The 72,089-nt window shown below is 36.2% G+C and overlaps 1 protein-coding gene across 1 annotated transcript; it reads left to right on the top strand.

The window, feature by feature from the left end:
* The first annotated feature begins 39,415 nt into the window (after positions 1–39,415).
* LOC117987629 (chaoptin-like) lies at positions 39,416–68,719 on the top strand. The gene is made up of 6 exons (XM_034974658.2): positions 39,416–39,622; positions 62,744–62,914; positions 63,493–63,637; positions 63,718–63,828; positions 63,906–66,898; positions 67,682–68,719. Exons 2-6 carry the CDS (start codon positions 62,746–62,748, stop codon positions 67,966–67,968), a joined length of 3,705 nt encoding a protein of 1,234 aa, XP_034830549.1. The 5' UTR covers positions 39,416–39,622; positions 62,744–62,745; the 3' UTR covers positions 67,969–68,719.
* The last annotated feature ends 3,370 nt before the right edge of the window (positions 68,720–72,089 follow it).

The following is a 72,089-nucleotide window of genomic DNA, read 5'->3' as shown; positions in this document are numbered from 1 at the left end:
GCTGCAAGTCTCCGCAGAGAAGATCTCACGACCTTTTCTGGCTATGACGGCGGACGAGGACGCCGCATAGTCAGGAGAGGCCGTCTTAGATTGTAGGCGGTAGTCGCCTATAAAAGCGAGGTGCGCCCAAGTATGAGGCTCATTTCGCTGCTGATTTTTGTGCTGTAATCAACGTGGTCTGGTTTGAATTATGTTTTTCTTTATTTCCGACTTTTACTTTTTGTGTCTTACGTGTTAAATTTTGTTCCAATCATTAAAAGTTTGATAATTGTAAAAGTATTTGGTTTTGTGTTAATAAATTGTGTTTTTTAATTGAATTTTGCTTCTGTACCTAAATGTATTGTATGTACGAATCGTACTTACTTACCTATAAGCTGTTGCGTTAGCTATAGAGAGATGGGACCAGTAAGGCATGTAAGCAGGTGTTAGGACTTTGCGGATATCCGTGTGGATTGCAACTACAATTATTATGCATTGTAGACTCAACATCGCTAGAGTTTCGGAGTTGGACTGAAATGTATACTTAGTGTATCTTGGAAGATCTACTTAGTGTTTCATGGTGGTAGTGCGTATGGGATTTGTTTGTGAGTTTGCTTTACTTACATGTGTAGTAGTGGATTGTACGATGTACCTAGGTATATGCTATTATATCGGCCTCCAAGGAGGAAAAGTTTATATCGTCATGACCAACTCAGCGCCAGCTCACTACAGAGCATGGGTCTCCTATCAGTATGAGAAAGGTTTGGCCAAAGTGCACCATGCCGGCAAGTGCAAATTAGCAGGCTTCACACACCTTCGAAAACATTATGGAGAACTCTCATGCATACAAGTTCACGATTATTTCCTTCAAGTGAATTAAGTAAAAAGTGAGTGCTATTTCATTGTTTAAAACTCGCATAACTCCGAAAAATTAGAGGTCCCGGAATCGAACCCTCGATCTTCCGACTAAAAGGCGTCTCCGTCGTCCACAAGTAGGTATATCATAATATATAATATAGTGGCTGACTACTTCTTCTAACTGAATCTTTGCAGAAACATTCAGATACTTAAGAAAAGCTCCTACTTACAAGAATGTAGCGTTAAAGAATTTACCGCAATTTATCAAAAACTTGATACACAAATAAACAAAAAGCGTGAGCCGAAAATTCCTAACACGCAAAGCTTTGTGTTCAAAATTTCAACACGAAGGTTCTACTTGAGTTTATAAATTAGTGAGGCCGAAAAGGTCACAGCATCGCACGGAGTTAGTTCAATGTATAATTTTCATATAAACTAAAGCCACAGGTTCTACCCGGAAATGAGTTTCGACGCTGGCTTTTGTCCTTTATGTCCTTGATGCCTGTCGTTTGCCAGTTACTGGCTTTCTTGGATCTATTTTGTAACTGTATATATATCAAGCCTGCAAATATAACTGCACAATACAAAGAGATACAATATTTCCGCTAAATAAATAAAATAAAATTCAATTTGGCTAGAAAAGGCACCTATGACGTTTTCTATTTGACGTTTTTGAACGTTTAAAAACGTCGAATTAAGGTACGCGACAGGTCGAGATGGCAATCGGAGTTTGTGGCCCAACTCACCCGAGCTCGAATGCACCGGGTTAGCGCGGGGGCTGTGCGGGTGCGCGGGGCGTTCATATGAATACATTATTTAATACATATTGCGGTCAGTAAAATAGAAAGAATGGTGGAGCTCTGATTTACGGCAGCATAGTTTCAAAAGGGCTTAGTTTAATACGAATTTATCTTTGCACGTCCCAAGTGACTCGTAAAATGAAACGAGGAGGTTTTAATTATAAACTGAGTAATTGGGTTTTCTCATATTCATGGCAATTTTTTTATGAATAATAAGCTGACCACACATTATGAGACAAGCCGTATTCCGCACACGCATAGAAGACGTCCTTAGAACACGCTGGTTGCATGGATACAGTGGTTGGTATTTTATTCACACAAAATAATTACAATATGGAATTGATTTAATTTATGTGCATTAATTACACGTCAAATGCAAACGAGAGCATTATTAATTAAATAATTCATATCCATATTTTATTGTGTAATAAATTAATCTTTGATAAAAACTCAAACATCGATGTATCATAAGCATCGATGCTGTAATCCTTTACTATATCCACTACAATTTACAAAACAGCTCAATGTTGAACGTATTCTAATTCCTGATCTCTTAGTAATCTTTTCCTAATCTACTAGTCATCTCGGTAGGAATAGCATTCGGAACCAGTGGTAAATTAAATTAGTTGACGATTCAAAAGTAGGTACTTGTAAAAGTTTACTCGAATCAGTAGGTACCCTTATTATAAATGCGAAAGTGTTTGTTTGTTGGTTTGTTGGTTTATTAGTTTGTTGGTTTGTCCTTCAATTGCAACGTTTGCCCTGCAACGGATTGACATGATTTTTTGCATGGGTATAGATAAAGACCTGGAGAGTGACATAGGCTACTTTTTATCCCGGAAAATCAAAGAGTTACCACGGGAATTTTAAAAAACCTAATTTCACGCGGACAAAGTCGCGGGCATCAGCTAGTAAAAATATATTCTATTCTATTCTTTTCTAACCTGGTTCTTTAACTCATTGGTATCCTAAAGGAGTCATATCTAAAAAAAACCGGCCAAGTGCGAGTCAGGCTCGCGCAATGAAGGTTCCGTACTACAGTCGTATTTTTTCGACATTTTGCACGATAATTCAAAAACTATGATGCATAAAAATAAATAAGAATCTGTTTTAGAATGTACAGGTAAAGACCTTTCATATGATACGTCCCACTTGATATAGTCACTCACTTCGAAAGTTGAAAATACTAATTATTAGTTCATGACCACAATTTAATTTTTTTTGTGTGATCTAACCCTAAATTCACGGTTTTCAGATTTTTCCCCAAATGTCAGCTATAAGATCTACCTACCTGCCAAATTTCATGATTCTAGGTCAACGGGAAGTACCCTGTAGGTTTCTTGACAGACAGACGGACAGACAGACAGATAGACAACAAAGTGATCCTATAAGGGTTCCGTTTTTCCTTTTGAGGTACGGAACCCTAAAAAGGTAGTACGTAACTGGTAGCTTAAATAAAAGCAAGTCTGCGACTTTGGCAGTCAACTTGAATACTTAAAGACTGGAGAATAGCATGCCAAAGACCGGGTAAAATGGAGAAAAAAATAGAACTATTTGGCTTGAAAATTAAAAGCATGGTTACCTTGGGATCATTCTATATGATATAAAAATACTATAACATGCTGATAGATTAAAATAAAGAAACATCGATTACGTAATAACTTTGAAGAAGATACAAAAACATGCAACATGTTTTTAAATATTCACGTGAGCCGTGGAGGTGCTTAAATTTTCAAGAGCGAGCGGTTACCTTCGCTGAAATATCACGGGGCCGTAATTCAGTTACTTTTCGAGGGCAGAGCTCTATAGATAAAGCGCTGGGTCTGTGTTTAAGTTGTGTAAATATACATGCTGGACCTAGTCATAACGTAATGCTAAAAGGCCACCTAGTACCTACCTATACATAATATAAAAAGCTCTAAGTACTTTATAGAATATTTTAAGGCTAGAGGATGCCCGCGACTTCATCCGCGTGGATTTAGGTTTCTAAAATCCCGTGGGAACTCTTTGAATTTCCGGGATAAAAAGTAATCTTATGTCCGTCCTCGCGATAAAAGCTAACTCTGTACCAAATTTCATCAAAATCGATTAAGGTTTTTGCCGTGAAAAGCTAGCAGACAGACAGACAGTCACACTTTCCCATTTATAATATTAGTATGGAAGTATGAATGTTTACAAAAGATGTGTACCCAGTTGTGAACGAAGAAGCTAACCTGGCAGGCTTATGGTCTTTTCAAAGATTGGTCCAATACTAATGTCTGAGAAATTTGCATTAAAAAGTAAAAGACATTTTCTTGTTAAATGTACTTATATATTACTTTTAACAAATAATTCTAAAATTGTGAGAAATATTAATTCTCAATACTAACAAAGAGAATAATTTTTACAAATTGTTATCCATACAAAATTTTCAAGACAGCAGCTGGTCTCTATTTGTTACTAGTTTGTTGGAATTCTCAATATTATTATCTCTTAAGGTCAAAGACTTTCTTCGAAGAAACGAAAATAAAATAAAAAAATATTGTTTAACAGGAGCTTAAGAGTCAGGAAAATCCTCTCCCGACTGCACAATTTATTTCTTTACTTATTTGTATACTTTCAAGCATTGCAGCATTCTAAATAGCTGGCAATCAGAGCACAATTGAGTGAGCTTCGCCGTATTTGCAGTGTTTTAGAGCTCAATAAGTCACGAAATCAAGGTGCAATTTGATATCTCTTGACTGTCGATACAATACATTCAAATTTCAAATCTGCATTTACTGAATTGCGTTTTATAAAAGTAAGAAACACTTTCCTAGACATTGCAATTTATGTGACCAATAACCAATTATATAATAATTCAGATCGGATGAGGATCGCTGTAAGGGTTCCTTTTTTCCTTTTGAGGTACGGAACCCTACAAAAATAGTTATCAAGGAACACCGATGGTTCCACATTTTATTAGAATGAAAATATTTCCGTAAAGTAAGAACACAACATCGTATCTGTGCAGTGTATAAATGACGAAGGCGATTGTCACAGCCGTGGTATGATATCGGTGCACGGAAATTGAGAGCGTGCTCGGAAGTGCAGGATTTATGAGTGCCGCGGTAAATGGCCGTGTGTTGAATTTTTATGAAGTAATATTTTACAAACAAGTACAAGTTGGACTGTAAAAGAATAATATACTTAGTATACAAACAGCGTATTGTGCTTGATGGTTCATTTAGGGCCTGTTTTACAACTGCCAGATAAACTTTATGTAACGAATAAATTTGACGTTGTGACGCTGCAAACTGCACGTCGCGCGTGGTTTGGAACGCGCAAGGCGCGCTGGGTTGGGAGGTAAAGTGGCACCAAATTATTATCTCGGTTCACTAACGGTTCCTGCTGGTCTTCACCGCTGGCGCCATCGACATAATTCAGGCATGCAGAACTAATCCTGTCATGTTACAAAGGATGGCATTATTCTAGCGTTGAAAAGCGTTGCGTTTCCATGCTGGGGGACAGGATCCAACCATTGCATTGCCTTGATTGACTACCTAGATTGACTTAACTAGTTTCTTTTTTTATAGACCTTGTATTATACAAAAATAATAATTAACTGTTATTATCGTCAGGGGTCGTTGACTGTAGAAGCAGTAAACACTTAATATATTATTATGCATTTCCCTCAGTTTCTATTCTACTCAGCGTCAACGAGCGAATAAGTCACTCAAAGTTTCAGGCAAACACTATTAACTGTTTAGTAGCGTAAGAAACGACCTTACTTGGACCTTAGCATAAACGAGTTTGCACTTAATCAAAATTCGGGTCTGGCTCAAAATGGATATGGGTAGAATGTAACGGTTTGTTGTACCCATAAATCAGTTGACGCCTTGGGAGTGTTATACGTGGACTGTAACTAAAATTTTATGTGTAGCTTTTAGGTTAGTATATTATGATGATATATTAGAATATTCCAGATGATATACTAGAATACCTTATGCTTTCTTCCTGTTTACGCATCACATAGATGATGGATGGACAACATAGTAGAAACGTGAGACGTGCTGGTGCGGCTGTCCGTCGGATCACTCCAGGCATCCGAATTAACTAGGTTGGCAGGCTGCTTAGATTTCCGAAGGCTTCCGGGATGATTCAGTTTATAATGATGATCGCACATTACATCTGATACTCGCCTTGCAATTATTTCACGCATTCTTTGCGGCACGGGCCGTGCAATTTGCAGACATCGCACCGCAAAAGATCGCAAGAATGAGAAGCACAAATTACTGGGCTATTTTTAGTGACATATTTTTATTTTCACAAATAATGTAAGAAATATTATCGACATTTCAGAAACTTTTTTCTTGTTAAAAAAATGTTTGTAAAAAAATTTTATTCGTCCGATTAACGTTATAATGAAATAATTGACGTAATATTAATAATAATTGGCGTGAAAATTGAATCATTACAAATTTTATGAGACCATTCGCGCAAAATTTTTAATCGTAAATCTTCGAACGTAAGTACAGCATAAATATTTTCATTTGCAAGTACGAAATGATTTACGAACGTTTCGGACCGTCATAAAATACCGGCAACCGATTCCTGATTTTAATTTCTTGGGTAAACTTGCGCAATATTTTTCAGAGAAGGTCGACGTGAAGCGAAATTTGCATATTCAACAGTGAAATTTGCGTCGCAAACAATGCCCTATTACGGAACAATAGAAATGTCTTGACGTTGTTTATAGTGTAAGATACATTCGCAAGATTGTTATAGCTGGTTATCAGTGTAGATACCTATAGTCCGCGACAGGTTGAAATGGCAATCGGGGTATGAAGCAGGACGACGACGACGACGACGACGACGACGACGACGACGACGACGACGACGAAGACGACTTAGACGACGACGACGACGACGACGACGACGACGATGACGACGACGACGATGCCGACGACGACGACGAAGACGACGACAACGACGACGACGAAGACGACGACAACGACGACGACGAAGACGACGACGACGACAACCCACACACCCGCACATTATCCGCACTCGCCCGCACCGGGTTGGCACAAAGGTTGTGCGGGTGTGCGGGGCGTTCCCTTCCCATCATTGCCATTTCAACCTGTTGCGTACTTATACATGCTCAAGCGGCGATAGCGAGGATTAATCCCGTGCACGCACCTCTAACTTTTCAGAGTTATGTGCGTTTTAAGAAATTAAATATCACTTTAACGGTGATGTTAAACATCGTGAGGTTCATTTTATGTTATTTCAGCAACTTTCTAAAAAGTTTCAAATGGTATTGTGAAATGGTGATGATAAAAGAGTTTCCAGCTGAGTTTATTGTGGGCTTCTTTTCAGATCAGGACGCGTTTCGAACCATCGTAGTTTTTAGTTTATGTAATTAATTATCGCCGTCACCCACCATACTTATATTAATGGCTTTGACGTATTTGGCTTTAAAAATTGTACATTGTACACATTGAAAATAATTAAAGGCTTTGATTTGATTTGATTTGATGTATGTAATCGAGGTATATAAAATGTTACAACTGTCTCTGAGACTGCATGTAGAGTGTGGGAAAACAGCGTACACGTCACAACCGAGATTCAGACGTCATTAGAGGATATAAACGACGACGTTATGACACCGTTCCGACGACGACACCAGCCAGCTGCTCACATGCAAAAGATTGCTTGAAAACTTGTTAAGTAAGGGATGATTTATGCCAACACGTGGCAGGCGCGGACGAGAGGACGTTTATGCTTCACCATGCCGTGTCCGTATACGAACGCCACACGGTAAAGCATGAACTGCTTCATATAAAATGTTCGTGACGTTTTGAATCTGTGCCTCGTCCGCGCCTCGTGCGTGGCACGGCTCGTGCCCACCACGTGTTGGCATAAATCATCCCTAATGCCGCAGAGAATACAGATGTTACACACGTGTACACGATACGATTTCGTGTAGAAACCGACAAGTGGAGTCTTAATAAAAACTTCCATACCTACCCCTTCCAAATTAGCCCGCTTCCATCTTAGACTGCATCACCACTTACAAACAGGTAAGGTTGAAGTCATAGGCTAACTTGTAATGCACTTAAAAACTAAAAAATCATACTCTCCTTGGTCGGTCGTAGGCTTAAATGTATGATGTATTTTCTTTCCGGGGGAAAAAGGTGATTTCTTTATAAACTTATCTATCTTGGGTAACATGCATATTTTTCTTATTTCCAAGAGTAGATTTCACAATATCGTCTAATATATGTGTAAAGTGTGGCATACAAACAAACTTTACAAATCGGCGACTTTAAAATGAAACCTTTTCTCTTTTTCTCGCAGGGAAGTCGGAATATTTGAAACCACGCCAGGATATGACTAGTCTAATATACTAGCCTAGTACGTTCAGACCTCGCCGAGTATGAACCTCGAGTTTATAAGACCTCGCTCCAGTGATTTTGCATCGCTATACAGCAAAAATGAACATACTTACTCTTATTTTATTACGCACTCTGTACTTTGACTCAATTTTGATGTTTGCAGCGCACCATCCCTCTTTTATTCTTCATCCGAATTCCATTACATGCTATACCTCATATAGTACCTAGGTATATTATACTTACAGCTACTTCAGTCCTTAATAGACGTGAGGATTGTAAATTTTTTGTGACTAGGTAGAGATCGCATAAGAATTCAGTGAATTTATCTTTTCCCATGGGACTAAGATTTATATTACGGCATCTAATTTTATGTAGTGTAAAGCTACCTTGTTATCAAATTTAAAAAAACTATATGTACAAAGATTGATTATGTACCTAATATTTCTGAGCCTGCCAATAACTCTCTCTCACTCTTGATTTTAAGTTTTACAGTAATATAAAGAGTAACGATTTAAGAAAAATGTGATAGGTATTATAATATTATTATTGCAAATAGGTCCTATATTATTGAACTGGATGACAAGCTCAAACGCATCTTGCAAGAATTCTATTTTCGAGCCATTTGAATGCAGCAGCGACCAACATGCAGGTGACGTTTATTACTTTTTAACGTTCTCGCGGTACATATTTGGACAAACTCAAAATAATATACTTTTGGAACAGATTTGTTATTGTATATTTTCACTTATGTACTAGGAAACTACTATTTCACGATTTATTAACTTATCACTTGCTTATCACGTAGTATCGTCACCTAAAATATCACTTGGCGATATTGTAGTGGTCGTGCGATCCATGATAGATTACCTTTTTCCAGACTTTGTTATTATAACTATATTTTATAGGTCTAAGGCCTACTTGCACAAGGATTAAACAAGCCCCCATTTTACCTCCTTAGGGGTTGAATTTTCAAAAATCTTTTCTCAGCGGATGACTACCTATAATATTATGATAATAGCTATCTGCATGCCAAATTTCAGCCCGATCCGTCCAGTAGTTTGAGCTGTGCGTTGATAGATCAGTCAGGTTTCTTTTAGTATCATCCCAAGAAAATCTCTAGGATCACTTTAATTTTGACATTTGTGGAGAAGCACTTATTATAAAGATGGTACTTACTCTGTACCTACTCCTATTCACATATTAACCACTCTTTAAAATGTACACAGCACATTGCTATGGACCGCGCGATTTTCATCTCGTAAAGTAACCGGAATATGATCCCGTGATATTTCGGCTGCGGTGTCTGCTCTTGAAACTTTAAACACCACCTCAATTTTGCAGTATGGAAATTTTCCTGACACTCGCAAAACAAAATTTAGTACCTACCTACTTTGGTGACGCCACACACTTTACATTTTTTGTTTATGACTTGGTTTATGTGAGAGATATAGATCTGTCTCATTTTAACTCTGTCTTAAGTCTAAGTTAAGTCAAAGTGCGCTCTATAGATCTCAGCCTAAGTCTTGGTATTGCTAAAATTAGGCGGTCTTGGTCTTGGTCTTGCAAAAATGCTAGAACAAGACTAAGACTGCAAGACCAAGACCGATTTTGGACAACACTAAAGTACAGTCATAATTGTATACGTAGAGTTCAGAAAATTAGAACAAACTTTGACATAAAATTTACTGAAATATAGCATTTTGTACCCACTATTATAAAGATTAAAAGCCCACAAAACTAGATTTACCGCAAATATGGAACAAAATTAAGTTCGGATTATGAGAAACCTGATTTACGAACACTCCAATGCGCATGGATTAAATATTTCATGAAAATAACTTAAATGTAGGCACTTATTTACATAGCTTTGAGTTGTAAAATTTTACAGTAGGTATTACTTCAACAGCGGGTAAGCATAATCTACTTATAACAGTAAATGCTTTAAGCTCAAAGCTTAGGATAATATACCTACATGAATAAAATAAGGGCTATAACATACTCACGTGACGCCTGTCGCCTTGAACCAAATCGTAGTAGTAGTAATAGTCATCTACATCAAAACATCATGCAACACTACGAGTGCATAACTTCAAGAAAATAATAAGTACCTACAACATAATATTGTAACCTCCGAATTCTAAGGGCGAGATATTCTATAGAGCGCACTTTGACTTTGCTCAGACACGTCCGAGTAAAAACGAGACAAATTTATGTGAGAGATATACATCTGTCTCGTAGTAACTCTGTCTTAAGTCTAAGCAAAGTCAGAGTGCGCTCTATAGATCTCAGCCTAAGTCTAATGCAACAGAGGTACTTGCCTGCCCAACTAAACTGCTATTATTGTGATTACCAAGTAGGTATAGACTTTGTCATCGAACTCTTTTGCCAACTCCTCAAACCTTACGCTGCAGGTGTATTGCAGTCCTGTTGAGAATGTGCAGCTCCGATTTTCATAATCGGATGAGTTCTTTGACGAGCGGGTTTCCTCGCTCTTAAGCCATTAGACACTTCCATCTTCGAGTTAAAACTCTTGAGAACCCATTTTGACCAGCCGCGGCCGGTGAAAACAAGCCTAGCGGCGGTTACGCACTGATCCGATCCAAGTTCGTGAAAATACGTTCCTTTTTGTTTTGTATGGTAGCTTATGACATATTATGTCGTAGATAATCGCTGGTATTCTCACGGATGACGGATAGAACTCGGATGACGGAAGTGCAGTGCGTAATCGCCGTAAGGCGGCTACCAGGGGCAACCCAGGTACGTTAATAAGATTTTTGGTGATGCTTCTTACCAACAGCTTGACAAAGCTGCCCTGCAATTTTATTATAGGTAACTAGCTGATGCCAGCAACTCCGTCCTCGTGAATTTAGGTTTTTAAAAATCCCGAGGAAACTCTCATTTTCCGGGATAAAAAGTAGCTTATGTCATTTATAGCTCCAGGAATTCAACTATAGGTACTCATGCAAAAAATCGGTCTGTTGCTTCGAAAACAAACACACATTTGCATTATTAATATGGGTAGTTATTTCTCGTTGACCAATGTTAAATACTTCTGTAAAATTGATCCTCATTTGCATGAATTTAACTTTATCTTTGAATTAAATGCGTACCGTTGAACAGCCGTTTAAATAATGAATCCGTTCTCTCTTCATTTGCTTTGTGCTCGCTCCAGTATTTGTTTGAGAGTTTATACAGATGGACTATATTACGGTAATTAGGACACTATTTACGGTAGTTAGAAAACTACTTTATTCTTGTCGATTACAGACAAAATGGATAGGTACGTAAGCACAGGCAAAACTGTTTAAAACGACATCATTTATAATGACACCAGCTTTGGCTTTATCCGCGACAGGTCAATATGGAAATAGGGAAGGGGACGCCCCGCACCCCCGCACAGCCCCCGCGCTTACCCGGTACAGGCGAGCACAGGTGACGTGTGGGTGTGCGAGGCGACCCCCGCCTCATACCCCGATTGCGATCTCGACCTGTCGCGGTTAAAAATAATCTTCAACTTATGTCACTTCTTATTAACAACAATAATATAATGTTTTAAGAGTTTTTGTATAGGTGATATAATCCATTATATTATTTTATTCCTGAGGTTATCTAACCGTTGAAACATCAGCAAAAATATTAGTTACTACAATTTACATTAGGGTCTTGATTCTAGAAGCTTTTCAAATGGGTAGACGAAAAAGATAACTTTTCGTGGATTTCAATCACATCAGTGAAATGCAGCCGTAAATTGGGCAGTTCCACTTGACCGATATTGAGAAATGGCCGCCGCTGCAATATTGATGGCCATCTGGGCCGCCGCTGATCCCCTCATCTCACGGTTGACGCGTTTATATGTCAGATTTAAGCATTTTGCGAGCGACGATCCCTAATGTGATATCGATCAGATTGATTACAAGGAAAGATTGGAAGAAGAAAGTTTCATTTTTAGGGTTCCGTACCTCAAAAGGAAATAAGGAACCCTTATAGGATCACTTCGTTGTCTGTCTGTCGTGATTTCTTGACAGACAAGACAGACAGACGGACAGACAGACAACGAAGAAGAACGAAACCTAAAACCCCTTTTTTCCATTTGAGGTACCATGTATAAGGTATAACACATTTATCTGCTAACTAGCTGATGCCCGCGACTTCGTCCGCGTGGATTTACGTTTTGCACAATCCCGCGGGAACTCTTTGATTTTCCGGGATAAAAAGTAGCCTATGTATTAATCCAGGGTATAATCTATCTTCATTCCAAATTTCAACCAAATCCGTCCAGTAGTTTTTGCATGATTTAGTAACAAACATCCAAACATCCACACTTTCACATTTATAATATTATTATTGTTAACTTTTTTTATATAATCACAAAATCACGGTTGACGCGTTTTTACATCAGATTTAAGTATTTTGCGAGCAAAGATCCGTAATGTGATATCGTCCAGAGTGATCATAAGGTAAGGTTGGAAATTATTTCTTTTGGAATACGTTTGTAATGAATACTAGCGACCACCTGTGCGTTTGCTCCCATGGGAATTTCGAAAAAGCCGGCCTTATTGCTTTCTACATTTTTAAGGGAACCTCTGTGATTAGTTTTCAAGGTTTGGGCTGGGCGTTGCTTGGCGAGTAGCTATTTCATCGCCGTTGGTTATTAATATCCAAATGATAATCAAATTTCGTTTCTATGGAGCGAGCTTCGAATAAACTCCTGAAAGATGGTTCTTTAAGTTTTTTAACAATTTAGAGAGAACATGTTTTATCTCTTGGAGAAGCCTATGTCCAGCTGTGGACGCAAACAGGCTGATGGATTGGATTGGATTGGATGTTTTGGATAAGGTTGAAGAAATATTCGATTGTGAGCGCGGTTAGGGTTTAAAAACCCAAGAATAAGTAGTTGTAACTAAAACTGGAAATACGTAGGTATTTTCATAATAATTTAGATTTCCCTTTTCGTCCCTCCTTCTTCTCAATCGTTCACTCTTGACAGAGTGGTCGTGGCTATGAATTCTTCACTGCTGCTCGTGCGATCTCCCTCCAGCGACTTCTATTGGTGGCATTATGTGCACACACGGAGACAGGTGTGCTTGTTGCAGAGCGGATTAAATCCGTCCACCTAGTTGGGGAACGCCCACGTGGACGTGTGCCCTCCACTCGACCTTGTACCACGAGGTGTTCGATGGTACCACTCTTCCTAGTAATGTGCCCAAAGAACTTGAGGATTCGCACTACTTTGTACTAGTGACGAAAGCCTCTGATTTATTATCAGTCCCTAAAGAATTAAAAATAAGTCTCAATCCAAGTGTGTCTATCTGTGTATCCTCGTATAATTTTTTGAGATCTTTTAAGACCTCACCTATAATTATAACTCTGTAGAAATTCATGCGGGTCAGCTAGTTTTAAAGATCAAATCAAGAAAGCGGGGCAGGATTCGTTCGTAATACCGGCCCGGGTGATTTCATAATCGCGTACAGAAGTAATATAATTTCGGAGCCACACTAATGAACGTACCTACATTTTGTTTTATCCACCGTCGCCGAAACGGAAAACGTGATGTAAAATCAACACTACGTTTTGCCGCGGCCGGCCGCCGCAGGGACTTCGACCTCGCTTCAAATTAGCACCAATTAATGTTTCTTCTTTTTAGTGTTCCGTACCCGAAGGATACCAACGAGACCCTATTACTTAGCCTCTGCTGTACGTCCGTCTATCTGTCTGACAGCGGGCTGTATCTCGTGAACCGTGAACCGATACAGTGTTGAAATTTTCACAGAATGTGTATTTCTATTGATGCTACAACCACAAAATAATAGTAAAAATTTCAAAATGGCTGCTATAAAAATTTAAAGAAAATTAAAAAGTGTTGTGTCTTGTACGATGGTATGGAACCCGTCGTGTGCGAATCCAACTGGCACAGCCTGACCGATTTCTTATGCACCTATATACATTTAGCCACCACAACCACACCTTTAGCTGCTAAATTTAAGCTCCCTTCATTAAAAATTCATTTTCCAACAAATTTTGTTATTCTGTTTATAATAATATTATGGACTAAGTATTTCTTTTTTTTGTACTATTGTAAAAGAATTTAACTAATATATTTTTATTGAATGGTCTATTTTGACAAATAATAATAATTATTGATAGATATCCATAATCCATATCCATATCGACATAGAAAGTAATAATTCTTATTACATCAAGAATTAGTAGGTACCTACTTAAAATTTCTTTGTAGATATCAGATTGATTGGGTATTGAAAGCCGATATAAGAAGATAAGATAAAAATGAGAAAGCCAATTAAAAGAGTAATGTAAATACATACCTAGAGATAAATCTCAACAGGCTGTGTATTATGAAATTGGCTAATATTCTGTACAATTTATCACCGAGACAACGCTAGTAATTAGTCACGTAAGATTTAGCTGTATTTGCTACAAGATAATATATTTGTACTAATAAGTAAAGCCTGCGTGATACGAGTTCTCTGAGAACAAGAACTAAATTAGTAGGGGAAACACCGTATCTATTTATTTTATACTAGCTGATGCCCGCGACTTCGTCCGCGTGGATTTACATTTTTGATTTTCCGGGATACAAAGTAGCCTATGTGTTAATCCAGGGTATAATCTATCTCCATTTCAAATTTCATCCAAATCCGTTCAGCCGTTTTTGCGTGATTGAGTAACAAACATAATACTTCAGTCTAGTGTTGACGTCACTAAAATGGCGACCACGCGCATTAGCAATTTGCGGGACTTATAGAAGAAAACCTGTTACGCAAATGGTTCTAAATAAATTTCAGAAAAAAACGAACTCAACCAAAATCAATCTAAATTCGAAACAAAATAGGAAACCGAACACTTGTTTTTCTTTTTTGTTATATAAAATTTACTTTGAAATTTGTCTTGGTTGAAACAACTTGAAACCTGTTTGTTGGTGTACGGTAGGGGAATTGGAATATTCACACAGTAGATGGAAATTTATTGAGTGCAGGATTTAAAGTTAACTTTTATTGGCAATCACAGGTTTGTGTTGAGTTTTCTTCCACTTGTATATTTCTATTTTATTTCTAGAGAATGTAGTTACTAGTTTTCACAAAAAGGCGTAGTTACATGAAATTAAATTTTAGAGGAGGAGCAAAAGCTGTTGAAACTCTACTGCGATTGATACCGTTTTGATCGAAATCACAAACTTTAGACGTAATTGTAGCATAGCATAGGCGGTTTTGGCTTGAAAATTAGTTCAAGTTTGTATTTAGTAATTGAAATACAAACTAAGAGCTCTGGCATTCTGGCGTAATTGTAGAACGTTTTGTTTGGAAATGAGTTCATATTTGTATTCAATATATAGGCAAAAAATATCCATCATCATCATCATCATCATCAGCCTGTGGACGTCCACTGTTGGACATAGGCCTTCCCTAAAGAGCGCCACCACACCCGGTCCCAGCGTCCGGCTTTTCCGGCTAAAATATCCGGTTTGAAAAAAAAGTATTTTAATAGATTGGATTGGAAAAGGACATTGGATATTACGAAAGTATATTACGCTACGCTATAAAAACTATATTACGCTGTTTTGTTCGCTAGCTCCTCAATTAGCGAGCAAAATAGTGTAATTAGTTTATTAAATGTTTAGCTGTTACCTGGCGACTACGTTAACTAGAGAAATTTTCGCTGAATATTTTAATAATTTTATCTAAACATAAAGCTTAAATATAAATATCTATTAATAAATAAAAAATATATTTTACTCTAAACTTGCAAACATAAACTAAATATATTAAGTAGGTACCTAATAAAACACACTAATAAGGTACTCTTTCACCATCTTGCGCTTCAAAAGCTTTTAGGTTAAAAGGATTAAAGTTTGTACAAGCGAGAGATTTTATTTAACATTTTCGAAGCATATTAAGAGAGAACAGACAAAATAAAGTAATATTTAGAAAATATAAATAATGAAGCCTGTGGACCAAATAACAAGAAAAATCCATACTAATATTATAAATGCGAAAGTGTATCTGTCTGTCTGTCTGTCTGCTAGCTTTTCACGGCCCAACCGTTCAACCGATTTTGATGAAATTTGGTACAGATATAGCTTGTATCCCGGGGAAGGACATAGACTACTTTTTATCCCGAAAAATTAAAGAGCTCCCACGGGATTTTAAAAAACCTAAATCCACGCGGACGAAGTCGCGGGCATCATATAATTTATCAGACACAACTGGAATTAAAATCGAACCTTCTGTTTCCAAGCGACTAAGATCCTTAGGTCAAAGAAGTTTTAGTCACTTCAGCGAATAGGCCGCGTTGGTGTGGAAACGAAATATACGAATATTGTCGTGAAATTCTCAAAAAATATATTCGGCGCAAACGTGGGTATGAACTGTGATGAATGAAATTTTAAAACGTTTTAAAGACGGATTTTTGGGCTATGCGATAGAGAGCATATTATTGTAGCATGCTCGAGCAGTTTTGAGTATCCTCGAGCAACTTTCTGTTCGTTCTGGATTGATTCTCAGTCGTGTAAAAAAAGATAAAATATTTTTGGATGCCGCTAAAATTGTCTAAATATTATACCATCTGCACTCGAGAGCTGCCGCGAGTATTCACGCGAAAACATGAGAATACCAATGTATAAATAGAATACTATTCTCATGTTTTCGTGTGAATAATGTATTGAAGAGATAAAATATTTGTAATTTTGAATGTCCCCTACATTAGGTGGGTAGATAATCTCCGGAACTAATGATTCGATTGTGAAAATTCTTACACTGATAGATAGCTACTTTATCCATGAGTGCTTTATGGAAAAAGTTGCAGAAGAAAGCTAGTCGTTACAAAATATACATACACAAGAGTGTACTTTGTAACGGTTAAAGAAGCGAATTGAAATCCGAAAGACCATATCAGAACCGTTGGACTATTATTCTTCTTATGTTTCCGAACTGAGGTCATGACTGGCAGTACACATTGTTCGAACATACACCGCTCGATATAGATAGGGATCTTCTTATTTTTTAAGTCGTCGGATAATTTTGCTGAAAGCAGTCCATCCGAATTGGATTCGGCGTTCCACTTCTCTCTACTGGACTGAATCTACGTGCTGATATTATGCTAAGTTGATGTCAGATGAACGCCAGAAGGATGTACTCGTAATTTAAATTTTTTATACTTATGTTTTCGATTGTTTTACTTTGTGTGTGTGTATGTGCAATAAAGTACTTATAAGGTTGATAAAAAGTTAAAAATAAATAAATGTTTATTATACTTACCTTATTTTATTCTAACTTTGCTAAATGAATAAGTATTATTATGACGTGGTAACTAGTGCTTTAACCTGTAGGTTAGAGACAGTCTTGATAAATAGGTCAACTTAAGATGAAAATAGTTCTTAAGGTCGAGTGCCATCGATCCACCATTTTGATTAAACCAACTTGACGTAGGTACTTACTACTTATGTGAAAGTCGCTGGCATCAGCTTGTATGAGTTGTAGTACCTACTACAAATATTAATTAAAAGTGTGTAAAAAGCAAGTTGATAGATTTTCTTACATTGTTCCAAAGTTAAAGGCTAAGCTAATATAAAGCGTGTTAAAATAAAGTTGATTAAGTGTGTATATTTACTTACTTACAGTTTATTAAAAGAAAATGGCATTAAGTTACTCGACGACAAAGTGTCTTAACGAAGTAGAGTTCCTTAATTAGCAAAGGGCAATTGCCGGTAGTTTATATTTTTATAGGAAGTGAAAAGAAAACATATTAATTGGCACAAATTAAAGCGAGGACGAAGCTTCCTCGGCCAAACGAAGTGTTTATTTTACGTCGCACATTTTCCGCCCAGGCGATGCGCGACGCCAACGGTCGGTAGATGAAACACAACACGTTCATTAGCCCTGGCATGGTGTTGCCATCATTTCGGATTTTATCGGATTAGGACTTGTTTTGACATGTGCATAACTGTTCTGGGAGGATTTTCAGAGTTGTTGGCTTTAGTCTTTAAGCTTGGCCAATGGCGTTGATGCTGACGTCTTGCCTTTTCCTTTAATATTCTTTAAAAAGTATTAAAAAAATATTTTTAAAATAACAACTTTAAATTTTAGTACTTCTATACACATTTAAATACTATGCTGAAGATTGATTTGCAAGACCTATAGTCACGAGGTTTGACAGTTTTAAAATTTAAATACCTTAGTTTGTATGCTCTTTTCTTATTACATTGAAAAAAAAAATACTAAGTATAATCAGAATCAGTGTACCGATACTAAATATGTGGCTGCATCCTGCAACGATTGGCTTCAATTTTTTTTTATTACTACACAATACCTACATAATATTTTTAAATAATTAATTTAAAACAAAATAATGAATTTTGTATGAAAATATTGACTGACCCCAAAAATGATTTTGTTTTTATACAACATCTTAATTCGTCCATCTGTTTAAGAGAATTAAAGAGAGCAATTTTAGGGATTGGGAATTTTGGGAAGCACCCATTGACTTTTTAAATTTTACGAAAATAAATTACAATTTGAAACTAATTCTCATTGATTAAAAATCAACATAATATATTTTCCATTATTATAAGGGAATACCTCCTCAAACTTGATTAAAAATTGCAGATTTACAGCACTATGCACGTATATTATGTGTATTTACTTTATTTAATTAGTACCTACACCCCTTCCGCTTTCTTTAATTTTTATAATATACTTCCTCTACCCTAAGGTTGCTTGGAAGAGATCGCTATTTTAGCGACAAGGCCGCCTATTGTACTTGCAAACATTTTTGTTATATTTGTATTGTTTTGGTTTTGGTGTACAATCCATACTAATATTATAAACGCGAAAATGTGTCTGTCTGTCTGTCTGCTAGCTTTTCACGGCTCAACCGTTCAACCGATTTTGACGAAATTTGGTACAGAGGTAGCTTGCAACCCCGGGGAAGGACATAGGCTACTTTTTATCCCGGAAAATTTAAGAGTTCCCACAGGATTTTTAAAAACCTAAATCCACGCGTACGAAGTCGCGAGCATCAGCTAGTAAAGAATATTTTACTTTACATTACTTTATGCGTGTCCTGCGAAAGCTATTTTTAACATGGCAATCCTAGTTAGCGGAAATTATATTACCCTGGTACTTGATTATGAAATCACCAAGCCTGGTATTACGATGTTTCACGCTGTCTTGAATTTGTTTGTTAATAGGATTTTACGATGTGTACCTAAATTAGTAAACTTTTGAAGTTAAATAACCACCGTACAAATAAATAAGTTTATTACTAGGTATGTGGTACTTTGATTCGAAAAAGAACGGTACTATGACATTATTTTGAAAGTGATAATAAAAAACTTGGAGAAGACTCGCCCAACACTGATAAATAAAACCAACGATAAATAAAGGCTAACCAAGTAGAGACTAAGTATTCAAAAATGCCGTTCCCCTTATCTCTAAGGACTGCAACGCGTATAATCTATATCCATTATCCATACGTCCATTGTAAATGCGAAAGTGTGTCTGTCTGTCTGCTAGCTTTTCACGGCACATCCGTTCAACCGATTTTAATGAAATTTGGTACAGAGATAGATAGCTTGCATCCAGGGGAAGGACATAGGCTACTATTTATCCCAGAAAATCAAAGAGTTCCTACTGGATTTTAAGAACCTAAATCCGCCCGGACGAAGTCGTGGACATCATCTAGTATTATGTAATTAGATAGTGATAGAGGACTTTACAAAAAGCGTGGACGAAGTCGTGGACATCATCTAGTATTATGTAATTAGTTAGTGATAAAGAACTTTACAAAAAATCTACGACGAAATAGAAGCAGTTTCTTTACAGTTAAATGGACTACTACTTCTACTGACATAATCAATTGAAATCGATAATAGTACCTAATTATCGCTTAAGAGCTGGCACGCACCAAGGTAAATTTTCCGTACGTTTTTTTGCAAAATCTGTGAACTATAGAACTAGGTACATAGAAGCTACATAAATTCAAAACGGATTTTACAACGCACCGCAACTGCCGCGACTCACAGTGCGCGCGCTCTCTTAGTCATAGCCATAACCGTGTGCGTAGCCATAGAGTAGGATGTAAGGGTATAGGGTATGCGTGGCCTCAGTGCTCACACTTCACAAGCCACGGTGCAAGTTGCCCCACCAAGTCATTCCAGTTTAATGACGTCATGATAACGATACAGTACTACATTTTATCCAGTATCGTCATCGGCTCGTTAGCTTAGCGGTTAGAGCACCCATTTAATATTATTAATAGAGGAGGTCGGGGGTTCAATTCCCTCACGAGCTGACTTTTTTTATATGACTTTATTTTACTATTTTTTCTTTTATAATCAAATTTATATTATCTATTTATCGCTATTATCTTATCTTTATCAATATTTTAAATCCCTCATGAGCTGTATTTCTTTATCATTTATTCATTTCTATTAAACTACATCATCATCATCATGATCAACCCATCACCGGCTCACTACAGAGCGCGGGTCTCCTCTCAGAGTGAGAAGGGCTTTGGCCATAGTCTACCACGCTGGCCATGTGCGGATTGGTAGACTTCACACACCTTTGAGAACATTATGGAGAACTCTCAGGCATGCAGGTTTCCTCACGATGTTTTCCTTCACCGTTAACGGAAGTGATATTAATTAATTAATTAAAACGCACATAACTCCGAAAAGTTAGAGGTGCGTGCCCGGGATCGAACCCCCGACCTCCGATTAGAAGGCGGACGTCCTAACCACTAGTCTACAGCTTCCTATTAAACTTAAGTTTACATAATTCTCATGGATATAATTTCCGGTCAGTAGGTACCTTGTGTATTGAACTAACCTTAGCAATCGCCATCGGAACTTCCGAATTTGGACTGAATCTGGACTGTATATTGGGCAATAATTCATACCGTTCAGTTGTTTTAGAGTAAGGGTCTAGACAGACACAGCAGAGCGAAGCAACAAGCCAAGACGCGTGACGCAGCGTGGTAGAATATAAAGGTTGTACACACTATGATGCCAAGAGAGCGCGCCTCATGATGAGCTGCAGGTGAACTACCTTTCATAATATACACACAGTAGCACGACATACCGGGCTTCGCACCTCTTGTAGATACTCATATCACTGAGCACATCACCGCATGGCTCTTAAAGCGAGCCTCACAGCACATGACTAGGTGTTCGCAGTGAGTATGAAGTTATCATACAGTTTTTTAAATACAACTTTAAAGGTAGAATTAACGGTACACAGCTGCCATGTTTACAGTGACATGCGAAACTTAGTGCCGCAAGATTGTAGCCGTGTCCGTTTGTATTTTTTTGACACGCGCTGCACATGTGCAATTAGTAAAATTAGTTTTGCGCGTGCGTCCTTATCTCTGACATGTGACTTTGCTACAAGTTTGAAATTAGCGCGCGCAACTGCGCATAACGCTCCATACATTTCTATACTTGAGCAGTGTACAATGCAAGTGCCGCCCCCCAAGCATTGTGTGTCGCGGTCATGCGTCATGATCACATCATAGCTCTACTTTTAGAGTCCATATTAAGCAATCATTCCATCACGCCTTGTGTATGCCCATGACTTTACAGTAAAGCTAACAATCCACAGAAGCAGAACACTATTACAATACTAAGGCACTCATTTTAATGAAACGCTTAAGCTCACCCTAATAAATAATAACAATCTCTCAAACTGTATTCACTTCATCATTTTATTTCAGTGGAGTGACGTAAAGGAGATCGCACATGCCTACAAGAGCCGTAAGAGCCGCAAGAAGTGCAAAATCCACCAGAGTCTAGACCGGTGCTTCAAGAACCGTGAGTCAAATTTTTCACAAGTAAGCAGCTATAGTTATTCGTACCTCATCATGATCAACCCATCGCCGGCTCAAAGTCAAAGTCAAAGTCAAATTATTTATTCAGAATAGGTAACATGTTACGCTTACTGATACTCAAAATTGTTGATTTGTAAGATGATAATAATATTATAGTGGTGATTATTAATTGCGTACTTAAAACTTAAACTACGAGGGTTCCAAACGCGCCCAAGTCTGAGAAGAGCCGACAACAAACTCAGCCGGCTCACTACATAGCACGGGTCTCCTCTCAGAGTGAAAAGGGTTTTGGCCATTGTCTACCACGCTGGCCAAGTGCGGATTGTCAGACAGTAAATATTCGTACCTACGGTGCCTAAGGTAATTAGAGTAACGTTATTTTTCTTGTCAAGTTAGCCTCAATCACAAGCCTATGATTAATACCCTCTCACCTGGTGGTAAGTGATGAATGGCATGACAGCTTTATTTAACCAATACTCAATAGGAAACCGATTATATCAAATCTAAATCTAAATCGGTGGCACAGCTTTGCCGCTCGATATCCGAAATTGTTTTATTTTTATTTTTATTCAGACAAGTTAGCCCTTGACTGCAATCTCACCTGGTGGTAAGTGATGATGCAGTCTAAGATTGAAGCGGGCTAACCTGGAAGGGGTGCGGCAGTTTTAATTAAGCCCATGCCTCTTAGTTATTATTGAAGTCAAACTTTCTTACGGCTTTTGCGGCATTTGACGCCCTCTGTGCCTCTTGCGTTGCGTTTCGTCGTTTACGGTCACCATAGTTCCCCCTAAATAATAACAATCTCTCAAACTGTACCCATTCAGTTCATCCGTTATTATTTCAATGGACTTGCTGTAAATCGTCGAGAAAATTGTTCCTCATTTGCGCAAAGTTACTGTTATCTTTGAATTTATATGCATACCGCTGAAGACCCGTTTAAATAATGAACCCGTTTCCTCTTCATTTGCTTTGCGGTCCGTATTCCTGTAGTTACTAGGAGCTTTTCACCAATTACTTTCCGTTAATAGAAAACTAAAGGACTTTGTACAATTAATATTATTGTCCATGTTATAGGCAGTGCCCTCTTTCCCACTGGGCACTCTGGTCACGTGCCCAGGGCCCACCAAATCACAAAACTATAAACGACCGACCGATATTTTATTACCGAAAAACGTATTTAATATTTATTTCTATAAAATCAAAGGTCAAAAAGGCCCTCTCAAACACAGGACCATAGAGATTGTTAACTAGTCAAGACTGACTTATATCCTCGCCTTCTTGTCTTTACCTACTCTGTCAAGATCATAGGGGGCCCCGTTATTCTAATGTGCCCAGGGCCTCCAACAGATTAAAGACGGCTCTGGTTATAGGTATGTTTGGATATATCACTATAATAAATTCATTGCGAAATTGAGTCCGTTTGTAGGTCTGTTGGTTTGCTAGCGTGTGACATAGGTATAGTTTGCGACAAGTCAAGAGATGGCAATCGGGAAGGGAATGCCCCGACCACACCCGCACAGCCCCCGCGCCAATCCGGTGCGGGCGAGCGCGGGTGACGTGGAGTCCCCCCGCCTCATACCCCGATCGCCATCTCAACCTGTCACGGACTATACCTCAATGTTGCTTTGTCAGAGGGCTACTTTTTACCCTGGAAAATCAAAGAGTTTCCACGGGATTTTTAAAAACCTAAACCAACGGGAACGAAGTCGCGGGCAACAAATATACCTAGTTAAAGAATAATTTTAACGCTTGGATCAAAATATTACTTCTTGTGATTAACTTTAAAGGGTTTACTTTTTAGAATTTTTTTTTGTGTCGGGGGTTTTTTTATACCTACTTCGAAGTTTACTTTGTTTCAATAACTAAGTACCATCCGTAATTGATTAGCCTATATAGGTAGGTCATACTTATGAATCATAATAATAGTATCTTGCCTACGAGAAGTAGTTTTGGATAAAATGCTTTCGTAAACGGTAGGTACGTAGGAAGTGAAAACTTTAAAGCACCCAATTTAAAAGTTGAAGCACGGCTACTTTAAAGAAAGCTTTCCATAAAGCTTTCTTTAAAATTGTTTCTCGCTGGTAGAAGATTGTTTAAAAATTATTGTTTGTTTGAAATGAGCAGCGGAGCATTCATGACAATTATTTTAATATGCCTAATAGTTTACTTTGTATATTTAAACACACTTTAACGGCCGTTACGCACTCATCCGATCCGAATTCATATAAATACGTTTCTTTTTGTTTTGTATGGGAGCTTATGACATATTATATTATAGTAGATAATCGCTGGTATTCTCACGGATGACGGATAGAACGGATGACAGAAGTGCATGTAACCAGAACGTTAGCAAAAACGAAGACAGGTGACGGTACCTACTGATGATTACTGAAAAGACATCACAAAAAAATACGCGAAAAGAATTTTTTTATCTACTGAATCTGAATTACTAAATCACTAAAACTACAAGATAAGGCAAATTTCCTCTTCCCCCCGGACCTCGATTGTGAGCAGACGTGTCCCTAGCCTCTGTAATTTCACACCGAAAATAAAATTCGATAGTAATAAATCGGTTCAGATTACTAGGAGTGCAACAGTAGTTGACGGTGAACAGTTTTAAACATCAAGACTCCGTGTGTGTGTGTGCCAACAATGGACAACTGACACGTAAGACTCTCACACATTCGTACCCGTATTGTTATAAACATTGGTATAAGGAGACCGAAAGTGTAGTACAGGCGTGGTAGTGTGCGTGCTGTACGTATGTGAGAAGTCCGTTCATAGTTCACAAGTCTGTGCGTCTATGCGACCCTAGTACTAATTACACAAAATTGACAATTTAATTTGGTAGTTTGATAGTGTTTCTTGTATTATTGAAATTCTGTGAACTTTGTTAGTTTTCTTAGATTATATGAATATAATCTTGATGCAAAACTGCTTGCTATATTATGCGATCCTGGTACTCGAGGTGAAATATTGACAAAGATTATAACAGCATAGATAGGACAGAGTGGACAGACCATTGATATATAAAAACATAGATAGGACTTGAATAAAATATAATATGACAATGAACAAGTCGTTATCAGATCCCAATATAGATGATATTTGTCAAAGGGATACTACACCGCCAAATTTTATGTCAATTCGACACAAAAGAAAACGGGATGAGGACATAACTTCAGAATTATGCATTTTTCGGGAAGAAATGAAAAATATGATTAAATCTCTGTTTTCGGTGCAAGAACAAGAATTAAAGAAAATAGCACCCACTCTTAAGGATATTCAAGTAACTAATCGTAATATTGAGAATACTATTGCATTTTTGACCAGTCAGAATGAGGAGTTTAAAGCAAAAATTGACAAATTGGAATCACAGGCTAAAGAAGATAGGAAATATATTAATATTCTAGAAGAAAAAATAGAGGACATACAAAGAACAAGTAGAAAAGCCAATTTTGAAATTAAAAATGTACCCAAAAAAGTTAACGAAACAAAAGAGGACCTTATAGAAATGGTCACCTGCTTGTCCAAATGTGTTGGCAGCAGCATAACAGCGAATGACATTAATGATATTTACAGAGTACGCGGGAAGAAAGATGGTACTAAGAACACACCAATAGTAGTTGAAATCTCATCTACTATACTAAAGGCCGAACTTTTAAAAAGGTGTAAAAGCTACAACGTTAAATACAATTCAAAACTATGTGCCAAAAACCTGGGACACCGTACTGCAGAAGACACTCCTATTTTTGTGTCGGATCATCTTACCCCTAAAGGGGCCCGTCTCTTTTTTCTGGCACGCGAACTCATAAAGACGAAGGCATACAGATTTTGCTGGACAGCCTACGGCAAAGTACTAATAAGAAAGGATGAAAATTCCCCAATTATCACAATAAAAAATGAAGCTCAAATTCCGTATCTTTTGCAAGGAACGTGACTATATAGGGGTCTCTTCAAGATTAAGCTTAATTTTAAAAGTCAATTTGTAAACAGTATGATTTATCTAACAATACTAACCTTAGCTCTAATTGTTCTATGTTCTACTAATACCTATTCTCAGTTTACACAAATATTATACTTATACATCTCACATACACCTACACATCATGATACACAACCACAGACCACCTTGAATTCTCTGAATTCTCTGTTTACACAACCTAACCCACATAGTACAATAAAAACATACCTGCAATACGTGAAATATAATAACACTGATATAATAATTTCTTCCAAAAAAATGTTATCAATGATTGCTGCATTCAGTCTTCCTTTATTATATTATGGATAGTACCTTAGAAACTCAAACGGATCTAGACAATTCAGAAATATCACAAGCAGTGCAATGTGATATTATAGACCTACCTAATCACATTTGCGTAAAGAACAAAGATTTTACGGTCATTACTCAAAACATTAGAAGCATCTACTCGAACTTTGATGATTTCCAGGTGACCTTGTCCCAGTTGAATTTTCAACCTGATGTTTTAATATTAACTGAATGCTGGCTCAGCCAAGAAAAACCTATACCACAACTTGCTAATTACACCTCTTATAAAACTACAATGCATTTAAACCAGAATGATGGAGTTATAGCCTATATTAAAAACACAATTAATGCTGTTGTTAAAGAAATTAGATTAGTACATGCATCATGCTTACAACTAACTTTAAAAAATAACAGTATTATTTTAGGCATCTATCGCTCACCATCTAACAACAATGCTGATTGTTTTATTGAATCTCTTAACTCATATTTAGATAAAATAAAAACCTATAATAACATAACTATAACTGGTGACATAAATATAAATATTATTTCAAAACCTTTAGAACATACATATGAACGTAATAATAGAATCAATTACCTTAATATGATTTCTCATCACGGATTACTTCCTGGACACTTATTACCAACTAGAGAAGATAATTGCCTGGACCATTTTCTTCTAAAGTTGGAAAAAACTAAACGAACCGCATTTATAGCTGTACTCGACACTACTATTACTGATCATTCTACGCTACTTCTACATTTAACAAACATCAATAATGAAACAAGATGCCCAAAAATCAAGACCATAACAAATTTTGATGAAGCACTAAAGAGTCTTGCGAGTAAAAATATCTCTCTACTACTTAATTGTGATGACCCAGAAATATTAATCGACCATTTAACAAATAAAATCAAAGATTCTCTTGATGAAAATACTAAAACTATACTTATTCCTAAATGTAAGCGAGTAATTAAACCCTGGATTACTCCAGGAATCTTGCGCTGCATAAGGCACAGAAATAAATTACAGAAAAATCTTCGTTCTGACCCTACTAATGAAACCTTGAAAAGCACGTACAAAAGATATCGCAATTTTTGTAATAATTTGATTAAAAAACTGAAACGCAACTTTGAGAAAGAACAATTAGCTAAATCGACAAAAAATTATAAAGCTCTTTGGAAGAATATTAAAAGTTTTACTCATCTGAATAACACCAAAAATAATAATACAGATCTGTTAAGTGTTAAGTCCTCTCCAATTGAGTCTGTTAATCAGGTTAATTCCTATTTTGCCAGTATTGGAAAAAGATTGGCTGAAAACATTATTCAAAATAATCCTCAACAGTTATCACCTAGGTTTGCTAGCTCGGCTTACTCCCACTTTTCATCTTTTGGCCTCCTTGACACAGATCCTAAAGAGGTTAATGCTGTACTTATGAATTTAAAAACTGGTAGTGCACCAGGTTGGGACAATATTTCAACGGAGTTCTTGAAATTGGCTAACAGCATCATTGCTCCTGTAATTGCGCATTTCGTTAATCTGTGCTTCTATAAAGGTATTTTCCCTGCGATCTTAAAAAAATCTATTATAACGCCTGTGCATAAGAGTGGTAACAGCGATGACGTCAACAATTATAGACCGATCTCGGTTTTACCAGCTATCTCAAAAATATTGGAAAAGTTAATTAACGTTAGACTTATTAATTATCTAGATCAACGTAATATTATATCTAACTCCCAATTTGGATTCAGACGAGGCAAATCTACAGAAGATGCTGTCACAGCTCTTAGCACTCTGATCGTAGACCAGTTAGATGGTAAAAATAAATGTCTCACGGTCTTTCTTGACCTAAAAAAAGCGTTTGACACCGTCTCTGTGCCCATTCTTATGCACAAACTAGAATCCATTGGTATAAGAGATAAGACCTTGTCTTTATTTTGGAGCTACCTAAGTGGGCGTACCCAGATGGTTAAGATAGATAAGTACATAAGTCAAGAGATAGACATTAGCTACGGTGTGCCACAGGGTAGTGTTCTGGGCCCAACCTTATTTATGATATATATCAATGAACTATGCAATATGAAGATACCGAATGGGAATGTTATCTCGTACGCAGATGACACTGCCATTGTATTCACCGGTAATTCTTGGGAAGATGTTCGTAATCATACCGAACAAGGGCTCATGAAAATTGCTAAGTGGCTTAACTTGAATCTCTTAACCCTAAATACAGAAAAAACAAATTATATGTGTTTTACCATATGTGAACGTTCCCAACCAGTCTCTAATTTTAAAATAAAGATCCATACATGTGCACAATTGGACAATAATGTAGACTGTAACTGTCCGGTTTTAAAAAAAGTTTCCACTATCAAATACCTTGGTGTGATGCTAGATTATCGTATGACGTGGTACTCACATATAGATTTAGTCTCAAATAGAATAAGGAAATTAATATGGATTTTTAAAAACCTTAGACATATAGCTTCCAAAAATATTTTGACCACTGTATATCTAACTCTTGTACAATCCATTATATCTTACTGCATAACTGTCTGGGGCGGAGCAGCCAAAACAAAGCTTCTGGAGCTAGAGAGAGCCCAACGCTCTCTTTTAAAAGTTATGCTCTTTAAACCTTATATGTTTTCTACTACTCAGCTCTACTCTGACTCGGGCTTACTTACGGTCAGAAAGCTATACGTTTTAAGCATAGTCTTAAGGAAGCACAAATCTTTACCTTTTTCACCTTCCAATAAAAGAAATAGATTTATTGTAGCAAAAACATCTCGAACCAGAACTGCTTTTGCTCGGAATCAATATTCCATACAATCAAGTTATCTATATAACGTGATTAACAGGAAGCTTAAAACATATCCACTAAAATACAACGCTTGCAAAGAAATTTTTAAAAAGTATCTATTATCACTAAACTATGATGAAGTGGAATCGCTTTTATTACGTACCATATAACAACTATTGTAGTACTTACTAGGTTTATTTGACTATTTTGTTTAATACTCACATAATATAAGCATAGACCACGCGCGCACACACACACACGCACACAACACACACGCACACACACACACACGCACACACACACACACACACACGCACACACACACACAAATACACACATACATATATCTATCTATACACTTACTAACTCACACACGTTTGCTTGATATCGCTGATGAAAATATTGTTAAGGAAGAGCGGTGTCTTCTGACACAGGAGTAGTTCGCCTACTCCTAAAAGAAGGCTCCAACCTCCTACAGCTACTGTAATCTCAAGTTATTTGAAATAAATTATTTGAATTTGAATTTGAAATTGGTTTATTGGCGTTGGATTGTGTTTAGGTAGTATGATATTAACACTAACAGCCGTACTCAGAGTCCCTTACTCGTTAAGTACTTCTCGACCTACTCGCACTTCTATAGTAATAAGTATAAACACTACACGGAGAAGCACTTATATTATGCTGAACACTTTTCATTGCCATAACACAAAGGTTGCCGACCTGTTATTGAAGCAACTTGATTTTAGCCATTTTGTGCGCAAATAGCACCAGAGAGCGTCATGTGAGCGTACTCGGAAGTAAAATAATATTATGTTAGGGTGTGCACGGTTAGTGATTAGTGATGATATTATTAGGTACATCTGTCATAGTGTCAACACGAAGACCATTTGGCACAGTGTCAATTTTATATCCCGGTACTCTCGGTGGGGGACTTCAAATCGGCACGAAAAATAACTTGATACAAACTTAAATAATTGGCAATTCGTATGGCACACCTCTTCCAGAGTTCCAGCGTACTAGTATCTCTATTTAAGTGGTTAATCTCATAGGAGTTAACAAACCACTATTATTTCTAACCGTCCGCGTCATCACAATAATTATAATAGCAGTTGTGAATGCTCCATCTGGTCGTAGGTAAATTTGTACTTTGGATGACGTCACATTAGTACAACGAGAATAGTTCAAGAGACAATAACGACTAACAGTTTAGAACTGTGTTTCCCAAATTGTGGAGCATCCCATTCCCATACCGGGCATTAGAAATAAAATATGTATAGATATTTTATACCTATAGCACAGCTTCTCGATGAGGGGTGCTCCACGAAAAGAGTCTTTTTATTCTCTCCTTTGTAGCGTTACCTACGTACCTCAAAAGGAAAACGAAACCCTTATATGATCACTTTGTTGTCTGTCTGTCTGTCTGTCTATCAAGAAACCTAGAGGGTACTTCCCGTTGACCTATGTAGAATCATGAAATTTGGCATACCTATAGGTAGGTCTCGTAGGGGAAAAATCCGAAAACCCTGAATTAGCGGTTTTACATCATAAAAATTAAAATGTGTTCATGAACAAATATTAGTATTTCAACTTTCAAAGTAGGATAACTATACCAAGTGGAGTATCACTGTAAAACAGTTTTTTACTTATTTTTATTCATAATAGTTTTTGATTTATCGTGCAAATGTCTGAATGATCCGAGTCCGTGAAAATGCGTTTTTTTTTTGTTTTGTATGGTAGCTTATGACATACCTAATATGTCGTAGATTTTTATTATATTCGCATTTTCACGGATTCGGATCGGATGACTGTGAAACCGCCGCCGTCACAGCACACTGGCGGATCACGGACTGTCACGTGCCGGTACTCATATATTGTGTGGGTAGAGCTTTATATGCGTAAAATGTAGGAAGCTCGTAGACCGGCTCGCCGCTTGTCGCGCCCTCTAGTGCAAATGTGTAAATGCACCTTGAATACCTATTTGACGAGTACAGACTACCTGCAGACGGCGCGGCGTGTTGCGGCGCTGCAACTGTGATTCTCGTATAATTTTATAATTTTCACTGGTTAAGTTGAAATACTGAGCTTGTGGATTCGTACTCTGTAATATTAAAACTTAATATGGAGATATTTTATACGGAGTTTTTCGCAGAGTAATTACTACATAGACAGTAGGTAGACTGCTGCAGTATTGCGGGAAGCAATCCTGTATATTTCATGCATGACTGAGATAATAACAGCTCGGCTGGCTTTGAAAGGTTTAAAGTTCTTTGTGCTCGTTCCAGTCTTTTACCGGTTGTAGTCTTGAAAACGTTGATTGTAACATTAACGGGAAGAATATTAATGATACCTACAGTACCTACATAAGAAAAACCAAAAAATATATTCTGTAGCACTAGAAAAACTAGGTATACTTTAGTTTTCCGTAATTTACAAAGGTTGTTGTAGCTTCTCTCTTAAATACGTAAGAGGCGTAGGTACTTATATTATACAGGACCAAAAGGTTACAATATTAAATCCATACTAATATTATAAATGCGAAAGTGTGTCTGTCTGTCTGCCTGCTATGCCTTTCACGGCCCATCCGTTCAACCGATTTTGGCAAAATTTGGTACAGATATAGCTTGCATCCCAGGAAAGGACAAGGGCTACTTTTTATCCCAGAAAATCAAAGAGTTTTCCACGCGATTTCTAAAAACCTAAATCCTACGGACTAAGTCGCGGGCATCATCTAGTATTAAATAATGTCGGGTTTATTGTAGTACCTATTGATTAATAATTAAATAATGTAGAAAAAGTTTTGTAATCATAGATAATATGTAACTACTTTCCTTGCTAACCGTACTTTCCAGATGACCGTTGACAGACAAATCAAGAAGCAAATAATAATAATTAATTGGAATAATAGTGAATCCATTGTCACTTTGTACACCTTATATTATTTTGTTTATAGCATGCTCACAAATTAAATTCCGTACGATTTTTAATTGACTTCCTGAAATGTTAACTTATCTTAAAATAACCACCAGAATTTACAGTTATTTTAACTTTAAAAGCTTCTTTCGTACCCAATTGTTTTTAGTGCTTCGCATCGTTAATATTCATTTATATTTTCAATTTAAATCGCTGACTGCGTTTACTTGCACTATAGACGTCGTTAATTTAAACATTTTAAACCACAAATACCGCTGCGTGGGTACTAACTACCCATTGGGTAGAAGTTCAATTTTATTGCTCGACTGCGGCGAAGCCCAAAGGTGGGTTATGTGTTTGACCTGTGTGTATTTATGTATGTAGGTATGTAAGTCCGTTCCTATGTCCGCTTGTAACCGCTCAACGGCTCAACCGATTGTGATTAATAATACGTAATTGGATTTGTCTTGATGGCGTAAGCGTCACTACGAAACTCAAATTCTTAATATACCTAATCAAAATGGCAGACTTTATGCACCAAGACCCTCAAGTAGAGTATCAAAATAAAGTGCTTTAAAAGGTTTTTTAGTTTTTTTAATTACGTAATTTTTTTAAAAATTGTGAACTTCTTTGCATAATAAGAGCGTTTGTTTACCAATTATTCATGATTATAACTTTTAAAAATCATAGCTAAAGAGTCAGTAGATAACTTATATTATTTTAAGCGCACAATTTTAAAACACCCCATAGACATATTATCAGAAGATAGGTACTTACTTTACAATTATTTTGTATTTGCATTTATATAGGGATTTGCCCTTATATTGACTGTCCTTAAATCGCAACAACATAAAAGTTTGTTACATCTGCAACAATGACATAAGAATATTATAAAGTGACAGAATGGAAATACAACAGGGGTGACTGGAAAGATTCCTAGAGTACAGCTCTGCGCGACACGCTCTCAAAATAACGCTCAGTCGCTGTTCTATATTTGAAGTGTCTCGCTGTCTGAATAATTTATGAGGCGAGTTCGTCTCTCAGTGAACTGCATTTCCGTACCAAAGCCTGGACGAAACAGTTCGTCGACAAGATAAAGGATGGAATTAACGAACAAACGGATGCACATTTCAGATCTGCTCAGAGTTTACTTTGCTCTCTCGAGTCTTATTACATGGAAAGCAAAAGCTGTTAACCTCTTGCAACGCTGTAAATGAGTTTCTTTGATGGTGATTTGATAGTTCTACTAAGTAGGAAACGGTTCAATTTTTCAGTTTAACACATAAAATGTTTAAAACTGAGTAAATTAAGTAGTTTCTGCTATCATAGAGTGAAATGAACCATGAGGTCAAGCGCCCCCTAACTGTAAGTTTGCACCAAAAACATCAAACATGTGAATGTTTGTCAGGTCGTCGTATAAGACGAATCTCATAACTTTTTTATTTTTTGTTACATAAATTGTTTTGTTCAATTTCAGTTCACACTGCAGAAAAGCGTGTAAATTCTTTGAAAGATTTCAAGAATTGCATGTCAAAGCTATGAATTATATATATTATATTTATGTAGGTAAATATTTCATCTGAGCAGACTCACGGTAATGATGTAATGATTACCAAAAACGAAAGTTTAGATCTACAGGTAGACATTTTTACTTCAATCAAAGTATAAATGGTAAAAGTCATTAAAATAACATTAATATTGGTATTAATTAGTTGAGCAATATAATTAACGTTGCCGTCATTAGATTTAAAATTAAAATAACACCAGTCTAATTCGATATATGGCCGAATTAACATGATCTAAATTCTCTTCTGTAAAATGATTCTGATTAAAACTAGCTTTAGAATCTTATACTAATATTATAAATGCGAAAGTGTTTTTGTTTGTTTGTTTATCTTTGAAATACGCCGCAGTGGATCTACGTAGTTTTTAGCATGGACAGAATTAAAAACCTGGAGGGTGACATAGGCTACTATTCATCCCGAAAAATTAAAGGGATTTTTGAATAAACTAACAAACGACGCGAACGAAGATCGACGCACAGCTCAAACCAAAAGATCTACAAACTAGACAACTTGCATGTAGATTTTCGGTATGACGTTGACTAAGAAAGGATTTTCAGAAATTCCACTAGAGCGAAGCCGGGGTGTTAGCTTATTCAATTATAAATTATGTTTGGAGCCCAACCGAAGAACGACTACCGTGCATTTGTAAAGGGCAGAATATGTAAGACAGTTTCTCTTCGACATACCGAGCATCGAGTTAATAACTTATTTAAACTTCCTCGCTGTGGCAGATACTAGATAGTAGATACAAAGAATTTTCGGCTAAAGTCTTTACGACTGAATCGTGTCGTTTCTAAAAATGTCGGTTGTAAACAGTGTTGGATCAATGAAACGTTCATATGACTTTCGTGCATTACTATCCCGCAGTCCAAGCAGAATCAGCGCGACAGAACTTCGTGAGGAAACCAACATGCTTGAGAACTCTTCGTAATGTTTTCAAAGGTATATTAATTTTGCCAATCCGCAGTTGGCCAACGTGGTGGACCCGAAGCCTTCTCATTTTGAGAGGAGACCTATACTCAGAGAGTATCAGTAAAGAGATTGACAATTTTTTTTTTTAAAGAATATTCGCCATGTTAAATGACTAATTCCCCTTTCCTCTCCAACTAAGCGTCAGGCTTGTGCTAGGAGTAGGTACGACAATAGTGCAACGGGCGGGGTTTGAACCGGCGACCTTTCGGTTTTCAGCCCACTCCTTTACCGGTTGAGCTATTGAGGCATAATTATGATGATCTTGTCCCATTCTTACTCAATCGTTTAAATTGTTGTCCGCGTCTGTCAATGTAGATAGATAACAGTAATTATAACGCTCGACAAGTTTCAGCTAATTACGTAGCGTGTCCAATCGCAGCAATGTTCGGGTGGCTTCACACTGACACGTTTGCGGTCATGTGCTAATTTTATTTACATTTTGGTTATTACAAAAAACTTCACGATCCCGTGCTCTGTACCGAATTTACACGGTAATTACCGACGACACGCGAGCCGTTAATTGTTTCGACACGCGAACTTGTATACTCCGAAAATTATGATGATAATATTGTAATAAGCTTATCATGGTAGTAACTTTATGGCTTCTACTTTATAGTCTTCTTTTACAATAGGCAAAGTTTATGTCTATTATTTTATTAGGGTTCCGTACCTCAAAAGGAAAAACGGAACCCTTATAGGATCACTTTGTTGTCTGTCTGTCTGTCTGTCTGTCAAGAAACCTACAGGGTTCTTCCCGTTGACCTAGAATTATGAAATTTGGCAGGTAGGTAGATCTAATAGCTGACATTTGGAGAAAAATCTGAAAATCGTGAATTTAGGGTTAAATCACACAAAAAAATTAAATTGTGTACTTTCGAAGTGAGTGACTATATCAAGTGGGGTATCATATGAAAGGTCTTCACCTGTACTTTCTAAAACAGATTTTTATTTATTTTTATGCATCACAGTTTTTGAATTATCGTGCAAAATGTCGAAAAAATACGACTGTAGTACGGAACCCTCATTGCACGAGCCTGACTCGTACTTGGCCGGTTTTTTATTCTATGGCATCGCTATTATGCGCAAATATGTAAAGTGATGGTCTGAGCTTGAATTATTATTCTAGAAGTTTTTTCTTTCGTGATGAACTGCTATAGGTATCGATTCTACAGACATAAAATAGATTACCTATATTATAATTTCATGATTTTAACATGGTAAATTATTTTTGTTATTAAAGCTAAATCCCATTTGTTGAGGTATCTAATTTTAAAAAAGTTAGTAGCTCACGTCATGAGCGAATCTGATGCAACTCTACTAAGTATAAAATAATATAAAAGAAATTTTATCTATTTGATAATAATTAATCTTTAGAACCACTACGTCTATGATGAGATGGTTCTGTGGATTAGTATCAAATATTAAGGTACCAACTTCAAGTAAACTTATAGTGAGCGCTAACAAGTTTCTAGAGGAATTCAATAACGTCTGAAAAGTAGGTATATCTCTTCTTTAATTCCCTTCTTGGAACTCGGAATGAATAGCACGTCCTTCTCTAAGAAATGTATTTATTGGTACTGGTATAGAACGAGCACATTTAACAGAGGGCCGACCTACCTGTATCGTTAATTATCTACTATAGTAATTACTGAAAGTCTAGAACGTCTTTTCTGAAGGATAGTAGAGATGAAGATGTAAATTTAACCGTGAGTAGGTTGTATAATTTTACAAGTAGCTACCTACACTTTTAAAACTATGTATTTCAGTAAACTGATTGTGCTTGAACGGCAAAGCGCCAAAATATAAAACAACGCTTTTATTTCCATCTATTCAATTATTTTTATGCCAATTTCAATTAACTTCGACCATGACAAATAAAACGAAACTGTGATTTCAATTGTTAATTTAACGTTTTAACGTTACTCTATGGTATAAATAATCTGAACGAATAATGCTATTAATATAATAATTTATTCCCCAAAATTTCCATTATTATTTTCCTTATTGCCACCAATTAATGTCATTTCAGGGAAAACTTAACCGAAACCGCTAAAAGGTTTCTTTTGCCGCGTCGCTCGGTCGCGTACTATACCTACTTTTTCTTTGTAAGGTTTTGTTAGTAACTGAGATTCACAAACTCACACGTACACGTACATAAGGTACGTCCTCATAACTTTTCATTCACAAATAACTGTGCATATCACACCGAAGTATTTCGTCACAGTTCCACTAAATAAGCGCAGTTGCCGGTGCCAAGTGTTCTCAGTTCCCACTGTGTCGAGTGCCGACGAAACTATTGAAATCCCAACTTTTGCAGCGAGGCGTTATATTTGCACACCCACTGACAGAGGCACTGTACTGAAAAATTTTCACGCTTTCATAACCCGTTGCAGAAGCAGGTTGGTGCGATAGTTTTGAACATCAGTACCCTTATTGTAAATGCGAAAGTGTGTTTGTTTGCTGGTTTGTTGGTTTGTTAGTTTGTCCGTCAATCACGTGGCAACGGTGCAACGGACTGACGTGATTTTATGCATGGGTGCTCGTATAGATATAAAGACCTGGAGAGTGATATAGGCTACTTTTTATACCGGTAATTAAAGAGTTCCCACGAGATTATTACATTTATTTTATTTTATACATTTTTTTTATTACATACATTTTAAACACCTAAATCCACGTGGATGAAGTCGATCAGCTAGTCGTAAATAAAAAAATATTTATTTGCTTAACCAACTACTATAACCCGACATAATTATCATGACAGCTCAAACCGCTGAGTCCTACAATCTTGAGATTTTACGTAACGTAAGGTTTTTTCAGAAATTCCAACTAAGTAAAACTGGAGTGGGTTAACAAGGTTTCTGGGAAGATAATATGACAATTATGAGAAGGGTGGTCTCTGTCTTAAATAAATGAATTCACTTTCGCTTCACCCGTGAATCCCATTTTTCTATTATAATAATAATAATTATTATTTCTTTTTGTTTTTGACATTTATTCTCTTACCGAAAAACAAAATTGGCGCTTGCATGAAAAGACAGACAATTAAAAAAAAAGGAATATAGCCAAATGTTTGAAATTTCTATCAGATAGGGAATTAAGAGGATTTACATTTGTTCTGAGCAAAGCAGCGGGCGATCTCTAGTAGTTTATGTATTTTAAAAAATCTTGTCTCACATACCTAACATTTTCCTGAGGAGATATTTTTTTACTATACATTTTCCTTGTACTAAATTGTGACGAATGTATTGGTACATCAACACACAGCTCAAACTACTGGACGGATTGGGCTGAAATTTGGTATGAAGATAGCTATTAGGACGTAGGCATCCGCTAAGAAAGGATTTTTGAAAATTCAATCCCTAAGGGGGTGAAATAGGGGTTTGAAATTTGTGTAGTATATAATAAAAGACATGAATTATGTACCCTATTAAATTTAACAAAAAAAACGCTAGGTAACGAAATACGAACAATTTAAAATACTTAATAGTAGCTACTTTAAGTATTTTCAAGGCTTCAATAATTTTATTATTATGTCTTGTTCTCTACTATAATGTAGGTAGTATGTTTATGTATGTTTTTTGATGCTAGACCTAAAACCTGTAAAAAAAATATAACTGAGAAAAATAAAATAATTATACAAAAGTATTAAATTATTATAGACAGAGGCAATTTTTGAGAGAGCCATTTAAAATTTATACTACCTATGCATGAAAATATAAAAAATCTGTATCGCGACTTAAAAATACACTTTGAATCTACGTCAAGCCTGCGCCTCGCAAAATAAACAATTTCTTCATGTTACCCTATAAAGCCTACAAGGAAAATTTTCTTATCTCAAAAAATACTTGAGCCACTTTCCCGAGAATGCTTGACTCGTAGCTCGCAGTGGATAATGCTGGAATGTAATACAATAATATCTATATTACATAATATTTGTCTCCTTATAGTAATCTATGTCTATACTTCTATACTTACATTATAGAAAACTCTCAGGCAGGAAAGGGAAAATTATTACTAACCAATTTTAGAGCATTTTGCTTAAGTCAAAAAGCACAATTTCTACAGTTTTATAAATTTGAATGAGAAATGGTTTTTTTAAGTTTTAAATAAGTAAGTACCTGTTGTTTTCATTACTTTAAAAGCTACAAATACCAGGGGCCCAGAAAGCAACAGAAATACAATAAGTACTTATGCATAAAAACACAGACTCAGGCGACAGACGACAGTGCTCTTGTTGATGCCTCAAAATCTCTTCATTTCTTTGTCTCACTGGCAAAGTATTCTTAGCGCCGCACCCCACTCACCATAACGATAACATAATCTATAACAATTAGGTATAGTACGCGGCAGAAAATATTGTACATCGACCTTTACAAAGAGATAGCAGTTTTATAGAGCGTTGTCTCTGTCGTTGAGACCAACTAAACGTCACATAGGTATGAGTGACAGAGACAACGCTCTACAAAGCCGAAATCTGATTCTAAAGGTCGATATACAATATTTCTTACCAGCTTGTACACTTTCTCTCTCAATTTAGAATTAACCTACTCTTGTTGTATAGTAAAATAAGATAACTTTGGGTTACTTACCAAGTTTCTCGATGTGACTAAAAATATAAAACAATATGTTGTCATAATCTAACATTATTTGTTAGAAACGTTACACTGAACATTGATTCAAAACAAAATCTAGATTTAACAAGAAATCTAATAGTTAAGTACAAAAAAAATCTGCGAAATGTTCAAAATTCCATTTTTAAAAGATTTCTTTTATTAATTTAAGATTTCTTTTCAATTTTTTAAAAGTACATAAAGATCTTTGATTTTGCCCCCTCGATAACGAGTACTTACTTACATTCTACAGTACAGTTTGATACAATTTTATCATAACTCTAGCCACCAAGATATATACCCTACCTAAACACTAGTTATTAATAAATATTCACAAGAAAAGCTATGTATAAGCTAGTTGTGAAACTCGGAAGGTGTAAGCTGAAAAATGCGTAGGCCCACCGGCCTCCGTAGCACCTAGCCATTCAGTCCGTAGCTGGCTCTCGTAGAGAGAGTCTGTGTCCTCGCTCCGTACAACTGTCGGGAATAAATCGACTTATAAAATGATCATATTATACACGTTATTGGCAGTGTTAAATGAAAGTGACTAATGAAGTTCGGGAAAAAATGAACAACAGTTTTATTAGTTCAAATTATGGATTTGTTCAGTATTGTGATTATGGGATGTGATTAATTACTAACAATTCGTAAGTACAAAGTTTGGATAAGATCATACTTCATTAATCATTTATAATATATTGGTTATATTGTTTATAACTAAAATATAAAACAGTAAAAGTTGACTTCTTACATAAACAACGGCGTTTTTTTAAAAACAAAATTTGCACATGCAAAATATGGAGCCAATACTGGCGGTGTTTCCCCTCGATTTTACGGCCGGAGACATGGGGTTATTCAAGGGGCGGATCAACAAATTGCTGAGAAGGCGACAACGCGTTCCTTTAGTGTTACAAATATTCATGAATCATGGCCGATGGTAATCATTTAACATCAAGTGACCCGTCTGCTCGTTTGCTCGCTATTGATATATTTTAAAAATCTTTTCTTAAAGTTTAAATAAACAATACTCTAAATAAATAAAAGGAAAAGCTGATTAACTGACTGTTCTATCAACGCACAGCTCAAACTACTGGATGGATCGGGCTGAATATTAGCATGCAGAATGCAGATAGCTATTATAATGTAGACACCCGCTAAGAAAGGATTTTTGAAAATTCAACCCCTAAGGGTGTAAAACGGGGATCAGGGATAGGGATTTTAAATTTGTGTAGTCCACGCGGACGAAGTCGCGGGAAGAAGCTAGTTTTTATATATTTTTGGCGACTGAAAATTCTATTTGGCAACTAAAAGCATCAGTGAAGAATTTACTTTTCCTATTTACTCTATAAAGAAAACGAAGATTTAACTATTAGGTGTTGTAGTACGATTAAACGCTGTTGTAAGTATTTATTTTCTATGTAATGTTCTAAGTTAAGAAGATACATCGAAGTTTAATTAGGCTATTATAAATCTGACATAATCGCATACTTAGTGACTAAAAGATCCCAAAAAATCAGAATTAATAATAAGTATTCATTTTCCAAAATATTGTGATTTAAGTATATTTTAATACTTTAGGAAATAGGTGATAATCTTTCATTGTCTTTACCAAGAGACACCCACAACTGGACATAGATGTCTTCCAAGGTTCACCACGCCTCACGATCTTATGCTGCTTGTATCCAGCAGCTCTCAGCGGCTCGCTTGATATCATCCATCCACATAGTAGTGGAGTCTTCCAATGCTGTACTTTATGGTGCGAGATCGCCATAGAAGCACCATGGGGCTCTAACGTTTATAAGTTCTTCGAACTATGTGCCCCGCCCTTTGCCACCTCAGCTTCGCAACACAATTATTGAGCTACGTCAAATCACTTCTTCGGTCTTCTACGCCGTAGAATTTCGTAGAAGTACCTACCTACTCCGAGCCCACCGTAGCTCATTCTCCCTGTCTCAATAGCTTTAAACTATTTTTATCGATGATTTTTATATCTATTTTTAATAGCTATTAATTTATATTTTTAATCTATTTGTACCTATCTAATTTTTGGAGTTTTCATCTATTTTGTCTAACAGCGATCATATTTCTGATCTGTTAATCAATATATCAGGCAAACACACATTGTTCGAAGACTATTTCAAGGTTTTGCGGTTCGTATTAGAACCGCTAAGCCCGCAAAAGGTGCCCGATGGCCCATTGGGCATGGCTCCAGCAAGAGTAGCTTAGACCGTAGGTAAGTTTTTTTTGTCAAGTGTGATCTGCGATCAGTCGACAGTCTATACCTTAGCAGATTTAAGGTACCAAAGTTTAGCTACTATAGAATACACTTTCATTAAACCTGTTAAACCAATAAATTTAATTTGACATTATTTTGCAGCTACAATCCAAATAACCAAAACCAGTATATTTTCAGATATTTGAAATACAAAATGTGACTGATTAAAATGTCAAGCTTCTGAAGCGGACTTATATTTGGAGCACGGACATCAAATAAATAAAGCGGGATATTTTAGTGTCCCCAAATTAGTCAAAAGCGTACAGGTAAATGGGGTAAAGTGAGTCAATAGCGCAACGTTACTACACAGCGGCATAGTAACAATGCTATATTTAATATAATACTATGCGTTGCATAGTAAGAAAACTATTGGAACAATACTTATAAGTAGGTACCTGTACCTTGCCAATGGTCACATATTATGAATGTTACTGATTTTATTTTAAAGAAAAGCTAGAAAGTAGATAATATGCATATCTATTTTAATTCGTTTTTTTATCTACATAGAATATTTCAGGAACCTACTTTTACATAGGTCCATATTCTATATCCTATTTCTAAATACATTATTGATACGCAGTCCTGTTCCAGCAAAACCAAGACGAATCTGCTAGTAGATACAGAATCTAGATTTTTTTTTTTAATCAAGTAAACTTTTACAAGTGCTTTTGAACCGTCGTCGATTAAATCTACCACTGGTTTGTTGGTTGGCAAGGAACTCAGCGGTTGCTCTTTTTCAAACTTTAATTTACAATATTATTTATACCATAGGACCTACCTATATCTACATAAGTAGGAATAAAATAACCCACTAAAATTATAATATACCCACAAATATTCCCGACTCCAAAGCATAAGTCTAAAATATCCACAGTTTTTGGGGCACAGAAATCAAGTTAATAAAGCACTATTTTAGGTACGAAGTCTAAAAGAGCTGGAAATAGGTCGCGACTTTATTATACGAATTTAATATCACGGCGTAGGCATGAAATGCGTCTTTTTTCAAATGATGAAAAATGTCTCAAACGCAAGATCTTGATATTACTTTAGCACTAGTTTTTTTCCATAACTTCTTTCGCGTGATACCAACTTTTTTTGACTATGACATAATATTTGTTCGCGGTAAAATGTGAATTATGTTCGTCTTAGGCCCTTTTCTGATTAGTCAGTGCAATAGCGGTGCGACATCAGCATTCAACATGCTCAGTATACGCGGTACCGCAAGCTTACCGAGCACCTAATGGAAATATAGGCAGCGCGCAGGAATATTTGGTTCACCGCGTCTCTGCATGCATGTCCAGACTCCAGTAGTGTGAAAGTGGAGGACGATTAATATTAGGAATGCTTTTTCATTTATATTTCACAACAATAAATATTAGGATCCGAAATGAGGAGATCCGCAGGAGAACCAAGGTCACTGACATAGCCCAAACTATTAGCAAGCTGAAGTGGCAGTGGGCAGGTCATGCCTGTCGTAGAGGCGATGGCCGTTGAAGCCGGAAAGTCCTTGAGTGGAGACCGCGTTTAAGAAAACGTAGTGTGGGTTGCCCTCTAGCACCATGGACCGACGATATAAAGAGGCTAACGGGAAGTGGCTGGATGAGGAAGGCTGAGGACCGGGTGTGGTGGCGCTCTTTAGGGAAGGCCTATGTCCAACAGCGGACGTCCACAGGCTGATGATGATGATGAATAATAAATATTTGGAACTTTTTATTAATGCGACTAGCTTATCCCCGCGACTTCGTCCGCGTGGACTACAAAACTTCAAACCTGTCAAAAACCACATCTCCATGGCTGCCATCATCATGAGGCATCCAGACTTATACAATGGATTGATTGTTATTTATATCTGGCGGGAATGGACTATGAGTCATATTTAATTGTTAACTATTTGAATCAACATATTTTGTGTCATGTTTAACATCTAGCTGATTTAATTGTTACGTTAATGATTTGTGACGTCACAGGAAGTATCATTTAGTTCAATCACTTTGCAATTTGTAAAATACTGGAAGTTAAATAATACCAACCTTTAAAATATGTCAGTTTTGCTGTCCTGTCAAATTAGTATAAAAAGCGTAGGTTTAATAAAAATGGCGGTCAATTGTGAGAATTAAGTCGAAGGCGCAAGCTATGCTTAAAAATACAGTGAAGTGAAATTGGAAACTGACTATTATTGAAGACCATCCCTATACTTCTGCAACATTTCAGAAGTGGGATACTAAGAAGAGAAGAGAGCAGAACATTGAAGAATGTCAAAGATTTTTTTTTTCTCTTCTGAAAACACCACGCCTCTGCTTAGAAAATTACGCCGCGGGCCTATATCGACGCAAACTCATCTTCAAGATGCGACCAGAGGACTTTTCTGTGTATTATAACATCAGAGGACTTGAAGTTGAAATAATATCTACGTGCAAAATTGCGGTCTACAATACCAATACCAGACGCCCTACTTACTTTATTGAGAGTACCTACTTATCGTCATCGGAAAATTGTGGAAGAATCTACTACTTCAGCGCGGGCTTCAAGATGTAGAAAAGGGGATTAAAGTTCAACTACGTCTTTGCCACGCGTGAACAAGAAGCGCTGCTGTAATCTACTGACGATGACGGATCAATCACGAGCCACGGGGTTGCTGATGTCAACAAATCCGGCATCGGGTGATCGGGGCGCAACGAGCCACGCCGCGCCGTGCGGGACGCAAGGGCAGCGACTCCTGTGTCGCCATAGCAACAAGTCGAGCATACCTACACTCGGTGAGTCGTATTACATCTAACCAACAAATTTTCTAAGCATAATATGCAAATTACTCTCATAATATTACATTAGTGCAGATAGAATCTTTGCATACCTACATTGATCCCGGAAGTTAATTTTTGTAAAATGAGTTAAAAATACCATAAGTATCTAAAGATTTCATCATGAGGAGAGGCTTTAGGTGCACTCACATAATATAATCACTTTATGTAATAATTTGTGTAAAATAATGTGCATGTGTGTGTAATTACAAAAAAATAGGTGTATACTTTTTGTGATCTCTCCGATGTAGGTCTGATTATCATTATCACTAGGCAGCCGATAAAATTAAATAACCTTTGTACACGTTACTAAGTACTCCAGTCACCGCAAATCCTGAGGAATAAATCGAATCACAAAATCTGACCACCGCATAGGTCCATGAGTCCCATGACTACCGCCTCATAGGGTGGCTCTGTGTGCTGATTAATACAATATTTAATGTTCTTATTCGTAACTAAAATAACTTATGCTATTCCATCTCTGGAGAGTTTATCTGCATTGAAGTATGTATGCTACTTTATAAACGTAGGTGATGTAGTAAGTAGATTCTGTTCCGGTTTCAAAACTAAAGGCTCATACATATAAATATTAATCTTGGTTTCCAAGTTGTTGGTCTGATTTGTTCGGATCGGCCGCAATCAGTTCACCACGAGACTTTAAATACGAGGACATGACGATGACATGAATTATTTAATCCTTACCCAACTTTAGTGACTGTGTGACCTAATCATGCTTACCTACTGGTAAATTATAACTACCTGACTATTCATAAGCACTTTTAAAAAGTTTACATGAATAAAAAAAACATTCTATTCTATTCTATTCTAATGACTTTCCAATATAATGTCTGTGTGACTTATCCAAGTTAAAAACTGTGTGAGAAACCCAATAAAACTAAGAAAACTACAATACGTCTAGCCAACTAATCTTAATGTAACAAAATTTATAAAATTAATTAAACACCTTGAAGACCAGAAAATAGAGCCAGATTAATGTTGGAAATTTAATTTTTGCTAGGAACTGTGTGTAGGTACTGAATTCTTTTTAGATAAGTAGTCATAGATACACTATTTCAAAGTCAAAACATTTATTCAAATTGGGTAACATTGTACACTTTTTGATCGTTAATTGTTGAATTTGTAAAACAATAATGTAATGGTGATCATTAATTACTTAAACTTGAAACTAAAGCTATGAGGGTTCTAAACGCGCCCAGACCTGAGAATAGCCGACAAAAACTCAGCAACTATTTTTTTAAATTTATATTTTGTTTATTTGACTAACCAACAACAATGACGACTCGAATTTATTGTTCCTACGTTAAAAATCAATCTTACGAAAAATTTTAAGAAAAATTCTCGACAAATTACAAACGTAAACTTAAAAAAAAAGAGCAATCTATATAGTGTGTAATAATTACCTACGGATCACTACTACCGGTTTCACTAACAGCAATACCACGATGTTACAAGTTGAGCTGCACATTTTTCTTACCTACCCACTATCTCAAATATTATGTAGGTTACCAGGTTTTGTGGCATTGAATTTAACAAAAATAATGCCCTGTACAGTGTACATTCTATAACTTTAATAAAAAATAAATAAGTTAAAACAAAATTCATACACAATAAAACTAGGTATTTATATAAAAGAGACTATCGTAACTAAAAGATAGATAGCGTACAGGTTAACCATTGGCTAGTACAGATGAAATTCAGTAGGTAATAGGATTATGCTTACAAGTTAATAAGTAATAGTAAGATAGGTTTACGAATTGCAGGAAGACAATAATGTTACAATGACAGCAGTGGGTCAGTTGCGGATAAACTGTATCAAATATTATTACAATCTCAATTATTGTGATAGGCCGATTTTTAGGTATTCTTGTTGCAACAATGCATGATAGCTGATGAGTGATGGTGAGCATCAACCAATTATAGGTGATTACGATCGTGAACTATTATTTTTCGAGCACGGTCGTCATGACTTCGAAGCATAAAATTACTAAACTGACAACGAAATATGTAGTTGAAAAAAAGACTGATGTGCAAAATAAAGCGGGCAGGGCTTAGTTCAAGACACAATTTAAATGTCATCAATAGATTAAATAAAATTCATTATAATAAAAATACACAGATGACAAAATATACATCTTCGACATCATCATCATCATCATCAATCGATAGACGTGGGGGTGTCCTGGGGTGCTGGAGTGGCGACCTTGCACCGGAGGGAGCCGCACTGGCAACGTTGAAATATACATATTATGAGCTAAATAATATCGATGTACCTACTTAAAACTAACAGTTATTAATTTTGAATCGAAAGGTAATATATCGCTAAATCAGCAGATGCTAATTATCATCAAACATGTAATGTCTGAGTGACTTCCCTAACGGGACGACTGTGTGACTTCCTTAACGATAAATCAGAGTGACTTCCCTATCTGAAAGACTGCGCGACTTTCTTAACGGAACGTCTGTGTGACATCCGTAACGAAACATCTGAGTGACATTCCTAACGGATAATCTGTATGACTTCCATAACGAAACATCTGAGTGACATCCCTATCTAAATGTCTGAGTGACTTCCCTAATGGAACATCTGTGTGAATTCCATAAAAAACATCTGAGTGACTTCTCAATATCTGTGTGACTTCCGTAACGAAACTTCTGAGTGACTTCCCTATCGAAATGTCTGAGTGACTTTCGAAAGTGACTTCCCCTAAAAATGTCATCGTCAAGAGTGAAATTAGATAAAAAACAATAGTAGGTAGAACTTATAGTTAAACGAAGCTCAACTCTACTTTAATTTAATTATACTACAGTCATTACATTAAGTATTACAGTAAATCTAGTAAGTATGATTAAAATACAGAAATCACGATTAAATTGAAATATTGGTCCATAAGTCCAAAATCCTAATTAATTAGTAATAAACTTTTATTATGAATAACTCATTAATTAAATAATAGTGTTATATAAAATTAGAAACTCCTTAAGTTTGATTTTATTATTTAATATGCAACTGAGACATGCCAGTAACATTACTCCTGTAATTTTATAAATTCAAAAAATCCCGATAAGTGACGAATGACATTCTTGCATTGTCAGAATTACTCCCCTACATGCTTTAGTCTGTATCAGTCCTGTTTCTTGTATCAATAATATTATGATTCTTGTTTGTAAGATGATTCTTATACTTTCTATCCTGACTGTTTTATTCTGTACCCGTGTTCTGTTCCTTATTCCTCATGGAAACTCATCATTGGACTAAAAATACATTTGAAGTATGATGTCTGTCACATCCCTAGAGCATATCTGTGAGATCTTCCTAAAGAAGGGACTGTAGTAAATCGTAAAGAAGACTGTTTGACCGACGCAAATGGTCTTGGTGACCTGCGCATCGAGTCTGTGTGACCTACCCAACGGGGCTGTGTGACCTGCGCAAATAGTCTGTGTGATATGTGCAACGTGTGACATACATATGTGTCGCCTACCCAAATGGTGTGTGTGCCTCTGTGTGTACGTGTGTGTGTGTGTGTGAATCACTCCAACATAGTCTCCGTGTGATCTCTATTCTCTCCAACACAATGACTTGGATATGGAATCTATTTGACCTTCCCATGATAAATTGTTCAAGATGAATTAAAAGTACCTACAGTAAACTCTGCTAAAACAAGACCATAAGAATATAAAATTCAATAATCGTCCCCTGCAGATTTAAAAGGGATAGAAATGAAATCTCGTCTAAGTATGCATACTGTTTTTCTTAAGTTTATAGGTGTCATGCCCATGTAAAGTTCTTCCTAATGCAGAACTCTAAGAACGTCGAACGTCAGTTACTTACCGAGTTATTAACTTGATAATAATATAATAACGACCTTGAAAAATAACTCGTGATATGCTACAATGTCAAACCTAGCTTTTCTTGTGCAGTAGATATCTAAACCAATTTTAACTTCTTAAGTGGGCTCAGTTCAGTGCTTTCTTCATACAAACGTAGGAGGGTAATTACTACATTATTTGATATGATATGCTCAAAACTAAGTATTACATCGGTTTGTCTTGCCATTATCTAGGTTTATTGATATATTAAACATTAAAAAAATATTGATTTGAAAGTTACGAGCCTCAAAAGATTCCTATTTTAATACTAAATTTATGACAACTTTGGGCGTAAATAAATAATTGGGGTATGAAAATTCTAAAGCAAATTAACACTAGACATAGTTTATTTATTCATTAGTTGAAATATTCTATTTTGCGAACATACATTTAGTATTTTTGTTTTCTCAAAATACTTTTCCTATACCCTTGATTTCAGTAAAAATCATCGTGCTTCTCACCTTTCTCATACAATGTCAAGTGAAAAGCATACAGGTTAGGTCGAGCGTACTGCGCCACCTTAATAAAATGGTCTCATGAGTCATGACGTCAGCTGTTATAAACTTATCTAGATAGACAAGTACCTACCTACAATTTTGGATTGCAGATACAACGAAATCGTTTACATTTCATCAATTTCAAACACCCACCTACTGGTAATCAAATGTTACCATTATGTATTACCTAAATAATATAGCAAAACATTTAAAGTAATGATTAAAAGAGGAACATTAATAACAATTTTGATTAGAAGTAGTTGATAACTTAATAAATCAACTGAATATTTTATATGGTATATGCTATTAATATGTAGGTACATATTTGTAATAAAATTAAGTATCAATCAAGTGAATACTGTTCGGTATTTCTCTTTTGTCAGGTGACTGATGGTGCGAAAGCGGGGATGTTATCTGAGTGCCGTGAGACACGGCCTTTCCAGGATGGCCGAATGTCAAAAACCACATCTCCATGGCTGCCATCATCATGAGGCATCCAGACTTATACAATGGATTGATTGTTATTTATATCTGGCGGGAATGGACTATGAGTCATATTTAATTGTTAACTATTTGAATCAACATATTTTGTGTCATGTTTAACATCTAGCTGATTTAATTGTTACGTTAATGATTTGTGACGTCACAGGAAGTATCATTTAGTTCAATCACTTTGCAATTTGTAAAATACTGGAAGTTAAATAATACCAACCTTTAAAATATGTCAGTTTTGCTGTCCTGTCAAATTAGTATAAAAAGCGTAGGTTTAATAAAAATGGCGGTCAATTGTGAGAATTAAGTCGAAGGCGCAAGCTATGCTTAAAAATACAGTGAAGTGAAATTGGAAACTGACTATTATTGAAGACCATCCCTATACTTCTGCAACAAACCACATTTTACCCCCTTTTTTGATTGAATTCTCAAAAATACTTTCGTAGCGGATGTGATGTCTACATCATAATAGTTATCTGCATGCATAATTTTTCAGCCCAATCTGTCCAGTAGTTTGAACTGAGCGTTGATAAATCAGTCAGTCAGCTTTACGTTTTATATACATAGATAAGCATTATCGCACAATTTAGGCAACCTATTATGTAATAATCGCTAGTGGTGGTATATTTTCCGAAGACCGATTACTTAGTTGCTTTTCATAACAAAAATGAGGTTAGTTGCCGTACAAATTACTGACACGAGAAGGTTAAGGTTAAAAGGTCAACTTGCCAGTACCCGCCGATAACTTTTCATAATAAACACTTTATACTTACTTAGGATATTTTACACATAAGATATTTTTCGATTTCGATGATCGATTGAACGCCATGCCTTTAGAACTTTTGGGGCGTAAAAATCAAATTATTAAAGCGGATATACGTGTATTTAAAGTACAAAGACTGAAATGCCAAAGGTTGAAAGGGTTCTTTCCAATTAAAAAGAATTTAAAGAGAAATTGAACGTATAAAAGATGCTATTTTTAGTGCCCATTGTCAAATATTCCTATCGACAAGTATCTACTTGCAAAATTCCAGAAATGAAATGTTATTTAAGTATTTCTACCATTGGCTTTTACGCTAGACTTGTTATTAATGAAAAAAATGTTACCGTAAAATGGACAACTTCTAAGCGTAGGACTGGGAAAACGTGCCACTAAATTTGTAGGACTATGTGGCCATTTTATTGTACAAATATTAACTAAGCCACACACAAAAAATCAGCTGGTTATTCATAATTTTTATGACCTCGTTATTTGGACATATTCAGAGTGGAGGACCCTCCAGTCATACCATTTTATTTTGGAGGACAATTGTTCTTCCGAGTTTATTATCCAATTATCTCAATGTTCTAAAAAATACTTACTGTTATTCAGACAATTTCAACTACCCACCAAATCGACAAGTTAAGCACCTGCGCAGTACAATAGGTACCTACATGTATAGAGAATTTTCACAGAACAAAAGTTGGGCGTCTCGTGAAATGGAACCTACAGACGAAGAATCAGCTTGCTATTAATCAGAAAAAAATCCCTTGGCGGCTGCTGGACTATAAGGGGGTAAAACAGGGGTTTGAAATTTGTGTAGTCCACGTGGACGAAGTTGCGGAAACAAGCTAATATAGGTATATTTGCAAATTGAAGCTCCACTCTCCGTAGACATTTATTAAAACTCAAATAAAAAGATACACAACAGAACGAACGTGGGATTTCGTCTCTACGCATTATTTGCAATCACGACATAATTTCGTGCAAACAATAAATCCTTTGTGTTTTAATTGCGACATATACTTGTATTTAACTTCCATTATAATTTGCGGTGTGCTGTGCAAGGCTGATTTTTGAAAATGACATTAACTCTTTAAAATTTTAGATTGTTGGCTATTTGTCTGCAATCACTATTATGTTTCATCACTTTTTAGGGTTCCGTACCTCAAAAATAAAAACGGAACCCATATAGGGTCACTTTGTTGTCTGTCTGTATGTCTGTACGTTGGTCTGTCAAGAAACCTACAGGGTACTTCCCGTTGACCTAGAATCATGAAATTTGGCAGAAAGGTAGGTCTTATAGCAGGCATTAGGGTAAAATCTGAAAACCGTGAATTTGTGGTTAAAAAAATTAAAATGTGTTCATGAACAAATATTGCTAGTAAGATTGCTATTCCAAGTGGGGTATCATATACGTACTTGTAAAATAGATTTTTATTTATTTATAGGCATAAAAGTTTTTGATTTATCGTGCAAAATGTCGAAAAAATACGATTGTAGTACGGAACCTCAGTGCGCGAATCTGACTCGCACTTGGCCGGTTTTTGTGCATAAAAGTGATGAAACAAAAGTAACCATACGGAATAGTATCAAATTTTATAAACCTTAAAATACTATTATCATCATCATCATCATCCACCCATCGCCTCGCTGCGCGCCGGGCTGCTACTGAGTACAGGTCTCATCTCAGAATGAGAAGGATTTACGCCATAGTCCACCACGCTGGTCAAGTGCGAATTCATAGAATTTACACACTTTTGAAAACTGTATGGAGAACTCTTACACATGCAGGCTTTCTCACTATGTTTTCCTTTTTCGTTAAAGCTAGTGGTTAAGCTTAATACAGGTACATATAACTTCGAAAAGTTAGAGGTGCGTGCCTGAAATCGAATCTCAGACCCCCCGACTAGAAGGCTGACGTCTTTACCAATAGGCTGTCACCGTTTATTTAAAATACTTTGCGTACCATTAAAGTAGGTAGGTATTTCATTAATATTTGGTCTCTTTCTTAAATAACAATTCTAAATGAAAGAGTATCTAGGTAGGTATATTTCAAAGAATTACTTTAGATTTATTTATTTTTGTTTTAATTTATGTTTATGTTTATTTTATACTTACATCAATTTTAATTATTATTTTTAGTATACATAATATGAGTAAATGGGAATAAACGACTTTTTATTTTATTTTATTTTATTAAATATAAATGTAAAGTTAACAGATACAGATTTATAGTCAAAAAAAGTACCTTCATAAAAATATTTTGCTTGTAGCAAATATATAGGTACTTAGGTATAAAATATTTTGTTTTCAGCCTTACATTAAGGCTAAACTAATGTTTGTTCTACATCTCGCTCCACGTATCGCCGCAGGCAAAAGGCCCCTTTACAAAAACATACAACAAAAGTATCTTTACAATTCGAAGTAAGAAATAAAACGGTAAAATTTCAATCATTTGAGTTCTGCCCGTTAAATTTTCTCCTTCTGAATTGGAGAATCAAATTTTGTGCGTCTTGCCTTAAAACATGACACAATTAAGTAAATGCAAACAAGATTGTCTTAGCAATTGTGATTAAAATACATAGATTTGCATGACATTATGTCGTAATTACGCTTAAAGACAGAAAACTCGTTTAACGAATCATTATTTGAATTGTGCCCATTTAATTTTATCTGTTTAACTTGAGTTTAAGGAACAACTTGTGTGTCATGGAACTCGGTATCAGTCAGGCTTATTTGTGTGATCCGATGTAGAATATTATATCAATATAAAGTCAAAGTCAAATATTTTATTCAAAACTAGCTGAACCGCCCCGGCTTCGCTCGGGTGGAGTTTAGAAAATTGAGGGGGAGGTTGAATTAAATTTTTCTCTCCGTAAGAACCTTCCGCGTACTTCAAGGAATATTATAACAAGAATTAGCGAAATCGGTTCAGCGGTTCTCGAGATTTGCGATGACCAACACATTTGGTGATTCATTTTTATATTATAGATAAGTAATAAAATATACGTTTTGATTGGGTTCCAAACGCGCTAGGTCTGAGAAGAGCCCATAACAAACTCAGCCGGGTAAAACATAGTCTGTGTAGATTTAGAATAATAATTTCAAAAAGAGTGAATAAATAATGACACATTTTATTTATGTATAAATCTATCAATACTTATAGTAAAACTATGATTCCAACATCAATGTATATTATGGACGAATTTGTTACAATTTATCTTTTTTTACAGAACACTGATTGTGCAAGAATAACTTGCACTTGACCGGGTTTTTCCCTTCTCTATTGTCATTCATACGAACAGGTAGATTTAATAAATTACTGAACGGGATGGAACATGCTTTTAAATCTAAGCTGGATTTAATAAATTACGAAGCATTATGAAGTTACGTTGCCGCGTGTCCGTGTAACCCATTTAGAGAGAACAAGAAATATTTTATGTTAAAACAATGCACAATGTCGGTCTTGCTCTATTTTTTTATAACTAAGAAATTAAAAAATAAGGAAATTTAGGACTACCATAAAAAACCGGCCAAGTGCGCATCGGACTCGCGCACCGAGCAGCAAGCAGATTTTATTTACTTTTATGCATAAGAGTTTTTGACTTGTCGTACAAAATGACGAAAAAATACGACTGCAGTACCCTCGGTGCGGGAGTCTCTTGCACTTGGCCGGGTTTCTTAGGGTGGCCTAAATTTACTACGCGTTAGTTGTTACAGCATTGTTTTGTTTCCTAAAATGTAGAATTAGTAGTTAGCTTAGTGATAAATTGTAGTTGGTTGGTAGTAGGAATGCAGAGCAGCGACTAATTTGAATTCGCATAGCCACACTTCTATATCGAATTTTGCTTCGAAGTAGTTAAATACAATGTATCCGTTCCTAACCGCATTTCTAACCTTAGCAGTGCAATAAAAAATTAAAAGATCCCTACAACATAAATCAGCGGCTAAATTAATTTCAAAAAACCTTTACCTTTGTACACCGAAATCTAAAACCGAATAAAATCCCCGCTAAAACTCGTTAACGCTTCAGGTGAGTAATAAAAATTCTCACTTTTTTATCGTAAGTACCTCGCTTACGGTCGGGTTCATCCTTTAATTTTGCCCGCCTGGATTATTTTTTATACATTTTTTGCAGTTACGCGGTTCTTTGATGCGAAAATTTTAATTAACCATCTGAAAAGAGTACAGTGACAAAATTTAATTTTATGACCGGTTATCTTAGACTTGCGTTCATACGGATACCCTTTATTTTTTCTTCATTTCTAAAAGAAAAAAAATATACACAAAAAGGCAAATTCATTATTTAGTAGATGTAGAATCACAAATTTTAAAACTTGAACTCAAAAAGTTTTGTGATAGTGCCATGCAAAAATGTCAATTTTTCTCTTTTAGTTTCTTCACAAAACTATGTATATAGGTACTTAATTAACAATTTATAATGCATATAAACAGGTTGCAAAGTTGTAATTTACCGGCAGTAAGTTTTAAAGTAGGAAAGAAGTTAAGTAGCAATACAGAAAAGTGTAAAAGTTTTTCATAAATAATGAATTTTTAATTAGGTAGCCTTTTAATAACGCTGTGCGGCATTTTGCCTTTGATAAAGTACTCAACGGAGAACTTACAAGTTCGTTGCCGACCTGTTTTTGCTGCTCCCAAAATAGGCATTGTTTTGATTAAACTCGCAAAACTTTTTGAGTGGCAAACGTAAAGAGGCCAAGGTTCTCTTTAGCTTCATAATAATAATGTGAGTTTTTTAATTAAAAATTATTATTTGTTTTTTGGATTGTCCTTCAATCACTCTGCAACGGAGCAACGCATTGACGTGATTTGTTGCATTACCTACGTAAAGACCTGGAGAGTGTCAAACTGTTCAAAACAGTTGCAGTGCAAAAAAAACGTCATAATCGGTTCAGCGGCTGAGCCATGAAAAGTTTATGTTAATTTATTTCTGTGCATAAGTTTTTTAAGTTTTTCCGTCACTGCCTGGCACTGTTTATATTAAAAATTCAATGTTTTATTGTTATAAATGTCTACATCATTAGGTAGGTACCCATAATTATTATGAATGCGATATTGTTGGTAAGTCCGTCAGCCGCAACGGAGCAACGGATCGATGTTTTTTTTGCATGGATATAGTAGTTAAAGACCTTAAGTGTGACATATTATGCTACAAATAATTCTCAGAGGATTTTTACAAACCTAAACTCAAGTGGACGAAGCCACGGGCATCATTTAGTGCCTAACTTATAGTAACTAATTATAAGTCCCGCAAATTGCTATTGCGCTGGAACCATGTCTCATTAATATCGAAATAACGTCATTTTGACGTCATTTGACGTAGGTATATTTAAGTAAAAATACACCATCAGCTCGAAACTTTAGTCTAGTGCTGACGTCACTAAAATGGCTGCCACACGCATTAGCAATTTGCGGGACTTATATCCATATCACGTAGGTATAACTACACACATAAACAAGTCATCTGTTAATTAAACTTGGGAGTAACATGTTGAAGTTTAAATCGAAACACAACGTAGCATCCCTATTGTTCAAAAGTTCACATGGTTTCGCGTAATCAAAGTGATTGTTTGCAATACCGCCGAGTGAAGTTGTAACTGCGGCGATGAACTCTTAAGATAGCTTTCGGCGCAGGAAATTGCACGCAGATCTGCAGAATATTTCCCTTCACCGGCGAAGGAAATCATCGTGAGGAAACCTGCATATCTGACAGTTCTTCATAATATGTTAATAATGTTCTCAAAGGTGTGTGGAATTTGCCAATGCGTACTTAGCCACGCACACGGGCAGTCTGTGGCTTAATAAGTATTCTGAGAGGAGGAGACCTGTGCTCAGTTGTGGGCTGTCAATGGGTTTATCGTGATGATAATACGCAGATCTTCGAGTTACAGAAATTAGAAGATGGGTTTTGAGACTATATTTTTACTAGCTGACCCGCCGCGGATTCTTTCGAGTATAATTTTTGAAAAAAAAAATGATGGAAGTTCCAAAAATCCCGAAACACCCGCTTCTTCGTTTTTACAATATAAGAATTCAATTATTCTTGTCAACTCTACTCTTGTTGTTGACAACTCTATTCAACATAATATAGAACTAGTACTAAAGATACAGGTATATCTTTAGTAGTTTAGTTATCGCTTGAGAAAATGATAATAATTAGATTGTACCTACATATTATGCTACCATCTACGTATAATATTAGATAGGTATGTTGAAAATTAATTTGGTTGTTTTGAATCTTGCTCAGAACTTTACATGAGATAACGGAGAATGTGTTTATGTTTACTAAACGAATAATTAGATATTATTGTCAAGATAATGTGCTAAGTAGTTCCGTATAGACAGACGCGATCGTCCTTAAGCCCAAATATGGAGAGATTGCGTTTAAGTTACACGATTACACATAATAATTATTATTATAATATGTAGCCTAAATATATAAAAGGAAAAGGTGACTGACTGACTGATTTATCAACGCACAGCTCAAACCCCTGGACAGATCGGGCTGAAATTTGACATGCAGGTAGCTATTATGACGTAGGCAACTGCTAAAAATGGATTTTTGAAAATTTAACCCCTAAGGAGTTGAAATAGGGGTTTAAAATTTGTGTAGTCTACGCAGACGAAGTCGCCAGCATAAGCTAGTATTTTATAAAAGGAAATGGTGACTGACGGACTGACTGATCTATCAACACACAGCTCAAACCACTGGACGGATCGGGCTGAAATTTGTTTAGTCCACGCGGACGAAGTCGCGAGCATAAGCTAGTCGTGTACTAAATTTAAAACTTCGTTCTTTGCTAGCATAACTTAAAAGAATAAAATGTAATAAGAAGTCCTTCAGTGGAAACTAGCCCTATAAAGAGGTCATGTTGAACTGGATTTAAAATGTGTTAAATAAAATAATATCGCTTAGAAGTAAGCACCAAAATACGAGGATTTCGGAATAAAATGGGAAAGTTTGAGCATTAGAGTTTTTAAAATAGTCGAGGATATAGAGGCGGAGTGCATTTGCACTGTGATTCGAGCACGTATTTGCATGATACGAAGTTGACAATAGCAACACAGCTTTAAAATAAGTTTTCAAGTAGATTTTCAAATTGAATTATATTTTCGTACCTACACTGCAATTTACAAGCTGTGATAGCGTAGTGGTTAGGATGTCCGCCTCCCAATCGGTGGTCGGGGGTTTGACCCTCGGCACGCACCTCTATTTTTTAAGAGTTTTGTGTGTTTTAAGTAATACACATAAATTTTAATCATTTGCTTTAACGGTGGAGGAAACCTTCATGTCTGAGAGTTCACCATAATGTTTTCAAAGGTGTGTGAGGTCTGCCAATCCGCACTTGGCCAGCGTGGTAGACTATGGCCAAAACTCTTCTCACTTTGAGAGGAGACCTGTGCTCTTTAGTGAGCTGGGGATGGGTTGCTCATAATGATGACCTGCGAATACATATTAATATTATGAATGCGAAAGTGTCCTGTTACCTTTTCTCGACTCATCTGCTCAACCAATTTTAACGAAATTTAGTACAAAGTTAGCTTACATCCCGGAGATGGACATAGGCTTCTTTTTCTATGTCCATGTAAAAGATCGTGCCGTTGCACCGTGATTGAAGGACAAATCAACAAACAGACACTAGATGATGCCCGCGACTTCGTCCGCGTGGATTTATTTTAAAAATCCTGTGGGAACTCTTTGATTTTCCGGGATAAAAAGTAGCCTATGTCGTTCCCGGGTTGCAAGCATGCAATATCTGTATTAAATTTCGTCAAAATCGGTTGAACGAATGGACCGTGAAAGGCTAGCAGACAGACAGACACTTTCACATTTATAATATTATAGTATGGATGAGATGAATGGCGTCGGAATAAAACAGTAAGTACTGAATACTGATTTGTGAAAACACATTCTTCGCTAGAAATTACGTGATTTGCCAGATCTGTATCTAGGTCACGTAATTATTGGACGGAGAAACTCCGTGTTTGACGGTATCTTTACCTCAAGAAACGTTTAGGACACCCGCAAAGATTAGCCAAATTCAGAAAAGAAAATGTTTTCTAAAGAAAAGATGTTTAGCTACCACATTTAACACATCTTGTCTGACTGCAAAAAAAGAGAAATGCTTTTTAAATTTAAATATTTACCTAATTTTGTATAATGCTAACTCGCCATCCTCACATAAACTTCTACAGTTTCTAGAGGATGGTAATCAGTGTATTTTAAATGTACTCAATTGAAATTTCCGTGATAAATAAATTAAAAAAAAACTTATTTTTTATGTCCACCAAACATGAGTGTTATTCTGTTTGATCCAGAGATCAAACTAAATTAAGTTTGGTAAATAGTAGACTAAAATTAAGTTAATAAAATAAACTGTTTTCTTAACCATGAAAAGTATTAAAACACATTTTGCATTTGGTCTTGCAAAATTGGTACTATAAAAAACACTAACAAAATGTATAATTATGTATAGTAAATAATAACCATTGATCGAAATTTACTCTGTAGGTAATATTCTGCGTTGGCCATTCCGAACTCATGAATACATTATCATATAATATCACAATTCTAACACATACATTGCAGTCAATCCTGGACAGTTGCAATAAATTGCAACGCGAATACTAAATCCCTGGGATATATAAAATTTATATGTTTAATTCTATTAGTAGATAGGTACCTACTTATCTAAATTCTAATAATCTGAATTTAAAAGTATCTCTACATAGATGTAGAATCTACGCCACGTTAAATCACTGAAACGATAGAGACGAGTAATTATGGGGGTTATATAGAAGCATAATCCTATTTTGAATGACTTTCAAAAAAATCGTTGTTTTTAACCGTGCAAGTTTAAGTGTACCTAAGTTCAAAAAAATATATATTAACTAGTAAGATTTATGGAAGACAAGTAGTAGGTTATGTATCTTTTGTACCTATCGTACAGCGGATTGTAGATTGTTAAAAAAAATCAGCTTGATGCCCTAATAGTAGAAAGTTTCAAGTTGAATAAAATATACTCTAACATTCCGAGCGCAAAGTAGCTCCTTCGCTCGGGCTTCGCCACAGTCGGTTAAAAAGTAATCTATGTCATTTTCCAAGTCTATAACTATGGCCATGCAAAAATCACGTTGATCCGTTACTCCGTTTTGGCGTAGTTGAGTGACAGACCATCAAATAAACACACAGCATTTATAATATGGGTAGTGATTCGTCAATATGAATTACTAACGAGTTCTGATGAGATGTTAATAAATAATTTTCCAATCCTAAGCGAGCGGCAATCATATTTATATTGAAGGCAAATATATCTTCACTGGGTCCTGAATATTGGAGTTAATATCCAATATTGATCGAATGCTTTTGATGCAGACTAACGTCTGAAGGCCATTGGATATTAAAGCAAAGATTGCTGCCGGATAGGAATCAGCTGCTATATTTGTTTCTATGTTTAGAGAGTTTGGTGCTATAAAGAATCTAGGTACAATATATTATTTAGATCCTCAATAGCTCAACGGGTAAAGGAGTGGACTGAAAACCGAAAGGTTGACGGTTCAAACTCCGCCCGTTGCACTATTTTCGTACCTAATCCTAGCACAAGCTTGACGCTTAGATGGAGAGGAAAAGGGAATATTAGTCATTTAACATGGCTAATATTCTTTTTAAAAAAATGTTATAACTTTTTAAATAACAAGTTCACAGCTATGCAATTCTATAAAGTGGTAGGTACGTGTAAAAAGGATTTCGTAAAGTGAAGATGTAGATTAACATAACGCAGAATACGTCAAGTATAAAACTAGAACCCTACTATACATCTATGTATTTAAAATATATTTAAAGTACTAATGTATTGAAAACTAGATTTTATTGCATTCAAGCGGCGCAAGGCCGTGGCGTGAGAGCAATGTTCCCTGCGTTCCTTACAAGAGACCAATGTTGACAGTGGACTTATATCGATTGATAATGAGGATGATGATGATGGATTTGACATAACATCATCAGAAATTATGCACACACAAATAAACAAAATATCTGTACCTACCTAGGTGAAAAAACCTACAATATATGCATGTCCAACTCCCATCGGCGGTGTTCCCACTAGATTATAACATGGGGTTATTCAAGGGGCGGACCAATAAATTCCTAAAAGGCCGGCAACGCATCTGCGGTTCCTCTGGTGCTGCAAATATTCATGGGCGGCGGTAATCACTTAACATCAGGTGACCCGGCTGCTCGTTTGCTCGCTATATCTATTTTTTAAAAAAGTACCTACTCAATATTTTTGAAGAGAACATAAAACACCCCGTTTTTATTTGATATAAAATTCGTTGCGAATGGACCTCAGTGTTAAAATATCAAATGAAAAGAATAAAATATGAATAGGGGTTGACGTAAGAGCTTTTAGGTGGCTTAAAATGTACCTTTCCCTACTTATTTTGTACCTTTATGGAAAGCATAGTTAACATTTTCCCTAGTTTATAATTACTCTAATGAGCAGAGGGTTATTAAATCCTAATTTAAGTTCTGTAAATGTATATAATGTTGTTGAGTCATAATTATTTTAATTTAGCTGTTCTTATTTCTCTCTCCTCTACGTTAGATTCCCTTTTGCTGACTTCTTTCCATTAATCATGACAAGGAAGGTTCCCAGCTCCTTACGACTTAGACAAAGTTTTACAGTTATTATTATCAGATTTTAGTGATAAAAACCAGGATTCTTTAATTCAAACTTGCTCATCTTTTTGTATTCTCATATTATGCAACACAAAACAAAGTCACAATCCACGTTTGTCTGTGTTTTCATTTTAAACTTTCTATAACTTAAAATTTAAGTAGTTTTTATTGCGATTTTATAACTTAGAATAGAAAGAAGCATTAGGTAGGTATACAATGTACAAAATATTTACATTTTCTCATGCGTAAAATCATCCGTGAACGCTTGGGTGATTCAGGTTGTCTAAAAGCAGAATAATAAAATTTTCGAATAATCATCCACCGAGCGCTTTATGAAAATGAGTTTGGTAGAAAGTCTTAGATAATTTCAATATCTTTGTAGTCTTCATAAATATTCAAATTGGCTTTATAAAATGAGCTTTTACATAAAAATTATGACAAGATATCATGATAAACTTAAGTTTACTTGTAATAATCCTGTGTAATCGTCGTTTTTGTCCGCATATAATGCCTTTTTTCCCGTGTGTGAGGTTGAGCTTTTTTGACTATTCTCGTGAAAACATATTTTTTTTTACAAATCTTGTGAAAACTCTTTGATTTGGTAAAATTAGCTTACATTCGTCTCCGGGATGGAAGCTATCGTACTTACCGTGCCCGGGATCGAAGCGCTCTCTGTACCTTTCGTCATATAATAATCTGTTAAACGAATGGCACGTGAAAACGTAGCAGATAGACAGACAGACACACTTTAGCATTTAAATTATTCAGTATGGATATACCCCTATTATGGACAACAAAAATGGATTTTTAAAAAGTCCACCTAAACTAAGCCAGAGCGAGTTGGCTATAGTTAAATATACATATTTGGGTATGACAATAATCTATGACAGAGACGTAGAAATAAATTGGCATAGCAGCGTGGACGTAAAATATGCTATGTGGACCAATAAATTATGCTGAAATTTCGAAACATGGCGGCAGCGAATTTGGAATTTCAAATTCACCAAAGCGTGGAGTCTGAATCTTTACAACAATTTACCATGTAAATAAGGGAGAATAATGAAAATATGCTTTCTCTGCTGATGTTATATCAATATAATATACCTAGCTTCATTTCCTTTTTATAAGAGTTTTAGATGATGCCCGCGACTTCGTCAGCATGGATTTATGTTTTTAAATCCCGCGGGAACACTTTGATTTTCTTGGGTAAAAAGTAGTCCATGTCCTTCTCCAGGAAGCAAGATATCTCTGTATAGTACGCGACAGGGCATGATGGCATTCGGGATATGAGCCGGGGGACCCCCGCACAGCCCCCGCACTAACCCGGTGCGAGTGACGTGCAGGTGTGCGGGGCGTCCCCCCGCCTCATACCCCGATTGCCACCTCGACCCGTCGCGGACTATACCTACCTACTTATAAAAGCTTTCCTTGAATATGCATATCAAGTATAGCACGTCATATTATCATTCAAATGTAGAACATTTCATATGGAAGTTCCCTGTAATCTACTGAGAAGTTTATAAGTCACTAGCTAATCCGCCCCGGCTTCGCTTGAATGGAACTTCTGAGAACATTTTCGTAGTGGAGATCTTGTTGTAGAGCTTAAACCACATGGATAATCTCAACTCAGAATTGAGCTATCCATCTGTAACAAGTATGACTTAGTTTTATCACAGCGTAAATAGTTACATAGTACTGTGAGATCACGTTCTTAATGTCTGCATACGAACCTGCTTTTCGGTCATAACTCGTAGTACCTACCTACATAAATACCCAACTAATGATTATTTAATGACTGATTGACTATAGTCAATCCTTCATTAAATAATCAGTCGGGTACATGTAGTATGTAGTGCTAATAATTAATGGTTATATTAATCAAAATAGATTTTTCTGCTGACTTCTTCTGGCTACCGGTCGGTAAAATTTTCCTCCCCCCGTAACGCCCTAATTGTGACCTTGCCAAATCTGGCGTTTTTAAATCGTCTTCATTGTCCGACTATATTTTGAACACTCGTTACGATGTGGTTTCATAATATCTTGTTTTTTTTCTACTCTATTTTTTGGGTTCCGTTCCTGAAAGGTGCCAACGAGACTGAATTTCCCCTGTCCGTCTGACTGTCCGTGCATCTGTCCGTCCGTCCGTCTGTCTGTATATCTGTCCGTCTATAACTGGGCTGTACGTAATAGGTAGAGTTAAAATTTTCACAGTGTATTTCTATTGGCGCTATAAACAAATAATAAATTTCAAAATGGGCATCTAAATTCAAAAGTACGTAGTGTTATATCTTGTAGAGTGGTACGGAAGTCTGACTCGCATTGACTGGTTTTTTAAATAACAAGGGATATTTTACAGTGATGGTGTTGGGCGATGGAAGCGCGCGGCGAGCGCTGCAGGCGGCGCTTGCTTGCTTGCTGGTCAGCTCGCTCGCTCCGGAGCGGCTCGAGCCCTGTGAGGCCAGCCCGCTCTGCTCCTGCCGCACCGCGCACATGTCCTGCACTGCTGTACCGTTGCATCGCTTTCCAGGTAAGTAAACAAAAATAATTTTCTCCAGACTGAATTTCGGCAATGAATTTAATCTCTGCCAAGAGTAAATTCTATCGCCGGACTCGCTTGGTCACGTGAACTGAGATGCGGTGCGAGCTGCCGGCTGATTCTGATCTCCTTCGATCTCATAAGAGAGAGAGAGAGAGAAGGAGAAATATTAGCTAGTTGGTCAGCTCGCTCGCTTCAGAGCGACTCTAACCTTCTTACTCCAGGTTCAACTTCCTAACTCCAGGCTGCTACTGAGAATCACTTGACAACAAAACCCGATAACTATTTTAACTTTTTTGGTCCGACCTGGAATCTATGATTTTTGAACTACTTTTGATCTCTCTTTTAATATCTCAAAAGTTACAAAGAAGACTTATTTATGTTTATTGTATCTTTAAATATCAGTTTATTATATTATAAAGCCAATATAAATATCCCTAGCTAGTTCCTGTTTAAATTAAATAAACATGTCCAATTGAATAAAAGTCAAAAGTTGTCCTCCTGTCCAGTCAATAGTCCGGATATTATTTTTAAATTCACCGTATAATATCTGAGAGTTTATTTTTCAGAGTGGCCACGAATAGAATTGCAGCATCTGGATATAAGTATGTCCAATCTTGAAGTAATATCGGAAAGTGCTTTGGACGGGCTCGAACTACAAACTCTAGTTTTAGTTGCAAACAGGTTGCATTACATCGAATCTCATGCATTTAGGTAACTTTTCTTTGCATCAGTCACTTGAATTTCTCGGCGATCTACGAAATACCTCATTAATTTAAGATTTTTCTTTTCAGTTCCATGTCAAACAGTCTTGCCTCATTAGATCTCGGTTACAACGAATTTACACAAGTTCCTGAGCAAGGATTAAAAGATCTCAAAGTACTAAACTGGTTAAATTTGCAAAAGTAAGTTAATTAATTTTTTTCATTAAAAAAAATTGTTTTATTTATAAAATGATTGTAACAGGAAATCTTATTTACAGTAACTACATTGCAGAACTCAGCCCTGGCATCCGCTGGCATCACTTAGAAAATACATTGACGAGTTTATCTCTAAGCAATAATCAACTAACGGAATTGAAATCTCAAGCGCTTACATCTTTAAGCCATCTACTACAAATTGATTTAGATGAAAATTATCTTCGCAGTATCAACACTGATTCCTTACCAGCTTCCATAACGGTCCTAAAAATCTCAAATAATTTCCTACACGAACTTTCCTGTGATTTATTATTTAATCTTCCTAGATTACAAATGTTACACATGAGGCATAATTGGATTAGGTTCGACATGAATACTACTCATATAAATAACAAAACTAAGAAGTTAGAAAAATTAGATTTAAGCAACAACAGTATAAACGACACGACGGAAATATTTATATTTCGTGAAATCCAGATTAGGCAAATTATCCTAGATCTCAATGAGTTGACGGTAGTTCCCAGATTGTTATTTACAAATAATCGAATAGAGAGATTATCGATATCGTATAATAAACTTAGTTCTATTTATCGTGATGTTTTTCTTTCGCTCAAGAACTCTCTTGAACATTTGGAAGTAGAGCACAACAAATTGTCTCATTTGCCGGACAGTTTGGCTCAAGTTGCGCGACTCAGACATTTATCTCTGGCTTACAATCAATTGGAAGATTCTCCTTTGCTCCCAAATCGCATTCAGACACTGTCACTAGCTGGAAACTTTTTAACTTCCATACCATCTGCACTTCAGACTCTCGAACCCGGTTCCATTCGCTATCTCGATTTAAGTTACAATAGGATTTCTAATTTGGTGCCGAATGAATTCAGAGATTGGTCGTCTTCTCTCGGAACTCTTAATTTAAAAGGCAACAGGATTGCACATATTTATAAGGACGTTTTTCCAGCAAGCATGCCTATAAAAGAAATAAATTTCAGTTTTAATGATTTGTACTACATACACCCCCAAGCGTTTTCTAATTTAACTGGGTCCTTACACGTCTTGGAATTATCTGCTACTATTTTTAGTGGTTACTTTCCATTTGAGATTGATGACGCTTTGGAAAATTTAAGTTGGTTATCGTTCGACAACAACGATTTTCATATTTTGAAATTAGCTGAAATGGCATTATTTCCAAACTTAAAATATTTAAATTTAGACTATAATAGAATTGTTGAAATTTTTGTGGATGAAGATTTTAATAATATTTCTTTAGCTTTAAATAACGTGCGGATTTCTTACAACTTCCTGAGCTTAATTCCAGCTAAAACCTTTTCACATTTGATCGAGTTAAGGAACTTAGATTTATCTTATAACCGTATCAATAACTTAACTAAGAACAGCTTTACAAACTTGCCCAACTTGAGATATTTATCTCTTGCGGGTAACGTAATCGATTATATAGAAACAGAAACATTTGTTAATTTACCAAAACTGGAGATATTGGAGCTGCAAGGAAATAATTTAACGTATCTATCACTTTATTCACTATGCAATATTTCCAGTCCCTACATAACATTTACACTTAACGTGAGTAGTAATAACATTAAAGCTATCGAAGGGGGCAGCATAGTTACCATAAATATATTTGATGGGTCACATAACGACTTTCATGAAGTGCCAAATAGTTTTTTTCTTGCAGCTGAATCCGCTATAAGGCAAATTATACTGTCTCACAATAAGATAACTCATATTTCTAGTGAGGCTTTTGCACAGCCTCTATATTTAGAGATATTAGATTTACATAAAAATAGCATAAGTGTTATCAAGAGAAAGTCGTTTACAGATCTTATATCGTTGCAAATATTAGACTTATCATTTAACTCCATTTATCAGATGTCTGTAGAACAATTTTATAATTTACGCAAGTTAAGATATTTAAAAATGGACCACAATAATTTAAGACTTCTTCCCAGAGATGTATTTAAAAATACTGTTATAGAACATCTAGATTTAAGTTTTAATGAAATTTCTTTGTTTCCCGTCACAGCGCTTTCGCATATTGGGTTCACGCTGCGGTATCTCGACCTTTCAAATAACAGAATAGAGTATTTGGATAGCAATATATTTCGCAATACTCAGTTCTTATTGAATCTCAATTTAGGAAGCAACTTATTGACAGTCCTGTCCGATAACACATTTTCAAGTCTTGGGGGTTTGCGAAGATTGGATTTAAGCTTTAATTCTATTAAGGCAAACTTTAAGGAGCTGTTCCACAACCTTCCTAACTTGAGGCATTTGAACCTTGCAAATTTAGGCTTAAAGTCAGTGCCTTATCTACCTTTAACAAATTTGACGAGTCTCAATTTGACTTCAAATTTCATTACCAGTTACAAAGAGACTGATGTAAAGCGATTAGCGAATCTGCGCCATTTAGACTTAAGCCATAATCGACTTACCTCTTTAGTGCCAAAGATGTGGGTTCACCTGAAGAATTTAAACGTACTAGACCTGTCATACAATCCTATCGTAAGAATCACGCCAAATAGTTTTAAAACTTTGAATAATCTATCTTATTTAAATTTAAACGGCCTAAAATATTTAGACATAGTCGATCAAGAGTCCTTCCGTCCCTTAATATCATTGAGATCCTTGCACGTGCAGACGTGGTCAACGATAAATCATTCCACTTTTCGTCTTGCAAATATCACATCCTGTCTTCCCTCCTTATACAAATTGTTGGTACATTGGTCGGATGAAATGATAGACAATCAACTACACGGGATTGAAGCGAGAAAGATTAGATACTTGGAAATTAGAGGAGCCAATTTACGGAGGATATCCGACGACGCGTTCGAGCCGTTCGCTAATAGCCAAGAGATATTCATCAGAATTAGTGAGACGTCGATATCTAAACTACCGGCGGCATTTATGAAACATCTCTCGCAAGTCCCTCAATTAGGCATCGACGTCAGCTACAATCAAATATCGAGGCTTGATCCGGCGATCTTCTACCCCAATTTCACAAGCTGGAGTCACGTAGCAACAAAATTGCTTTCAGGTATGTTATTTACTTAGATATATTGAATGGTGGTGGTAACTAGAAAACTTATTCAGTGTAACTGTTTGGTTCAATTAGGTATACGTTTAGCAATGAGCAAATTAAGTTCACAAAGTTAACCAGAAAAAATGTGATATTGATTAAATTAGATATTCAATATATTTTTAAAGAACCAATCAACTTTGGTTATTAGATGTCAGATTCGGTGGTCAGGGGCTCGATTTCGGGCATGCGCCTCTAACTTTTCGGAGTTATATGCGTTTTAAGCTAAAACTAAAATAATATACTTAGCAATGCGACTGGGATTCATGTTATTATTAATTATATTTTATAATGTACATGAATGCATATGATAAATGAGTAATTAATAAAATATCACTTGCTTTAACGGGGAAGGAAAACATCGTGTGAAAACCTGTATGCCTGAGAAATCTCCATAACGTTCTCAAAGTTCTGTGAAGTTATCTTTGGCCTAAGCCCTTCTTATTCTAAGATTTCTGTGCTCATAGTGGGCTTGCGATGTGTTGATGATGATGATGAAAAATAACTTTGAGAATACAGAAGTTGGAAGTCATGTAACATAAGATAAAGAATTAACGGTTGTATTCCCAGGGTTTTAACCTTCCCGTGTATTATGTCTCATACATACTTTATAAACATCTAACAACCATCTACTTTGGCCCCATCTTTGTAATGAGTTTTAATTCTTAATAGCCTCCCAAATTTTCTGCTGCGAAAATTGCGTTTGAATTATAAATCATGTGTTTCGTTGTAATTATTTAGGTGGTTTAATACTAACTGGGAATCCTCTGCGGTGCGAGTGTGAGCTGGCTTGGCTTGGAGCTTGGCTGAGACGATGGCTGCAGGAGAATGAAGCTGGGGGAGAGTTGAGAAGGGCTGTACGAAGCGCTACTTGTAAAGATTTACAAGGTCGGCGTATACCATTACTGCAACTGCGAGCAGACGAAGCAGAGTGCCATGCTAGTGCATTGTCCAGTGACGCGCAGCCGAACTATACTAACATCATATACATATTCATTATTACCATCTGGACTATTCTTCTTAGGTGATAATTTGTAATAGTAAAGTAAACTAGTGTAATTAATGACTCTAGCTATGGTGATGTGCGTTAAATTGGAGTGAACATGAACGGCGCAATTGAATTGAATTAGGAAATGAATACGAAATAAAAATATGTAAAAAATACATAGTTGTAATGGAATTTAGTAGGATAACTTTTATACGTTGCGAATTTAAATAATTGTATCCTGCGACACTGTAAATAAATAGGTATGTACCTACTTAACATTTTCTAATGAACTGACCACCTTTTTCAATTCTACCAGATACTTATTTTGTTCTATCGTAACATTGTGGCTAATTCAGTTGTACACAGCCTCGGTTTAAAGACATTTATTTCTCAATAAAGAACACTCACAGTTCACTTATATGTCGAGAATTACAGCTGCTTACATTAACAATGGTAGGTAGTAGGTACCCACGTGGCACGTACCTACGTGGTATCTACTCTCTAAACTAAATTAAATTGGCAGATCTAACACTAGTGCTATCTCTTTCAGAATGCTCCGTGTAGAAAAAGATAGCAAGTTGAGACCTAGCAGTTAAGTTTAGACATTTAGTATAACAGAATTAGCCACAATGGTACGTTTTTGTTTTGTCGTAAACTAATTTAACTATGGGATTAATTAGTTGTTATTATAAATAGTTGCCAGTAGCACTATTATTTTGTAAAACCTAGTCAATTTGTACACTATGTCAATATCTGAATTCATGTAAATATGTAAAAAATAAATATTTTTCATATAAATAAATAAATGTTTTTTTCTGTTTTTAATAACATGATAATCATCATCATGATCAACCCATCACCGGCTCACTACAGAGCACAGGTCTCCTCTCAGAGTGAGAAGAACATGATAATACCTAATAGAAAAAAATCTTTAACTCATACTTATAATATCCGACAGGTCAAGATGACAATCGGGGTGGGGACGCCCCGCACAGCCCCCGCGCTAACCCGGTGCGGGCGAGCGCGGCCGCTGTGCGAGTGTGTGGGACGTCCTCTCGCCTCATACCCCGATTCCCATCTTGACCTGACGCGAAGTATTAGGTTAGGTAGATACTAGTTTGGACACCTAAGGAGTGCAAAAATGTTTAGGACTAAAGGGTAAGTTAAAGTAATTGGTTTCGGCGACCTCCCAGGTGAAGTGGTGAGTTTGGTCTTGTAATTTGCAGGTTCTTCGTTCGATTCCTAGCAGGGGCAATTTGGTAATTTATAATTTCTACATTGTCTTTGGTCTGGTCTGGTAGGAAGCTTCAGCCATGAGTATAGTCGACGCATTTTAAACTGAGTCGTCGAGTTAGCTGTCTGTTTCGCTCGCACTTACCTACGACCTGTAAGCTACCAGTTACCACCCTACCGGCGAAGCCGTGCCGCCAAGCGAAAGCCTTCCTCTACGATGCCGCAACCGATCAGAGGTATGGGTTTAATGAAACTACGATACCCCTTCCATGTTTAGACTGCTTCCATCTTAGACTTCATCATAACTTGCCACCAGGTAAAATCGCAGTAAACGGCTAACTTCTATCAGAACACAAAAAGGTACCTACTTATAATAGTAGAAAATACCTACGTAAAATCATTTTTACCACAATTAGATACGCTCCGAGATACAAGCGTACTCAACACATTTCTGTTGCTACCAACCTAATTAACATTGAGAGATAGTTGTAGTACACTACAGTACAATTCTGCAGTGTATCTACATTTACGATTTAACCTCAATAAAACAAAGGGAACAGGGATCATGTATGCGTAGGTACCTAGACCTACCCAGCTATTATTGTGCTATAACTTACGTTTCTTCAATCACAATGGGCGCTCCATACTAGTGGTGTAACGAATATTCGCATTCGCATTCGTATTTGCGAATATTCGCATATTTTAGCATATTCGCATTCACATTTGCATTCCGCGAAATTACTGCGATTGTTTTGCGAATATAGTTTTTTTTTGATATAATAGTTGGTTAATAAAAAAAAATCCATTAATTTCTTATGTTTTTAAATGTAATAAAAAGTAACTTAACCTCGTAATCACATTATCAGTCTTCTCTTTATCATTTGGTAACGGGACTGCCGCCAAGGTCACCAAGCAATAGACAAATGGCGCCAAATTTAAAGAAAAACTGAATATTCGCATTCGCGAATGTTGGCAGGAGATATTAGCATTCGCATTCGCATCCGCGTATATCCAAATTATGACATTCGCGACATCACTACCTACTCCATACCATAACGTAAACTTAAACGGATAATAAGGCTACCTATAGTTTAAACCAAGACGTGGTAGTTTAGTGGTTAGGACGTCCGCCGGGAGGTCGGGAGTTCGAGCACGCACCTCTAACTTTCCAGAGCTATGTGCGTTTTAAGAAATTAAATATCACTCGCTTTAACGGTGAAGGAAAATATCGTGAGGAAACCTGCATACCTGAGAGTCTCCATAATGTTCTCAAAGCTACATAGCTTTGAAAGTCTTTTGAAGTCTGCCAATCCGCACTTGGCTACCGTGGTGGACTATTACAAACCCTTCTCTTACTGAGATGAGACCCGTGCTCTGTAGTGAGCCGGTGGTGGGTTGATCATGATGATGATAGTTTAAAAGCTGGGAGCTTAAAAGGCTCGAATTTCTCAAAGTTGGAGATGAATTGGTTCCTGGATTTTAGAGATAAGTACTCGTACTTTTATAAAGAAGTCTATCTCTAAATTATCTATACTGCCCAACACGTTTCTGCTAGTGCCAACTAAATGTATGAGGTGATAGAATCTATAGTTTGCCTACTTTACCTTGATTATAAAGGAAAAAATAGACTAGGCACCCAAATACCTAATTGCAAATAGATGCAATTAGTTGATTATACTGAAATATTATACGGATTGTTTAAAGTAATGCTTTAAAAATCCGTATTATACAGGGTGTAACCAGAACGCTAGCAAAAACTTAGCGTTATTGTTACACTATCTAAACACAACCCAATACCAATAACCATTTGCGTCATTTCGTAGTTTTAGTGATTTAGTATTTTTCAAACCCGCAATGTATAGCGCGCAAAACTGGGGTCAATGCGCTACCTACGCGGCAGTGACTCCGAGTGACCTATTTACGGAACGTTCATTGACCTCTAGCGTCAGTCAGATGTTTTATCAATACTTATAATAATATTTATAATATATTGTGAACTTTTACAAAATATTGATTTTTTTTGTGGTATCATAATATTATCAGTGTCTTAGTTTTTGCTAGCGTTCTGGTTACATCCTGTACTTATGTTTTAATACGGAGTACTGTTTTGTATATATTATTAAATTATATTTTATTCGTATTTGGTATAATTATTTATATTTCCAACATGATAATAAAAAGTTGGCGAGGAATGCCTGAATATACCTACCCGCATTTCAATAACTTTTAATGGTCTGTTTCGTTTCAAACTTTACAAGTTCTGAAGTCAATGTTCTAGCACTCAACTTTAGATTCAGTAACAACATAGAACTTCAGTTGAACTATAATGATCTCATACCACGAGATGACTTCAATAATTTAGAGCCTCAATGAGGTCGATTGTCTTGTACACAATCTCTAAACTAAACTAAATTAACAGGTCTAAATCTAGTGCTATCCTTTTCCGCGAGCAACATTATGAAAGGAATAGCAATAGATTTAGACATGCCATTTTAGTTTAGTTTAGAGATTGTGTACAACGGAATTAGCCACAATAGCTCAACGGTTAAGGCACGAACTGAAAACCGAAAGGTTGGCGGTTCAAACCCCACCCGTTGCACTATTGTCGTACCTACTCCTAGCACACGCTGTACGCTTAGTCAGAGGGGAAACGGGAATATTATTCATGATTAGCATGGCTAACATCCCTAAAAAAAGCTGGAATATGTGTACACAACGCATTTTTAGTACGGAAAATGCATCGATGTGTGATATATAGAGAGAGAGAGAGCCCGCGAGGGCCAGACCTTCGATATTTTATAATAGCTGAAATTTTCTCTGAATATTATCCCCAACACAGGGAGGAACGATCCGCAGATAACAAGTTACAAAAGTGTAAAAAATCTTACATCAAAGTACAAAGTAAATTTTTTTATAACGTCTTCGGAA

Source organism: Maniola hyperantus, chromosome 13, assembly GCF_902806685.2.
Source record: "Maniola hyperantus chromosome 13, iAphHyp1.2, whole genome shotgun sequence".
NCBI classification, from domain to species: domain Eukaryota; kingdom Metazoa; phylum Arthropoda; class Insecta; order Lepidoptera; family Nymphalidae; genus Maniola; species Maniola hyperantus.
This window is presented reverse-complemented; position numbering and strand designations above follow the sequence as displayed.

Coding starts and splice junctions, on each gene's coding strand:
- LOC117987629 (XM_034974658.2), top strand. CDS start 62,746: ATGGTGTTGGGCGATGGAAGCGCGCGGCGAGCGCTGCAGGCGGCGCTT. Junction 63,829..63,905: donor AACTGGTTAAATTTGCAAAA/GTAAGTTAATTA, acceptor TCTTATTTACAG/TAACTACATTGCAGAACTCA. Junction 66,899..67,681: donor AGCAACAAAATTGCTTTCAG/GTATGTTATTTA, acceptor GTAATTATTTAG/GTGGTTTAATACTAACTGGG.